Here is a 69,903-nt window from a genome sequence, read left to right on the forward strand (position 1 = left end):
CACATGTGGCCCAGCCCGGGGTCCTGGGTCCTGGTGTGTGTGTCTGGTGCTGCAGTTTGGATCTGAAATGTCCCCTGACGGCATGGACATTGACAGGCCATGGCAGCATTGGCAGGCAGTGGCACCTTTAGGAGACAGGGCCTCGTGGCGGGACGTTGGTCACTGGGACCTGCCTTTGAAGGGACCTCAGCCCCTCCCTTCCTGTGTCTTTCATGCGTGAGGCAAGCAGGCTCCTCTGCCACATGCTCCCTCCATGACATGCTGCCTCGCTGCAGGCCCAAAGACCAAGGCCAGCCAGTCACGGATGGAAGCCTCTGAAATCACAAGGCAGTAGAAACCTTTCCTCTTGTTAAGTCGACTTATTTCAGTCACTTGTTTCCATCTGGGAAAACCGACTGACGTACCCAGGCTGGGTCTGGCGTGTTGTAGGGGCTCAGTAGGTGGTGGCCATTGTCCTTGGGCAGGAAGCGGGCACGGAGACAGTGAGTCACAGGAGGCTTTGAGGAGCGTGTACTTAGCTAGGACTTTTCATCGTTACTAGTGAGAGAACTTGGACCCGTTTATGGAAAGGGACAGAGGGAGCAGGCACTGGTGGCTCACACTCTTGCTCGGTGGTTGGCAGGGCTACAACTGACCTTGGGTGATGGAATAAGATTCTCCCTCCACCTCCCCCCTGCCTGCTCTGCCTGTTGGCATAAGTAGCTTCAAGCTGCAGATTCTGAGTATTTCAGGCTTACAAAAGCCTCAGGAGCGAGGATCAGGGTGTCCAGGAGACCTGATCATCCCAGGTTAGCCTGAGGGGTGCTGGGAGCCTGGCAGGGCCATAGACCCCCTCTTGCTGGGGTGCTGGGGGTGGTCTGGGACTGGCACCCCCTGCATCACCTGGGTAGTGGGACAGGAGCTACCTCTGCAAGGGCCTCAGAGAACAGTCAAGACCAGCCTTGCTTTCCTGGCGGGTGTGGGCCAGTGCTGTGCCAGGGGGGCTGGGTGGGCTTCGGGTGTGGGAGGGGCAGAGAGCTGGACCCACACAGGCTGGCCGGTGCCACAGGCTCAAAGCACCGACACTGGTTTCTCGGTGCTGAAATCCATACACAAGCCTCAACTCTCCCAAAGGATTCTGGGAGTGCTTCAGGTGTTCCCAGCAACCCTCTGTCCTCTGACTTCTGGGGCCCCTTCCGACCTGGACTCTACTAATGATCTCCCTAGTTTTAGGAGTTTCTTTCCTTATAGCTTTTGGTTCTTAGCATTGCTTTCTTGATGAAAATGGAAACGCTCACCCCGTGCGTCCTCCTCCGACACCTCAGCCCAGACTGCGGTCTCCCTGGGGCCTGGACACGGCGGGTCCAGGGGTGGAGAAGGTGCTCACTCTGCTGAGAACGACCCTTCCCTGGCTGCTCTGGCCTCCGGGCCATCTGCAGGACAGGCTGGGGTCAGGCGCGCAGCTGTGCCCCACAGACCCTGGGCAGTGGGTGAGTACCCAGGCCACCCTGGCCCACGCTTTGCCCGGCCTCAAGAGTGCTGCCCTGTCCAGGGGACCTGCCACTGTCTCCTCTTTCTCTGGGGGCCCTCCCTTCCCCCTCCCGCCAGCCAAGTGAGCAGCTCGGTAACTCCGGGCTTGTATCACAGCGTTGCTCACTCAGGGTACTGCAGCCAAGACTTGCAGCCCAGAGAGCCCAAGCAGCAGACGCCCCACCTCACAGCTCTGAAGGCAGAAGCCCCAGGTCAAGGAGTGAGCGAGCGGCTCCTTCTGAGGCCACCGTCCCTGGTGTGCAGGGGCCGCCTTCCGTGTGTCTTCGTCTCCTCGTCTTATAAGGGCCCCGGTCACACCGGAATAGGCCACCCTAGCGAGCTCATTGCCTCCCTAACAGGGCCATCTCCAGATGCAGGCACCTTTGGAGGTGCCGGGGTTAGGACTCCAACATCCGGATGCAAGGAGGGGAGGAGCTCTGCCTGGGGCGCTCCCTGTGTGGGCCACTGTCAGCGGGCTGATGGGCATCTTCCCTGGGCAGTTTTCCAGTCCAGCTCCTCACGGGCCGGCCGTGAGCCGCCCAGCGGCGGGGATGGGCGGCCCCTGCGGGCCAGCGGCCGTCGGAGCTCCTCCTCAGGCTGAAGGCCCCTGCCCATCCTCTCCCACTTTCTGGCTCAGCCAGTAAGTCAGCCCACGGCTCAAACGGGCACGTCCTCAAATTCTCTTCCGAAATAAAGGTCAAGAACCTGTGTGGGCCAAGGTGAGCTCTTCATGCCCTCTCCTCCTTGGACGCTCGCTGTGGACTGGCTCGGCAGCAGGGCCCCCGGCTCCTCTGCTCCCTGTCTCTACACTAAAGGCCACACAGCAGGAGGGGCAGCGGGGAGAGCTCCAGTCCCACCCTGCTGAGTACAAATGTACACGCTCCCCTTGACTCCCGTCCTTGGCAGCCAGCCAAGGGAACGCCCTGCCCGTGCTGTGCTGTGAACGAGGCTGGTTCCCCCCTGGGCCCCAGCGTCACCCTGCTGTCTGAGGCAGGTCGGCCCATCGCAGGCGCTCGGGGCGGTGGGTGCCATTCAGAGCCAGGGCTGTCTGATCCTCTCCTTGCAGGGCTGACAACCTTCGAGACGGGTTCCAGGTGCTGTCTTTGTGGAAGTCGAGGGAGGAAGAGGCCCTGACTGAGGGTCCCCTCGGCACACAAAGGACTGGACATCAGGAACGGGGTGAGATCACCAGCCAGCTGTGTGTCTAGGCCGTTCTCTTACCCTTCTCAGGCCGTGTCCTGCGATGTTCATGAGAGAGCAAGCTCAGTCGCCCTATGGGTTTGTGCAGGCGAAGCAGCACTCGTGAACATTTGTGCCTACTGATACCCAATCAATGCCAGTCAGAGGGAATCTCTTCTTGAAGGAGGGAAGTGCTTCGTAAACAGCACTGTTCCATTCAAATGATAACAGCTGGCACTGTTGGTGGTTATTTTTATCACCTCAACTTGGGATGATAAACTTGTTCCTAACCTGTATATAATAAACCAAATCACGAGTCACTTGACCATTCCCTGAAGGCTTTAATCAGGGGCCGCATTGGTATTAGAATCCCAGAAACGTTTGCCCCCTGGGCTGGGTGGTCCAGCACGGAGCCCCATAGCCTGCCTCCCTCATTCACCACCTGGGGCCTCTCTGCCCCAAGTCTGACCTCCACTCCTCCATGAAGGAGTCAAAGCTAAGGACTGGATTGGCATCCCCAGCCACAGGCCCAACCATGGCCTTCCCTCCCACACACACCTTTCACCTCCCAGCATTCTCCTGTGCCCCTTCCCACGGCTGACCAGCGCCTGGGGTCTTGAGGTGCGGAGGATTCTGGGAAGCAGAGGTCTTCTTGTGGGCCATGGTCTCTTCCCTCTGGGTTTGAGGAGAGCTCTTGGCGAGGGACCTATATTTATCCCACACAAACCAGGAGAGACTCAGGCTGACTCAACCCATGTCACCCTTCCTAAGGATGAGAGGGCTGGGTCCAGGAGAGGAGAGGGGACCTGGGTGACTTGAGGGATTTCTCCTTCCACCTTGAGGGGTGGAGGGTGATACTCACTTCCTCTCCCATCATGCACTGTGACCAGCTCCTCTGAAGCTGGAGGACCCCAAAGAAAGGACACTCTGGCTGGGAGTATCCCTGGGGAATAGGACTATCTCTAGTATTTGGCAGATGCCTATAATCAAGAAATGCTGGCCCGGGGATGTAGCTCAGTGGCTCCGCCACCTGCCTCGCAAGTGCAAGGACCCGAGTTCCATCCCCGGTACAAAAAAAGAAAGAAAAGCAAAGCTCCCAAGAATGTGTAGGCGCCTGAGGGAGCCTGGGTCCTTATGCCCCTTAGACTCTGGGTGCTGCTCTTGGCAATGCCTAGTCCCATCCCAGGGCTTCGGCGCCATTTCTGGGCCTTGAGGGGCCATTGCAGTTGAGCTTGAATTTCACCACCGCTGCCCTCTGAAGCTCATTGTTCCCTCAGGCAGCAGGGGCACAAAGGCTCTGACATCTCCCCAGCACACGGACCAGGACCCCAGGACCCTGCAGATCCAACTCGGGGCGTGTGAGGGCAGGTGGGATGGTGGGACTCGCCATCGTGGCCCGAGTGTTGAGCATGACGCTGCTGCAGACAATTCCCCACTGGGCCTCAGCTGCTGCTCCTCACAAAGCACGATGCTGGAGAACACTGAGCTGCCTGTTAGATGCTCCCCCAGTGCCAGGGAAGGCTCTGCGGCTGGCTCATTCCAAGCAGAACTCTTGAACACAATTAGATTTCACCTCGTTAGATTGTCTTTGCCCGCCATGAGCTTTGGGGATTTTGATTCATTCATCTAACATATTTATTTCCCCTCATCCACAAATTTAATAAGCTCTCTAGTCTTCAGCACCTATGAGTGAGGTGGGGGCTGGGTTGTGAATAGTGCCCTTCGAGCCTCCACGGTCAGCGTTCCCTCATTAGGGTGGCGGCTAGTTGTAACTTCTAAGGACTTTTACAGATTCTCATTCAGAATGAAGAACTCAGCAAATTATGTACCACCAACATCAACTACATTTCCATCAATCAGGGCAGAGTGTGGGCCCTAGCGGTGCTCCTGTTACGGCTCCCCAAAAAGACATCCCCCCAGAGCCTCGTGCGGTCACAGGTGGGGCTTTTCAGAGGTGGCTGGATCTGGAGTGGATTCATGGCGCTGGGATTGATTCATGGTGCAGTGCTAGGCTCAAGGCACTGGGGTTAAGGCTGTGAGTGCTGCCTTTCCCTAAGCAGCCCGGATAAGATGGAAGGGACAGGAAGAGCTGTGGTCGTCCCTTGTTGCTTTGTTACCTTCTGCCCTCCATGAACGTTGCTCCTCTGCCCTGCCACCCTGCCTTGGAGCCAATCAACTATGGACCAAAACCTCTACAAATTGAGCAAAACAAACCTTTCCTCCTTTAACTTTGGGTGCTGGGTGTTTTGTCTCAGCAGTGAGAAAAGTAACCAAGACAGCTCCCATCCTGACAGGTGCACAGTCCTGGCCATTAAGGGATCAGATGACCATTGAGTGGCAGCCTGAGGAGTGACTTGTGACAGTCCCCTAGGAAAAGAGGGTGTTGGAGAGGATCTGAGAGCGGGTGAGGCAGCCCTCAGAGTGGAAATGTGGCGAAGATTACAGATGGGGAGAGAGGTGCTTTGTAGCTGTCAGAGGTCTGACTGGTTATGAAAACGAGAGGACAGAGGGATCTCAGAAGCACCAGGAAGGTCACATGAATGTTTATTACATAGAAAAGAGGGAAAGAAAGAAAGGATTTCCAAAGCCATATTTCCAAGAATAAAAACCCCACAAACTTGGAATGTCAAAGAGATGCATGCTTTATATGTTTATAAGGGAACGAGTGTGTATATATAAATATATACAGGGAGATATATACATGGGTTTTATTTCTCATGACAGACACAATGATGATGCTGCTTGAGTGAGGAATTTGAAGCTGGCAGGAGGCTGGAGAAACAGGGAGCCTGCTCAGGTCCTTGGGGCACTCCTGAGCCATGGCCAGCTTATCCAGGCCTGAGGATGCCAGCCAAGCTACGCTGCAGCAGGCTCAGGCCCTAGACAGCCAGGTTTGGACCAGGGCAAGTCTGGAAGCTTCTCCAACATTAGACATTTTCTCCCAGGAAAAGTTCCAGTCTTTGGCGTGGCCTGGGAACAAGCCCCTGGGGTAGACTGGGGGGCTCCCCATGGAACTGGGCTGAAGTGAGCTAAGAGCCCGGAAGGCCACAGTGAGTATTGTCCGAGAACAATGGAGATGGACAGCAACTAACTTAGCAGAAAGAAGAGACCCGCACAGACCCAGTACAGCATCAGCCACTGCAGGACACAGTACAACACCCCGTCCCTCGAGGGTCTGGCAGACACACGGACCCTACTGTCTTGTTTTCACGAAGATTTGTAAAAATGGTGCCGCATAAGAGGGCCTGGGACTTAACTCATGGAAAGGGCCAGTCCTGGGTTCCCGCAGGTGCCGTCATCCCTTCTCCTCTTCTGTTGCTGGGTGCAGGGGCTGGGTCCCGCGGACAGAATGAGGTCTCAGAAGGGAAGACTGTCGCAGCCTCCAGAGGACACTAGGGGAAGGGCGCTGTCCCTCTTCTCCCTGCAGGCCCATTTTGTCCCCGCCCATGGAAGCCCACACTGAGGGACGTGGGGGATGAGCATAGCCAGGGTGGGTGAGGTCGGGGGCTGAATCCAGGGCTCCCCACCAGGAGGAAGAGGCCCACCAGCCAGAGGCCCTGGAGAGGAGGAACGTGTGCATCCAGGTGGGGAGCAGAGGGCCCCCCAGAAGAGGAGGCATGGGCTCCTGGGGAGAAGTGTCCAATCCCGAGTCTCCAGGTGGAGCCATCCTGTTTGCTCAGCAGTCGAGCTGTGTGCGTGTGCGCGCACGTGTGTGTGTGGGTGCGCGCGCGCGCGCTCACCTCTGCCCACTTGGGTGAAATTGTGGCAGTCACTGGAGAGCCCAGACCAGCCTGGGGGTTGGCATTTTGGTAAATCAAGGAAGGGAGAGGGGCTGGGAACTGAGGCCCCACAGCTAATCCAAAGGAAAAGACTTCAGGACTTGCACCAGGAACTCAGGACACACAAATTGGACCTTTCTGCCCTCAATCAGCATCAGGAGTGGCCTGGAATTTTAGAGGCCCTGGCTACAGGTCTCCAGACCTTCAAGGTGCGAGGCAGCCCCGTGCACGGGAAGACAGAGTGCCAGGCAGGGCCAGGCCCACCACAGCCTCAGCTTTGATAGAAATGGGAAAAAAATGATGGCCCAGGGTCCACTCTGGGTTAAACAGGTCTGAGCAGCCCCAACCGCACCGGGCCAGAACTCCCGGGATGTGGGGCTCTTGGAGTCCCTCTGGCCATCTCCCTGTGTGGCGGGATTTAGGGCGGGATGCACTCTGAGCAAGGGAGCTTCCCCACCTCTGGGACCCCGGGAGCATTCAGAAGACCTAAAACTCCACTCGGAAGAAGGCTGAGGACAAAGCAGGGCCCTGAGCCACCCAGCCATGCTCGGACTGACCTTCTGATAAAACCACACCCGATGGCGAAGGCTACCTGACCTGCTGGCGCTCACAGCGTGCTCTGCCTGTGTTGATGCCGAGCGGGAGCACCCCACTCTGTCAGGCGAGGGGCAGGGGCCAGCAGCAATGGCTTCTGAGGCCCCCAACCACCTCTGGGGAGCACTGCTGGCAAGCTGAGGGTCCTTGAAAAGGCCCCCCCTTCAGTCCCTGGGATAGAAGTCTCAAAGAACGGCAGCAAGAGGGACGGCACAGGCCTTAAGCTGCACCTGCGCCTGCTAGCTGGAGAATTTACACTCATGTTCTGCATCCCCAACGCTCCCAGCTTTGTGTGCAACACCACGAACAGTAACAGTAAAAAGCAGTGCGAGTCAGTGGGCCTGAGCCGGGCCTGGGAGCCGGCATGGGGCCGGGAGGAGGCCCAGCTGCCCCTCGGGCTGGGCATCAGGGAGGGCAGCAAGCCTGGAGCTGGGAAAGCGGGACTTGATCTTCGGGTTAGGGCCAGGCAGCTCCAAAGCCGGCTCCATCTCCGCCACCATCGTCTGGGACCTGCAGCAGGGCCTGCTGCGAGCCAAGGTGTTCGAGCTGGAGGGGAAACAGGACAGGCAGAGGCTCTTCAGGCAGGTGGGCTCCTTGCTGAGGTTGGTTGTTTTGCTCTCCTCTGTCAGTGGGGTGAGGACCCTCTCTGGGCTGCCCAGCATCTCCCTCCCACAGGCGGGACTGTCTGCTGGGGCTCACCCAGCCTCTGTGTGACACAGGGAAGGGACAGCAGCAGGGCCAAGGCGAGGCGGTTGACAGGGCCGGCCTGTGGTTCCGGGCCGAGAAGCAAGGCGACCACCGCGCAGGTCCCTTCCTTCCCTCCTCTCAGGAGAACAGGCCTCGCCAGTGCAGGGCCAGCAGTGTGTCAGGCTGGCCCAGGAGTGCCGCCTGCTCCTGCTGCTCCTGCTGCTCCTACCACCCGGCCTCCAGGACACCCCAGCTGCCAGAGGCCTCACCCTTGACGGCAGGGTCCCACTCTGGCCGCAGTCCCCCCGCTAGGCCTGGAGTGTCTCCCTCACTGTGGCTGCTACAGCCAGGCAGAGCCTGCCGCACACTGACCCGTGGGAGCCTGGAGGGAAGGTGCCTGACCCTCTTGTGCTGCGGCCCTGTGCTGGCCTTCAAGCAAGAGAGGCAAGCCCCACTCTGCACTGGGCTGCGTGCAGCAAAGCCCGTGCTGGACAGTCCTGCTCGTCGCTGGCTGCTGCTCCACACACGCTCTGGGCCTCCTGATGGTCCAGGCGGCCCTCGCTGCCCCTTCTACCAAGGTCAATGCTGAGACCAGCGTTCTCGGGCGATGCTCGGAGCCTCCCGCCCACAGCCGCCCTCCCAGGAGCAGTGCTCGGCAGCAGGTGCCCACACCCAGCTCCCTGGAGAGGGGCCTCCCCTGAGGCTGCGTGCTCTCGAGGGGTGGGCGACGGCCCTCCGTGGGCACACACCACTGTATCGAGCCATCCCCCACGGGCACCGCACGCGTGCTGACAACTGCCACTCCAGAAGATCCCACCCGCTGGGTTGTGTCAACAAACTACGAAGTAAATCGCTGCCTCTCCTCCACTCCCTCAGCAGCCACCCCCAGCCCAGCCAGGGGAATAAGCTCCTCCTCTCCCTGCAGGGGCAGCCCCTGGGGACGGGCATGGGGAGGAGTCGTCACTCGGAGGAGGAGTCGCGGGGGAGCGCTGTGGGCGTGGCCGAAGACGCTCCCTGACTCCTCGGCCCCAAGGGCCCGGGTTCTTCGGGTGGAGCCAAATCTGAGCCCAGGCCTGGAGACCCCGAGCCCTCTGAACAGGAGACAGGCCACAGAGCCCAGGCCGGGTGGAGGCTGGGACACTGCCCTGGGTCAGGATGTGCAGCCAGCCCAGGCTGCGAAGAAGGAGGCCCGAAGGGAAGACCAGAGCGTCAGAAAGCTCGGCCGGCCGGGAGTGGTGGGCAGGGGGAGCAGACAGCTTGCGGCTCCCGGCAGGACTCCGATCGTCGTCGTGCCCAGTGCAGGGCCGGTGGGCTGGACCCCCGTGAGGTGGCCCTCTCGCTGACCCCGTCTAGCAGCGGAGGAGACAGCTGGGTCCCGCTCCTGAGCAAGCCTTGACAGACAGGAGCTGCCCTGAGGAGGGTCAAGGCCAAGGTCAGTGCCTCCCGCATGAGGAAGTGCAGAGGAGAGAGTGTGGCTGTCCATCTGGCACTGTAACTGGGGACCGCGCTCCTGGCCGCTGCAGACTGGTGCCTGACCACCGTAAGCTGTACACCTGTCGGTTTCTCCTCTCTGTAACAACCTCTCTCAGAGGAGCCGTAAAGGGCCTGCGGTCCCAGGCGCCTGGAGGACCCTTGCACAGGCAGCAACCTCCCTCCAGTGCTCCCGCTGGGAGGTAGGATTTCCAGATCGAGGCCCACAGCCTCACAAAACTGCTTCGCAGTGCTGGAACCCCAGAAGCCATCCAATGGCCGTTTTTCCCCAGGACTTATCTAGCGGTGAGATCGGACCTGAACCAGCGAGGTCACTTGCAGTTCTCATTGACCCCAGGGGACTGGACTCTTTTCGTGTTTCTCGGCAGAAGTGTTCACATGCTTGCTGGCGTGCAGGGTGGCCCAGACTGCTAGGAGGCTGTCAGGAAATGTGTGGTGCGTGGATCATGTCATCTTTCTCAGATCCAACAGTTCTGTCTTCAGAGACTCGTGTGGCTCCGAGGATTTTAGAAAAGAGCGTAAGGACCAGAAGGTGTACTGAGCATTCTGAAGAAGGCTGCCCGCTGTGCCCACTCACTCCTCAGTCTGTTCCTGAACAGCTGGCAGTTGCCCAAGGGGTGGAGTCGCTGCCCTGGGCCCAGGGAAACAAAGCCCAGACCCATCCAGCCACAGCTGTCAGCAGCAAGGAGGCTGGGGCACAGCCAGGCTCGGTCTGGGCCAGCTGGGGCACAGCCCCTTCCTCACTGGGCAGGCGTCTGGCCACCCTTACTCCCACCCTGCTGCTGCCCCAGAAGACCTCAGAGTAAACCCTAGGGACACCAGGGCTTTGGGGCGAGGGCTGGGGGCCAGAGGAAGTGCTCTCAGTCACCCTGACATGGCCCACAGAGGCCCTGGCCGGGGGTTCTGGGTGCCCCGCGGTGGGCAGTGAGCTCTGCCAGGCAAAGGTCAGCCCTCAAGCACCCCAGCCTGTCTCTGCCGGCACTCCCATCGCCTGCCTGCTCCCTGACACTCGGTGCCTACACTGCTTTCCAGAGCAGGAGGGAGAGCCGGCTGCCCTCAGCCTGCTGGGCAAAGCAGGTATGTTTTCAAAATAAATGATGTATTTTCAAATATACCCCCTTCCTGCCCCAAATCCAGGAAACAGCAGAAGAGGGGGTCCTTGGGCCAGAGCTGCCTGGCAATGCCTTCACAGGGCCACTCTGGGCTCCCCAGCAGGTCCCATGGGCTCACAGCTGCTGTGGGGTCCCGTGCTCCTTGTACCCTGTGAGGAAAAGGGAGAAGAGAGACAGTCAGACACTGGCTTCCTTCCAGGTTTCTGCAGGAGGTGCCCCAGCCAGAATGTGCTCTCGCAGCCTTATTCATGCTCCAGTGCATGTGACTGTTATGCCAGGGCATAACTTTTCCTAAGGGCTTTGACTTTTTAATGGGAAATAAAGTTCATGAATGAAGAGTTGTGGACTTTTGGTTTACTGGGACTGAGGGGTATTTAGTGTGGAGCTTTGAATGCTATTGACCTGCGCCTGAGTCCACACCCTGGAAGCCTCCCACTGGCCTGGTGTGATGCTGGAATGCAGAGCTCGGGGAGAAAGTACAGCTGAGTGTCCCCCACCGCTGGGCATGGGTACAGGCTGGGGAAAGGAGGAAGGGAAGCAGGAGGAAGCAGCTGGCTGGCAGGCTGGGACAAGGAGAGGGGCAGGAGCATCTGAGCCTTGAAAACACTGTAGATAATCATGGGACTTTCCCAAATTTTAAAAATTATTATCATTTTGTGATGCTGGAGATCGAACCTGGGGCCTCAAGTGTGCTAAGGTAACTCCTCTACCACTGCGTGACGTCCTCAGGCCCTGTAGGGAGACTTGAACACAGTTATGTGAAGGAATTGCCGCTGATTGGAGAAGTCACACGGCTGAGAGGACGGGCGTGGACTCTGCAGATCAGCGCGCCTCACCCAGCTGACTTAGCCTGAAGGGGCTCCCCGGACTTGGGGGCTCTTGCTGTGTGACGGGCGGCGGGAGCTGAGAGGGAATCGGTGAACCAGCGTGGCCACTCAGGGAGGCGCTACGCCGCACCCTCCCTCTGTCTGTTTAAACATTTTCCAAAACAAAAAGCTAAAAGCACAAACCTGCTGAGCAGCCGAAGGCAGGGGAGTGGGCAGGGTGAGGGCGCGCCTGGAGGGAGGGAGGGCACTGAGCCGCGCCCAGGCTGCCCCGGACTCACCTTGGGAAACTGCGGCAATGCAGAGGGGCGAGGCAGCAGGGTGAGGAGCAGAAGGAAAGAGAAAACACGGTTGAAAACAGAAGCCTTGGGACTGGTGTGGTCTAAACCGAAGGGGCCCGGCACGGGGTGCTCTGCGTCGGTCGCCGCGGCCAGGCCGACCCGTCGGAGTCAGAGCGCGCGGCTCGGGGCGGGGCCCGGCAGAGCGCCCCACCCCCACCCCCAGGCTGACCTGCGCAGGCTGGCCCCTCCCAGCCCACGTCTGAGCCACGCCCACCGCCCCGCTCACCTCCCGCCCTCCTGTTCCTGCCCCCCCTGAGATGGACTCTGCTTGGGTCTGGGAAGGGACAGGGACAACTTCCGGATGCTGAAGTGGCCTGCGCTGCCCGGCTGCGGGGTTAGAGCTTTGCATGGACAGCAGCCACATGTGGAAAGCCTAAGGCTTCGGTGAAGATCCAGGCTCCAGGATGGCAGACATCCTCGCGGATGTCCTGGATCAACTGAGTGTGACTGCTGAAGGCTGCGCTGGGGAAATGGGAGAGGGTCCTGCAGAGTCCTGACTGACCCCCGGTCTGCCACGGCTGTGGCAGCAGATGTGCCAAGTATTTATTCAGACCCAACCGAGACAGACTGTTTCTGGTCATTTGTTATTGCCAATATAACTAGAGCAGCATGCTTATAGTTCTTGGCTTTAACTTAAGCTTCCTTTATTTCTCTGGTTCCCCTCTCCGGAGTTTTTCGTGATGCTGTATTTTCTGGAGACATCCTAGAGGGCTCCATATGAAAGATCACGCTGTATTCTTACAACTGAAAAGTTTCCTTTTACAGGAAGGGGCTGAGTGAACCAGAAAGAACAGCCCCTAGTCAACTGCCTAGTGGGTGAGGAGTGAATCGTGGTTATTCCCTTAGTAGGACCACCTCGAACACCGCTCCATCCCCCAGGGGCATGCATTGGCTCTGTGGGCACGGGGGAGTTTGGGGGAAAGTGCAGAGGACAATGAGTCTGCTCAGGCCAGAAAGTGAGAAAGGGCAGGACATGGATGCTTTTCTTGTGACTCCCCCAAAATCATTCTTAAAAGTCTGACACAAAGACGGCATGTCCAGAATCAGTGCACACACACCCAAGGAGCTGATAGTCCCCAGAAGAGACTCGGGGGCTGGGCAGGGAGTGGCCAGGCTGAGGCTGGAGGGTCTTGTCGTTGAATACCCTGCGGCCCTTAAGGCCCACACTGCCGAAGAGCAACTTCCTGGCCAGGTCAGCAGCCTGGATGATGAAAGGTGAGGGGTGGCCACACCCCCTCTTCTGGGTGGGGGGGCTCATCCAGGGCTGAGGCAGGGACTCCTCAAGTCATCACGAAGGTCTAGACCCCTTGGTTCCTGGGGATTAAGGGTGACCAGAGACGAGCACAGATGGTCCCCGATTCAATTGTATTTTGAGCTTACAGTGGGTTTACTGAAGTATTAGATGCATTTGTGACGAGACAGTTCCCACTGGCGATGGTTCCTTGGGACACAAGCCCACAGAAGGCTGAGGAGATTGGACACCAGAAAGCTCTGGAGGTCAGCTCGGCATCCACACACCTCCAGTGAAACCTATGCTGTGCCCCAGGCCTATTCCGTTCCCCGAAGAGCTTCCTTACACCTGTGCTTCGGACCCTGAATGTCCCTGAAGGGGAAGTGGGGCCAGTGGAGCGTATCGAGGTTACTGGGGATGTGCCTTGCCGGGAGCTGTGGGACCCTAGTGTCTCCCCTCTCTCCTTTGCCTCCCAGCCATGGGGTGAGTGGCTTCTTGTTCTGCCATGTGTACTTGTCATGGTGTCCTGCCTCACACAGGCTCAAAGCAGCAGACCAGCTGACCATGGACTGAACTCTCCAGAGCTGTGAGTGAAAATAAACCTTTCCTGTCTGTAAGTTGACTTCAGCATTTGTTACAGCAATGGAAAGAAAGCTCACGCACTCTAAAGTCCCACTACCTGGCCAGAGCCTTAGTTTGATGAACAGATGAGCCACTTAGAGGGGCCCATGGGCTCCAAACACAGGCCCTTCCAAGGGCAGACATACTGTTGCCGTCTGACTGGGGACAGGGTCAGGAGCTGTGGAGCATCCCGTGGACCCCAGGAAGTGCCCTAGTTCCCCCTAGGAAACCATCAGGCTGCTTTCCTGCCAGCAGTGCTCTCTGCCCTCTCCAGAATGGAGTGGCCCTGGGCACGGACGAGTACCACAAGGCCACTTGTGGGGCTGCCAGGTAGGCATCCCAATCCCCTCTCTGCGGGCAGCCCCCGACCCAGGACAGCCCTCCCTGGAAGGAGGGTTTCTCCACTGCTTCTCGGCCAGGCTCTCTTCCTTGTCCCACTCCTGGCTTCCTCTGACTGAACAGCGTCTGCCTGGGTTGCTCTAACTGTGGGCCCAAGTCCTCCCCTAACCTCTTCTCCAGTCCGACCAATCCACCAGCGATGCTGGCTTTCCCTCGGGCTCTGGTACTGTATCTTCTTCATTAGTCTCTGACTCTGGCCCCGACATGTGTGTGCCCATTACAGACTCCAGTGGAGTCTGGCTCATTCTAGATCATTCTAGAGCCCCTGAGCCCTCCTGTCTCTGCTGCTCTTACTTGGCATGGCCTTCCTTGGGCATTGGCAATCCCTCCAGTGATGACCTGCTGGGTGTAAGCCCCAGTGAGGATGCAGGGTGAGGTGGGGTGGAGAGAAGAGCAGAGTGCCTGAGATGTGGCCCGATGGGGTGAGAACATGCCCTGTGCACAGGGACCCCGGCCTGTGCAGCTGCCCAAAGCAGCTGGTGTCTGATTCCAGACTCTGCTAGGTTATTTTAAAATGGCAATCAAGCCATTATAAACCTGATTTTGCAACTTTATGCTTTCTACAGAACAGTTTTGCATCTGAATTAAGTTTGCATTAAAAGATGATGAAGATCCACTTCAAACAAATGAGGACTAATAAGCCTTTAGCACCAAGGACTAAAGAGCTTAGTTTAATCAGTGGGGGAATTACAGGGCTCTAGCTGTAAAAGTCCAGCTCCAGGGTTTCCAGTGTGCAAATCTGCCATGTGGCCTTGTCCTTTCTGGAAACTGAGGCAGGAGACAGCACAGTGGGCTAGCTAGGGGCTGTGCTCCCACAGGCTGCCCCCAGGGCTAGGGGCTTGGGGTTGGGCTGTTTCCTCCACAGTGACTGTGTGTCTTGGCTGGACAGGGCCCCTGCCTCTCTCCTGCCTGTGTCTCAGGGTTCTGCAAGGACACTCGATCTGCCACGCACTCGAAATTTCCTGTAGTATCGGGGCCAGGCATGGAGAGGCGGACGTAGGTGAGCCCTTGGGATGGGCAGGCCCTTGGCCAGCCGTGAAGGCCTCCACATGCACCCTGACCTCCCCCGCTCCAGGCCCGGCCAGACCTGGGCCCGCCCAGAGGCACGGCGTGGCAGGTACTCACTGGCAAGGATGACCATGTCCATGCCCCAGAAGATACTCATGATCCAGCCCACCATGGCGACGGCCGTGAGGACCTGGATGAGAGCCGCCGCGATGTTCAGCCAGAAGACACAGCACACGTGCCTGTCAGGGAGGTCCGTGCGGGCCCCGCACAGCACAGTGAAGGCCGAGACGAAGGTCCCTGTGAGAGACCAGGGTGTCAGCCGCAGAGAGCAGAGACGGAGGGGCATGGACGGCCACCCCCAAGAGCTGGAAGAACGCGATGCCCACACCTGCCCTCAGACCAGCCGTCCCAGCTCAGATGCCGACCCGGGCCTTGTCGTCCCCAGGCTGGAGAGGGCAGGGGACACCAGGAGGGGTGAGGCCCAGCGGTCCTGGAGCCAGTGGGGAACCTGAAGTCATGATCAGCAGGCCCCAGGTGAAGGAACGGCAGGGCAGCCCCCAGGCAACGGTGCGAGGCAACTGTGTGCAGCGAAGGCCCTCAGGACCCACAAGGGCAGAGCAGACAGCAGGCACTGCGGGAGGGAGGTGGAGGTAAAGTCTGGAGAAGCAGAGGACCCGGCACGGACGTGCACACCCAGGGGCAGGCAGCAGCCGAGACATGGGGCCAGCAGCTCGGAGGAGGCACAGGCCAGGCCAGGGCCCTTAGAATGCCCCTGAGGGGTTCCTAGGCTGCAGGAGAGGGAAGGGAGCAGCTACCAGGTGCCAAGCAGTGCGGGTTGTGCCCACCCTCCTTCCTGAGCTCGTCCTGTCTTACTCCCGTGGACAACAGCACTGTGTTTACCGAATAGCCTGAGCCCACCCAGGAGCAGCTGGCACTGTCCCTACCTGTATCTGCTTCCAGTGGCTGCTGGAACAAAGTACCCCAAACAGTGGCTTAAGCAACACACATTTTTCTTTTACAGTCCTACAAGTCAGAAGAGTGGAATGCAGCCACTGGGTGGCTCCTGCTGGAGGCTCTGGGGAGACTGCCCATCGGTCCTGTCCCAAGGCACCTACATTCCCTGGCCACAGCTTCCCCCTCCATCGTCAGAGGCCGCTGCACCTTCTCTGACCCCTGCTTCTGGATTCTGACCCTCCTGCTTCCCTCCTGTAGGCCCCACCTATGCAAGCCCCGCCCCTGGGAATACTGGCGCTCGGGAGGGTGTGCGAGCCAAGGGTGCCAGGTCAGTCCAGTCGCCAGTGAGGCCTCTGTTCCCGCACAGAGCCGGGCAGCCCTTCGGGGGTCAAAGAAGCAAAGCTGCACCACAGGGTGTCTCCTGGGCCGTCTCTTTCCTGGGGGGCCGGGCTGAGGAGTCACGTGAAGTCTCTTCCCTGTAAAGGCTCCCCGGGGTGTTCGGTGTAGGGAGGAAATGCCTCCTCCTGCTCACTTGGCAGGGGAGCGAGGGACAAGGCTTGGGAGCAGGTTTGCAGGAGCAGAGGTGAAATCCCCCGGAGGAGGAGGAGGAGGAGGAGGAGGAGGGTGAGGGCTGCAGAGGCAGCAGCGGTGACAGAGGAGTTGACTGGGGCAGAGCTGGGAGTGACTGGGGCCTGTGGAGGGCTGCAAATGCCTGGGTAACCCTACAGGAAACAGGGCCTGCACAGAGTTCTGAGCAGGAAAGTGATGCAAGGGAAGCAGGAATTTAAGAAAAGTAATTAACTAAAATTAAGCAATTTGAGACAATTAGTCTGTCGGTACGATGTTGGTGGATTTAGATTGTCTGAGATGGGGAAGACAGAGAGGAGAAGCAGCAGCTGAGAATGACAGGGACGTGGACTCAGGCTTTGGTGGTGGACAAGGGGACGTGGGGACCATCGGGAAGTGTGTGCCACCACCCTGTGCTCCTGCTAGCACATCATGTGTGTGGAATAGGCAGTGAGCATAAGTGGACATCACTACAAAAGAGAACACTGCAGAAGTAGAAGTGGTAGAAGAGGAACAAGAAAATGTGGGGAAATGTTAAGTAACGATTTCCCACTTACCACACACCTGCGGTGCGCAGCACATGCTGCCCTCTCTACCTACATCGCCTTTCCTTCTTAAAACTGCTGGAGGGGGTTATCATTGTCCCCGTTTTGCCGACAGGGACACCAAGGCTCAGGGAGACTAAACAACTTGCCCACATAGCAGGGCCCATCTGTCTGTACTCGAAGTCTGAGTTCTTTTCAGTCTAGGGTGCTCCATCCTTACTTTAAAAGATAAGGGAAAACCTTCATCCTTCATGGTTTTCAAATATCCTTGAACTGCTCCACTTTGCCCTGCCTCATTCAGGATCACTCTTGAAGGTACTAAGACAGATGGAGCCAGGATTCCTCCAGCACTCTCCTGAGATCCTGTGACCCTCTCTCTGTAGCTGTGTCCTACCCAGGAATGGGAACCATGTTCTTTCATGTGGCAGAACTGTATTAATGAGCTCTTCCGTAGGCTGAGAACAGCTACATCCTAGCATGTCATGTGGTTCAGTTCATACATCCGGTATGGAAAGTTCTGAGCATAAGGAAAATGTCCCTGAACTCAGACTCTTCAAATTAAAAGGCATCTGTCCATGTCCCGTCGAAAGCAGAATCTCATCGGAACTCCCAAACTGGCTGGGGCCAGTGGGGCCTCTCTGAGCACCTGCCTGCTGCTGCAGGGAGGGGGAGGCTGTGAGTCCAGCGCTCTGCAGACCTCGGGCCTGCAGGATGAAGGATGGCAGCAAGGCTCCAAGTCGTTCGGGGAAAAGATGAGCCGCCCACATGCACTTCAGCATGGGCATGGTGTGAGGACCGGTGGCCACGAACCTCCCTGACCCATGCTGCCATACCCGACAGCGCTAAGATGTGCACCAAAGGATGAACCCACATGACCTACGCTCTGCGCGCACTTAGCTGCAGTTGCATTAATTTAGATTTCACTAATTAGAAGACAGTGATCATAGTGCCCTTTTGCCATAGGAGGTCACATGCACCACGGAAGCTGGTGGTTACATAACCATTGGATTGATAAAATCAAAACATGGTTTACTCACTTCAGCGGTAAGTTTTAAAAATGATGTTAGCACATTTTCATAGGAAGAGGTGTTAATTATTTTCAATGAGTCTTACCCATTAAATAAAGATCTCCACCCAGCCACAGTGTCAGTTCCAATTCATTCCCTCGAGTGCCAGCTCGATGCCAGTGCTAGGTGCAGGACTAGGGAAAAGGGACAGGTGTGGAGCCCAGGTGAGGAGCCCACTCCTGCCTGGACGCCGCCGTCTGCTAGGAACACCGGGTCACAGGACTCTGGCTGTAGCAGGAAAGACTCCACAGAAGAGCAGGCAGAATCCCAGATGTTGTTGAGAAGTCACTGAAGGAGCACCCAGAGACAGTCCCAGGGCAGGGGGGCTCTGGGTAGGGCAAAGAGTTGGGCATGGAGCACGTGCAGGGGGACAGAAAGCCAGGCTAGCTCAGCGGGGTCGTCAGTGAAAACTTCATCAATTAAGAAAACGAGACTGGGGTAGGCAGAGGTCAGATCAGGGAGGGAGGGGCCTGAGGGACCAACCAGGAGCCCCTGAGAAAGGATTACACAGGGGTTCTAGACTGGTTTGAGTTTTAGAGCAGACACTGTGACCCCCAGGAGGAGGGTCAGGTGGGCAAGGCAGAAGGCCAGGAGAGACAGCGGGAGGCTTGGTGGCGGAAGGAGGGCAAGGCGGGCCTGGTGGAGAGCTGAGGACCTGCATGCTGAGGGCTCCCCGGCGGGCGGCCCAGGACAGCGGGCTGAGGGAGGGGCACCCAATCCAGCATGGGCCTGGATTCCTGCCTTTCCCCATTAGGGGGTGAAGTAGGAGGCCCAGAGGGGCAGCCTCCAGAGGGGCTCCTGGGACTTGGGGGGTCGATTTCTGGCCTTGAAAGTCACCTGGAAGCAAATGAGGTCACCCCAGGAGGGGTGAGGTTTATAAGGCAAGAAGTTAAGGAAAGACCTGGGGACCTCAAGATCTTAGGGATTAGCGCAGAAAGAGAAGACAAAGGGAAAGCGGCAGGACCAGTCACAGAGGCCGGGAGCACCCAAGCAGGACAAGGGAGTCCTCAGGAGCGGGACGCGGGGCCTGGCCAACCTGGGCAGCAGTGCACGCAGCACCTCCACCCTCACCGGCCTTCCCGAGCGGTGCTGGGAATGACAGGGCTGGGAGCAGGACACCCAGGCCGGAGGACTAAGTGAATGGGGCTTCCGGGGTGGGTGAGGGTGCTCCTTGCTTATCTGCTGAGAATGAGCTACCGGGGAGGGGAGAGAACGCAGACTAACCAGACCCGGGACCAGGGAGTGTCGAAGTTGTTCAGGAAACGGGAGGCAGCAGGGAGGGGGATCCAATGAGGTGTTTTCCAGGCCAGTCTGTGCGTCAGAATTCTCAGACCAGTTTCTCTTGAAACTGCAGATTCTAGGGCCCCCTCCAGACCCCTGCAGGCACAGGGATGGGAGTGGGTGTGCTTGTGACAGAAAATGAAACCGGAGCATCGAAGAGGGAGAACACATGCTTAGCATGTGCAAGGCCAGGCCCCAAAACATACATACACGCAGACTACATGCATATGTACACACATAAGTAAACAAAAACAAATGCGCCCCCTGCCCCATACCATTAGACAGCCAGGCCTGAGAATCCTCACACTGCAGAGCAGACAGGTGAACCATGCAGTTATGGATTCAGGAAGCGATTCCTGTGTGGTAACTGACTGCCCTGAGGCTCTGCCTTGCTCCGAGCACCAGCTCCCTGGTCATGCTGAGCCCATGGCACCACTCGGCAGACTGGGCCAGCCACACTGCTCCTGGAGGGGCCATGGGAGGACACCAATTGGCTGGAGCAGGACGGTAATAGACTGTACTGTCAGCCACTGAGTCTGTGCTCTGCACATCTACCAGGACCCCAAGGAAGCGGGCAGTGGAGAGGCCTGAGGATGCAGAGACACAACCCTGCTGGGCTTTTCGTCCCTGCCCCTCTGAAGCTTCCCCAAGGAGTGTGGGGCTCAGACCGGAGCCACAGCCCAGGGTGGCCGGCGGGGTCCTCCCCTTCCCTCCTGGAGTCCCCAGCAGGCTTCTCTGGGCTCTGGAGCATGGCTCCACCCACCTGCACAGAAAGGGGAGCAGTCCAAAATATGTGGGAGCACACAGCCTGGGGAGAGGGGTGGCAGTGCTCCCGGGCCACAGCCTGGGGCTGGAAACACCCTAGCATTCTCCTGCAGTTTGGCTGCTTGCATGAGACAGTGGGAGCTGGGGAAGGCCTGGAGTTCAGAGGGATTTCAAGGCTTCGAACTCAGCAGGAAGGCGGCAAAGCAACTGCTCCATCACTGTGCTCTGGGACTAAGGCCAGCGAGCGAGTGTGGCCCAGATGTCCCCTGCAGCTGGCTCTGGTGTGCTGCAGGCGTGCTGCTCATCAGGGCCGAGAGCATCTCAGCGAGTCACCCACAGTTCTCTCCTGAAAGTAGCTCCTAGCTGTCCTTCCTTCTGAGGACACAGAAAGTGCGACCAGCTTCTTCCTCAGTCCCTTTCAGGGCCTTGGCCTGGCTGATTGCCCCACTGGAGCCTGGAACCAGTCAGTACTGCTAACGGTGCTGGGCTTGCCTCAGCCTGCTGTGCTTGTTAGCAAATCCCCACCCTCGGCCTCTGTTTCCCAGGGTTCCCCGGTAAAGGGGCTGTGGGGGCCGGGAGCTGCAGAAGAGGACTGGACACCTGAGGTCTCTCTCAGCTACCCCCAGGACACCCAGCCTGACCAAAAATGTCATCGTGTAGAATCTCTCAGACCCCTGGCTCTCAGCCTGGCCGCAGAGACTCGGCTCACAGGCTGGAGGGCCGACTGCAGAGGCCCTGAGGACTCCGCTTTGCCCTCTCCAGCACTCAGCAGGTGCAGCACAGAGGGCCAGGTGGAAAGCTGGACCTGGGGCAGCAGTGGTGACGCTCGCTGGACCGGGAGACATGGCCTCCATCACTTTGGGATTTGCAACCTCGGAGATACTGAGGTTAAAAGAGAGGCGGGCTCTGCCTGAGGTCACGCCTGCCAGGCAGTGAGCGCCTGCCTGGATGAGGCCCAGGGCACTGAAGCAGCCCAGACCCGTAGTCTCTCTCGGCTGAGACACCAGGTCACAGCTGAGCCCTGTTCAGCCATCGAGTCCCAAGTAACATCTGCGAGCCGCCTGCGGTGTGCTCAGGGCTGAGTGTGTCCCAGTAGAGTCACCCTCTTGTCACCGATGCAAGGTGGGGAACAAGGCAGCCCTGGGCCTCCACCCCGAAGTATGGGAGCCCAGGTGCCCCAGGCCACATGTGGACAGCCGCTGGAGCCCTGGGGAGAGAAGAGCCCAAGTCCTTCGAGGCCGCACACACAGCAGGGGAGCCATCTGCAGTAGAGGCCTCGGTGGGCCTCCCTCGGGTGCTGTGAGGGTGGGGAACACCTGGGCCTGCACGCCTGCCCTCCTGGTTGCTCAGGGCCTTGCTGCGGGGGTTCGCTTGTGCACCTTCCCCAAACCCACTGCTAAGCCGAGATCCCAGGGAGAGCATTTGGAGGTGGAGCCTTTGGGAGGTAACCAGGTTTGCTGAGGTCAGGTGGCTGGAGCCCCCCCCGCCCCCCATTGAGCATGGTGCTCTTATCGGGGATGAAGGGGCCCAAGCACCCTCCGAACCCTTAAAACAAAAGGAAGCCAGGGAGAGGGCCCCACCTGGACTTGACCAACCTGCCACCGTCAGTTCGGGCTTCTGGCCTCCAAGACTGAGAAACGCACGCCTGCGTACCAGCCACCTCGCCAGAGCAGCCCACGTGGAGACATGCCTCCCTTCCTAAAACACGCCCAGTGCATTTTATCCCTTCTTTTTTCCATGTGTTCTGCTACAATTTAGGAAACACCTGCCAGGTGCCAGGAACTGGGCCCAATCCACGTGGATCCCCACAGAAAGGCAGCAGGCCAGCCACCAGGAGTCTCAGTGTAAAGAGAAAGACACAACCCCCGAAAGGTGGTGCTGTGGGAGGCCCTGCATGAGGGTGAGGGGGCGGGGGGCTCAGGATGACCCCACAGGCCCCAGTGGGCAGGGGCACCAGAATGCAGGGGTCTGAATCTCACACGCAAGCTGTGAGACCAGGACAAGAGACATGGTTCCTCTAGACCTGAGTTTCCTCAGGAAGGAGTTAGGCTAAGGACAGCCACCCCCTTAAGGGAATGTTAGGAACACAACAGGCGCTCCAGAGGGGCTACATGTGGGCAGGGTGAGACCCTGCCACGGACTGCACCGACGGGACAGTCCTCCCCAAGAGGCAGGGCTGGAGCACAGCCTGGGGAGATGAGGGTGTGCCTGTGAATACGAAAGTGAAACAAGCTCTCTGCGGAGCCTGCTTGTGTGGAATGGCCCTGCCACCCTTCTTCCCGCTACCTATTAAGAAATTAGTATAACTAGGGCACTGTTAGGGCTTGTGTCTAGACGTCCCTCTCCAAAGCCTCACGTGTTCATGGGTGGGGCTTTGCGGAGGCGCCTGGATGGAGGGTGTGGGTACTGGTGGTGCTAGATTAGTTCACTCACTGGCTCATCATGGGGAACAGAAGCCCACCCCGGGTGTGGGTGGTACCATCCAAAAGGCAGGTAGCCTGGATGGGAGAAAGGAAAAGGAGGCTGCTGCTGCCTCCTGAGGAGGGGAAGGCAGAAGGAGCCTGTGCAGGGCCCAGCCTCAGGTGCTCCCTGTCGGGCTGGTGGCTCCTGCAGGCCAGCAGACACACCTGCTGCTTCCTAGAGGTGTGCCCTGCAGTGTGGCCCATCTCTGCTCCCAGTGCCAGGGACCACTTCCTGCTGGGCCTCCTGGAGTGGGCTCAGGACGGCTTCCTCCACTTGGAGTTGACCTGTGGCTGCTCATGCCTCGGGGGCACACCGCACTTACAGGGAAAGGTTCTCCTTGTGGTCTTTGTTTTGAAAGTAAACAACTCAAATGAGCTTAAAGCCTAAAAGGATTCACTGGTTCCTGTAGCTGGAAAAGTCCAGAAAGGCAGTGTGGGACAGTGGTTAGGGACACGGGCTACAGGTGAGGGCCACACTGCTGAGTGTTGTTGGTGACTTCATTGTCTACTGGCTGTGTGAACTTGCCAGTTACTCTCCCTCTGTAAGCCTAACCTCTCATCGAACCTTTTGAAACCAATTTCCTCATCTGTGAGATGTAGTTATCATAAAATATCCATATCCAGACAAGCCTACCCATGAGGCGTGATAGAGATTACGCATTTAAAGTGCCAGGAACATACTCAGTGCTTAATAACCAGATGCTGATTTTCATTATTCACATAAATTCAAGGTTGGTTTGATTCCTTAGCTCAATAATTCATCAGAAATCTAATGTTTTCCATCCCTTTGCTGTCTTCCACCATATAAACTATATCGTAAGGCCAATAACCCTCATTGTGACAAATACTTGCAACAGTTCCAGGCTTCACATCCACATACCATGTGTCCAGAGAAGAAAGAATATTTCTGCCCCAGCATTCCAAGCAAAAATCCTGAGATTTATCCAGATTAAACTGCTTAGGTCACATGGCCACCCTTAAATCAATGATTGGAAAAAAAAATGTTGAAAGCAATCAGTGATTGACAAAGAAAACAGAAGATGCCGATTGGCTGAAGCAATTAACCTCATTCATGGAGCTAGAAGTGAGGCCAGCTTCCCTTAAAATGCCCATCCTCTTGCGAAGGAGGGATGGGCTCCTGAGTGAAAATCTGGGCTTTCTTGGGAAATGGGAATAGGGTAAAATGATGCTGAGTAATGATCAGCAGTGCCGACTAACAGAAGAAACGTTTACAAAGCCAAGTGAAGAAATGATAAATTGGAATGTCCTCTCCAAGGTGGGGGTCTGGGGGTTTTAAAACATGGCCCCGAATTCTTTAGTGCTCTTCTGTCGGCATGGGTCCGCATCCTTCCCTCTGAAAACCACCCTCTGAGCACCGACACAGTATGGCAGAAGTCTGGGGCTGGCTTCCTGGTGGGGCCCTGATGGACCAGCAGTTTGCACTCCCTGCATCTGCAGCCTCCTGGCCTCCAGCCCAGCTGTCCTGCTGTCCAGAAGCCCATACCAGCCTGCACCAGGCATTCCACAGAGGCCTCACCTAGGAGGTCGAGCCAAGCAAGGCCCAGCTGATGGCAGGTGACCCTGCCCTGGACCATCAAGTTATCCTGATGATCATGGTCTTGCAGCCAAGCCCTCGTCCTTCTGCAGCACAGATGAGATATGCAGGTGTCCTGCTGTCCACATTCCTGGCCCACAAAATGCGTGAGATTAATCCAATGGGTTTTCCCACACTGGCAGTCGGAGATGGTCTGCTAGGCACCGACAGACAACTGGGAACAGAAGTGTCACTGGGCAACGTGGCCACGGTGGAGAAGGAAGGGGCTGGGCGCTGGTTGCCTGTGCAGTCACTCGGCGCCTGACTGGACTCCTAGCGGGCCTGCTGTCCTGGCTGCTGGGCACAGGGACATGTACCCCATCTCCTGTCCCACAGCCCTGCCCAGACCAAGCCAGGAAGACGGAAGAGAGTCGGAGACTCTGCAGGGCAACACCACACTGGAGCAATCCACTTTAAGGAAATAGTCCATATTATCAAGGCCAAGCACAATAGGACCTGTGGTCTGCACAGCTGGAGGTAGCAGGCCTGGGAAAGGAAAGACTCACCTGTCCTACAGCCAGGTGGCCCTGACCTCCGCAACCCCTAAGCATAGCGTCCCACTCTCTTGCCTCCCTCCCAGTGCCCCGCTGCATCCAGGGACGAGTGGCTGAGCCAGAGGCACAACACAAGGCTGTGGAGAGAGAGGCGGAGAAGCGGCCAGTGAGGCAGGTGGGGCAGGGTTCCCTGAGGGCCCGCTAGTGCTCAGGGACGGATTGGTGAGCCGCAGAGGAGGAAGAGGAGTGCTTTGTACTACCCAGGTGTGGCTGATTATTGACAGTCTTCCACTGCCCAAGGCCTCACCATTGTTACTATCACTGTTAATCTAGAAAGTACGAGCATTTACTAGACATCAGCATTTCACTACAGCATCTCACATGATTCCCACAACCTCACGCCTTCATTCTCCTGTGAATCTGGGCTGGCTTGTGTCATTGCTCAGTGTCATATCGTGCAGGTGGCACTTGTGCCAGCTCTGAGCTGAGGCCACTGAGCCTGTTCCTGGGGAGCAGTGCAGCCACACAGGAGTAGCCAGGCTGGCCTGTCGGGAGGTGAGCTGCCACCAGGGCGCGGCCAGGCCCACTGACCCCGGGAACCAGACTCCCAGGGCAGCGGGCTCTCGAGCCATCGTCAGGAACTCGAGGCGCTGTTGTTCTAAGCCTCTCGGCACCAGGAAGGTTTGTTACACAGAGAACGTGGAGGCGCCTCACTGTTTTCACGCATCTGTTGGCCACCAGGAGGGCAGGCAGGAGGCCTGAGGACAGCAGCTCCTTGGTTCCATCTGAGGACCAGGGGGAGGAGAGGACTTGGGCCTCAGAAGGCGCCTGCTCTGGGCGGCAGGACCCTTTCAGAATGCAACAACCAAGCAAGAGTCCTGCTCTGTCTGTCAGACGACACCGCCTCTCGGGGACCCTTCCGGATCACATATGCATTCTTAAAGACGCGAAGACCCAACTGGAGTTGAGAGACCGATGTCAGGAAGGACCAAGAATTAGAACCTGCTGTCGTAAGGAAGTCCTTCCCTCGGCTGCTTCTGCGGGCTGGGCCTCCACTGGGGTGGGGCGGGTACAGCAGGCCAGAGATCCCAGGAGGAGGCTGGGAACGGCCAGGTGGTGACTTAGCCAAGGGGGGAGACACAGGGGAGGGGACCCAGAAGCCAGGCCACCCAACACATATGGGGGCTCGGGGCATGAGGAGGCAGGCCTGGGCAGGCTTCAGCAGCAACAGGAAAAAGGAGGATTTTAGTGTGTGCCGGAGAAACCTCAGCAGCAGCGGAGGGTTCGGGCCACACAAGGCCTGGGGCAGTCACAGGGCAGATGGGGGCAGTCACAGGGCAGATGAGGCCCCTGGAGCCAGAAGTGAGCCGAGCAGGGCCGGCGCTGAGGAGAGCTGCCCAGAGACGGGCAATCCCCCGCAGCCTGCTGGCTTCCTCTCCGCACCTCTGCTGCCCAGCCCACTCCTGGTCGGCTTCCTGCTCCCGCCTGTCACTGTCCTCAGTGTCTCTGCACTGCTCCTCCCCGCAGGGGCTCGGAGCCGCTTCCTCTCCCGTCCCCACTGTGCACCTGCAATGGCCCCTGGGGCTGTTTCAGCTTAGATCTTCTCTGTTGCCACCACAAAAGGTGCTCAGGGGTCCCTGCCTTGTCTGGTTCATCATGAGGCCTCTGCATGGCCAAGAAAAATAACCGGCACAGACAGGGCTCATGACTAATAAAACTGAATAGCAAGTCTTAATGAATATTAAATAAACAAACGCATCTCCCAGTTCTTAATCATGCCCGGCCATTACCTACTGAAGAGTAAATATCTTCAGGATACACATTAAGCAGGTGATATAGCACCTCCTGGGGAACTCTGACAGGAACCCAAGAGGGTCATATTGGTTCTAAAAGCCAGGTCATTGGTCCCCAGCACAACCTTTTACAATATATCGCATTACTGGGTGTGACATTATCTTCAGCGCTAATCAAGGTACGGAGAGAGGTATCCATTTTCTAGCAATACAGAGAAGTCCTCACAAAGAATGAAGATAAAGAAGACCCCAAAACAGGGTTCTGTCTTAGTTACTTTTCTCCCATTGCTGAGGCAAAATACTCAACACCCAAAGTTAAAGGAGGAAAGGTGTATTTAGCTCACAATTTGTAGAGGTTTCAGTCCAGAGTTGGCAGCTCCAAGGCAGGCAGGGTGGCGTGGCAGAGGAGAACAGTTCATGGTGGCAGAAGACAGCAGAAGCAACAAGGGAACCTTAACAGCATCTTTCTGTGCATTTCTACTCTATCTAGGCTCCCAGGATTAGGGTAGTGCCAGACCCATCAGTAGGCTGATTTAGTAATCACACACCCTTCACCCCAGCATCACACACTAGCTCCAGCCACCTCTGAAAAGCCCCACTTATGACCGCATGAGGCTTAGGGGGACATCGAGACCCAGCCACAGCAGTGCCTACCTCCACAGTCCTCCACTAGACCTATGAGCACATGGCACTCTTAGTATTCAGAGACAGCCCCTCCTCATGAAGAAAGGCAACACTGGGGCGCACTGAGCACCTACCAAATGCTCTGCACACAATGAGTGGGGTTGTCACACAAACACATACAGGACACCTGGTTGAATTTGAATGCAGATCAGCAAAGGATAATGTTTAGTATAAATAAGGGCCATAATACTTGAGATATACTTATAGTAAAAAATAATCCCCTATTTACATGAAATTCGAGTTCAAATTCCACAGAATATTTGCATTTATTTTTCTGAAGCTCGAAGTCAAACTAGGCATCCTATGTCATTATTTGCAGACAATCTGGCAACCTCACCAGGGTTTCTGCATGTCTGCATCCGGGCACCCTTCATGCATCTACCTGGCCATTGCCAAAACCTTCAGACTCCAAAACTTTGTTAAAGTCGCCAGACACAGTCCTGTTTAGGGTCCACAGCAGTCCTATAAAGCAGACGTAAAAGGTCAGAAAACTGAGTCTCGCAGTTAATACCTACAGCCACGTCTCAGACTGTGCAAGGCCATAATGCCAAGTAGATGCTTTTGTTCCCACATGGCCTGGATTACGAAAATTGTTAATATTTGAACAAAGGATAAGAATTTGGGGAGATTTGATCTTAATCCTCTAAAAATGAGATAGAATCTATGGAAGCCTCCATAAAGGTTCCAGGAAGGAGGAGCCAGACCTTCTGTCTTTGTATCCCCAGTCTTGGCACACAGGTCACCAGCCAACAAACCGTTGGCTGATTGAGAAATACTCAGTGCCCACTACTGAAAAGACTACCTGTTATCTCCCCAATCCCTTCTCCCTACTCCTGTGTCCTTGGTTCCACCCTCCCAGAAACTGTGCTCTCAGCCTGCTCTGCAGTCAGGAGAGGAGACAGAATAGCCCGTGAACAAAAGCGATGCTCCTATGGTTTGGATCTGGAAGGTGCCTACAGGCTCTAGTGCTGAAGGTTCCCAGTTGGTGCTATTTGGGGGTGGTGCTCAGCTGGAGGAAGTAGAGCCCCCTGGGGGCTGGCCTTTGAGGGGTTTATTTTGACCAAGTACTGCTCACCCCTTCTCTCTCTCTCTCTCCTTCTCCCTCTCTTTCTCTCCCTCTCTCTCTCCTTCTCTCTCTCCTCTCTCTCTCCTTCTCTCTCTCCTCTCTCTCCCCTTCTCTCTCCTTCTCTCTCTTTCTCTCTCCTTCTCTCTCTCCTTCTCTCTCTCCTTCTCTCTCTCCCTCTCCCTCCCCCCTTCTCTCTCTCCCTCTCTACCCCCTTTTTTTCCTACTGCAATCAAGCCAACCAACGATGGACTGAAACCTCTGAAACCATGAGCCAAAAATGAACCTTTCTTCCTTTGAGTTGTTTTTCCCAGGTACTTTGTCACAGCCACAGAAAGCTTAGTAAGGTGAATACATTCTGGGTCATCTCCAGATTAAATCCAGCTTCCTTCTTGGGCATTTGTTTTTTCCTTTCCAATGGACTTGAAGGCAGACATGGCAGTGACTCAGTGTTAAGTGTCTCCCAAAGGCCATGTGTTGAAGGCTTGGTTGCCAGGTAGAGACTCTTTTGGAAGCAGTGAACCCTTCAGGAGATGGGGACTGGTGGAAGGAAGTGAGGTCACTGGGAGCATGACCATGAAGGGGATATTGGGGCTCCTGTCCATTCCTCTCTCTCTCTCTCTCTCTCTGCTTCCCAGCCACCATAAAGTGGGCAGCTTTGCTCCACCAGCCACTCTTCATAGTGTGCTGCCTCACCACAGCCCACAGCAATGGGGGACCAGTGACCATGGACTAACACCTCTAAAACCGTGAGCCAAAATAAATTTTTCCCAAAGTGGATTGATTCTCTTAGGAGTTTGCCACAGTGATGGAAAGCTGGACAATACACCTTCAACCATGGGGACTAGGCTGGCAACTGACCTTGGCAGAGCCTAGGTGAAGAATGTCCACCAAGAGGATTCAAACAGATGAGCTCCTAGAATGGAGCTGCCATGCCAACCTGGCCCAGCCTGGTTGCTGGACAAGAAAGAAAAGACTTAATTCTCCATGTTTCTCTGTAATGCATGTAATTCTGTTTCTGGCCTCTTTATTCCTGTGCTAGGCAGTGGGGAAAGATGTGACCGAGACACAGGACTCCCAGGTGCAAATACACAGACACCCAGTGAGCTAAGGGATGTAAGGGGGCAGCTCATGGAACAACAAGGCAAAGGGAGGCCCTGAACCCAAGCCCAAGAGGACGGGGCTTCCTGGAGGAGGGGAATCTCAGGATGAGAAGGCGGTCCAGGCAGCACAGCACGCCAAGTGGAGAGAATGGATACACGTCACTGCCAGTGTGCCATGTTCAGGAGTCAGATCATCCTTTTCTGTTGCCCCTCTGTGCACCATGAAAGATGAAAGCCCGTGGCCTCAGTCCTGGACCTCTCCTCTCCCCAGGACACCCCTTCTCCCGAGGCCTCCTCCCTTGCACCCAGGGCATAGGATTGAAACCTTCGATGCTAAAGTGTCACCGCCCTTCAAAACCCACTCAGAAACGTACATAGGAACAAACCCATGCCCCGTCCTCCTAAGCCGGGCCCCTCCTCGTCTCGGAGACCAGGCCCGCATCCACCAGCTGTCTGAACCAGGGAGCCCGCAAGCCCTCTGGGAGCAGGTCTGCCCCTCCACTGGACAGTCCCCGCACGCCTGCCCGCTCCGCTGTCTCCACCAGCTTTGCCTCCGAGCAAGCCGCCATCAGCCCCCTCCGGAGTCTCCCGTCCCTGTGCTGCCTACAACAGCTACAGAGGGATCTCAAATGCCCGGAGGAGATGGCCTTCGTGCCTGGCCCCACCAGCTTCGCCCTTTCCCAGCCTCTCTGAGCAAGCACAGCTCCTTGGGGTGTCCTCCACGGCCCCAGGCACACAGCTGCTGACGCTTCATGGCAACTTTGCGTCTTGGGTGAAGTTATTTGGTCAGTATCAGCCTCCTCCAAGAGACAGCAAGTGCCCTACGGACAGAGTCTCGTGGGCTGTCGCCGATGCCTGCCACACAGCTGAGGCAAGGCTGGGTGCTGTGCTGAAGTTGGTGGCCCTCGCTCCGATGGCCTGGCAGGTTCCATGCCCCATCTAACCCCATCCTTCCTTCACTGAGCTCATGCAGCTTCTTTCCACAATGGTGCCAAGACCTTTCCCTCTGCCGTTTGCCAGTGGACAGGGTGAGATGACGACACCCTTCCTCAGAGCATTGGTGCACACCACAGGCGCAAGGCAAGAGCGCAGCATTCACGCAGGCAAAGTGGACAAGTGAGTCTGATCAAACTGGGGGTTGAGCAGCAGGTTCTCGTGCAGGAGTATGAGCCTCGGTGGGTTAGAAAAATCCAGCTCTGCGTGCACTGCTTGTCATAATGTACACTTAGTTTCCTAAGATTCTCTTCAAAATGCAAATGCATTTGCAGTGAGGCCCCTAAGGCTTCAATGTGGCTTTGTTTTGTTACAGTGCCTGAGTATTGCCTGAGAGATAAGAAGAAAAAGCCTCAGGCAGCTGGGCAAGACTTGGAGACGCTGGCAGGAGAGGCTTCCCAGGGGTCAGCCTGGGCCTGCATAGGCCATGTCCAGAGACATTGCCACAGGAGGGGCTGCAGGCTTTAAACTTGGCCCTTCCCCAGCAAACAAAATAAAATGCATCGGCCTTCCGTCTGGGCCCACCTTGTCCTTGCCGGGCCCTAGAGAGTGGAGAGGAGGTCAGCTGGGCTCTGTGCAGGCAGGAGCCGGAAACAGGGACACAGACAGAGAACAGCGCTGCTGGGGGCTGGGCCGTGGCTCAGTGGAGCCCAAGAGGGCAACAGCGGACATGTCGAAAGGTGGCAAACAACAGCGTCTCCCTGACCTGACACGCTGTTTGTCCAGCATTTGTTTGTCGGGGGAGCATCCCCAGCAACATGATGTGACGGGCTAAGCTGGCAGGCACCCTAAGGGTTGGCCTGTCCCATGGGCACAAGCCACCAAGGCTGCATCTGGGAGCAGAAGCAGAGGGGGGCGGATGATGCGAAAGAGGTAGTCAGGACTGGGGGCCTGGCCGTGGGATGTTAGCCCAATCCCTCATCTCCCGGTCGCAGCCTTCTCTGGCACAAGGAGCAGTGGGGTCCCACCCCCACCGGACAAGGACCACATCCAGCTGGGGGAGACACTGGACACTCCAGCCACAGACGGCACTGCCTGTGGCCATTCATGCCTTTCACTGTTCTTAACGTCCCTCGTGACAACTTCTCCCGAGTCCTGGAGGGCCCTCGGTTTTCTACCTAGCAGCTCAGGCACTTTGGGTTGAGAACATTCAACCATCACCAGTTCTTGGTGTGAGTGAGTGTGTGTGTGTGTGTGTGTGTGTGTGCGCGCGCACGCAGGTGCACATGTGAACACTGATGTGAAAAACTGACCAGATCGAAACTGGGGAGGATAGCTTTCCCCTTGAGATGCCCTGAGGCTTCTGTGGCCTGAAGCCTTGCTGGATTTCCAGTTCCCGGCTTGCATTTTGCTCTCCTGTTTACTACAGTCATTGGACCTGGCCGTAGCAGGGTCGGCTCCTGGGTAGACAGTGGTCCCTGGAAGTGACACCCCTGCCCCTGCATGGGCAGTGCAGCTGCAAGGTAAGAATGCCCATTCTGCAGCCAACTTGCTTGAGTGTGAGCCCAGGTTTGCCACTTACTGCCTATGTGACCTTGGACAAGGCACTGGACCTTTCTGTGCCCTGGTTTCCACACCTGAGAAGCTACGCAGCAACACTTCTCTGTGCTGTGAACGGTGAAGGTGTCTAGTGCTCAGCCCTGTGTGCAGCACCCAGAGAGCAGAAAGGAGATGTGTGTATCTGTTACTGCTTTAGGTACAGGATTGCATTTTTGTTCTCCTTATATTCCAGGCACCAGTACAATGTCTGGCATGCTGCGGGCCTGCAGTGAGTTTACTAAATGGACTCGAGATCTCGAGAGAGGCACCAGTGAGGTCCAATGAGCTGACTGCCTGCAGGGCCAGACAAGCCATGACTATGGGTTTCTGCAGCCCTGTCCTCTGGTGGTGAACAGGGCTGGAGTGGAGTGTGTAACCACGGTTCAGTGGGAACAGGGTTTCTGTTCAGGAGACGGAAATCTGGAGCTGGGTGGGGACGACAGCTGCACAACAACGTGAATGCAGTTGATGCCACCAGACTGCGCCACTGAAAATGGCTAAAATGACAGTTTTGTGCTATGTGCATCCTGTCACAATTTTTAAAGATCCCCTGCTCTGGCTGGGTGTGGGACGTCTGCTCCCAGAGCCCATGTGTTAAGGCTGGGTCTCCAGCTGGGCACTGCTCGGGGGTGGAGCCTGCAGGGCAGGGCTGGTGGGAGGGCTCCGCTCACTGAGGCCTGCCCTTGAGGGATGACGCACACGCCTCACTCTTTCTCATCTTTCTCTTCTTGCTTCCGGACCACCACATGCGTATCTCGGCCAGGCCACGTGCTCCTACTGTGATGGCCCTGTGGAGCAGCAGGACCAGCCATGGACTGAAACCTCTAGAACTAAGACCCAGAACCAACCCTTCCTTTGTATATGTTGGTAGTGGGGCCTCTGTGACAGTACAGGAAGCTGGCTGACACGGGCCCTTTGGGTGTCCAGCGCTCACCAATCCTGAGCAACTCCTTCGAGAGGCGGGCAAGAAGGCTGCACACACAGCTACATCCGAGTCTGGACAGGGCGGTCTCTCCCGGCACAGTCTCATCCCAGCACAGCTTCTGGACATGGGAAGAACCCCTCCCATTTTCCTCCTGTTGTGAATGGTGAGCCACTGGAGAGGCCCAGGCCTCACAAAGTCAGGGCTGCTGGCCTTCCAGGTGCGCTTTCTGGCTGGGAACCACACCACCTGCCCACCCTGCCTGCTGGCGCAGCTCCATCCCTCTGACCGGCCCACTGTCTGCTCCTCCAGCCACCCCAGGAGGCAGCTCTGGGAGACCTCATGTTGCTCCCTTTGATGCTGAGCCTTGGAGATGTGAAGTAAACACAGAGCAACAACCCAGACCCCTCTGGTTACCGAGCCAACGTGTGGTGTGTGGGTCAGACAGGGCCACAGCTGTGGCTGGCTGGTTTCTAAGGCAGAGCCCATTAGGGGAGGACATAACTGAAGCTTCACAGTCCAGGGCAGCACATTCTCTTTTCAGCCATCTAAACAAGCAGGAAGATGACGCAGGTGGCGGCCCCTGATACAGCAAGGCAGGACTTGGCCCTGGCCGGGTGCCAAAACAGGCTCTGGGGAGAAACTCAGCAGCAGACATTTCCTATTAGGGCAAGAGGACTGCAGATGAGGAAGGCTGGATATGCACTGGGGTGTGTTCCCTTTAACATTTTGACAGTCCAAACAGGCCACTGCAGGCTCCGCTGTGCCTCGGGCAGCTGGGAACAGGACACGGTTTCTGCAGAAATGACTGGGAAATGCACTTTGAGAATGCTTATTCTCTGACAGACACCAAGAGGCACCCCGTGACTCTCCCCTGAGAGGGTTGTGCCAGCAGAGGCTGGCCCTTGGCCTACTCTGTCCCACACTCTTCTGTGCCCCACAGCCACCCCAGCTCAGCTCCCCCAAACCCAGATACCAGCTGGGCCAAGCTGCTCAGCCCAGGACCCCGCCTCCTGCCTCAGCGGCCTGGGTGCTCTGCTGCGAGTCGCCTGTTGGAGCCCTGCCCAGGCCAACCTGTCTGGACCCTCTCCTCCAGCAGGAGCGGTTCTTGGCACTTGGCACACGTCTCTGCCTGCAGGCAGGGCAGTGTGCCAGCGCCCGCTGCACTGAGGGCTCAGCTGGTGCTGGCCCTGCTCCACACAGGCCTTATTGACTCTCACAGACCCCGAGAGAGCACCTTGCAGGAGAGGAGGCGGGAGTCCCTGCCCTGTCCCTTTCTGGCCTGGGCAGGTCACCCCGGCCCTTCATGGCTTGTCCTCTTCCTGGAGGTGGGGAGACGGTCACCATGCCTACTTCAGAGTGCTGGGAAGAGGAGCACACAGCTGCCAGCCAGACAGGGGCCACCACCTGCTGTGACCCAGACACAAGGGCAGGGGGTGTGGTCTGCACCTGAGTCGCTGCCCCAGGAAATTCCTCAGTCCAGCCCCAGGGTTCTTATCAGGAACAGACAATCTCGCTACTACTCTGCCCGATTTTTCCGCCTGAAGGCCAGTCCCTGTCCTCATAGCCCCTTCCTCTGCCTTCCAGAGGCGGCGACATCCCCACCCAAGGGTCCCCTCGATGGCATGTTTACGATATCCCCGGACCCTCACCAGGCCCAGTCACCTGTCACCGCCCTCTCCTGGAAACAGTGCGTTGGCTTCCTCTGGAGTCTTCCTCCCCCTCTGCTCAGGCCAGCTGGTCCGGGTGGGACAGAACTTGGTCCAGTTCCTGCGGCAGCCACATGACACACATCTGCCCCATCCAAGCACCCCACTCCCCTGACTCAGACGGCGCGTGACTAAGGCCAGATCAATTCCAGGAGTTCTGAGCAACTAGAGGAAAAGATTCCCCAAGGAATGAAGGAAATCCTACTGCTTTTGATAACATGGATGAACCTGGAGTACATTCTGCTGAGTGAAATAATCCAGACACAGGCAGACAAATACTGCACGATCCATGATCTATGTACAGCCTAGAAAGTGAAGATGCAGAAGCATCTTGTGATTACCAGGGCCAGGAGGCAGGGCAATGGGAGCAAGCTGGCCAAAGGGCACACCACTTCCATCGTGAAGCATGGACCTGTCCACAGATCTAACATACAGTGTGCAAGTACGGCCACAAGGCCAGGCTGCAGCCTGGAAGCTGGCCGAAGCGGACATCTCACAGACACAGAAAGGCAAGTGTGAGGAGATGAATGTGCCAACCACTCCTCTGGAGCACTCACACCACAGGTGGGCTCGCTTGCCTGGAGTGCTTGTTCATTCCATGTAGCTCAGGTACAGTATGAAACGAACACTCCAGGCAAGCCAATTAGCTCGTTAACACCATGTACATCTTAACCCATACACAATCTTCATTTTAAAAATGAAAAATAAATAAAGAGCCCTATTTTCACTGAAATTGCTAGTTTAAAGACACTGTCACCATGGGGCCCCTAAAAGTCACTATATAGAAAGGGTCCACCTGAAAAATCAAATAAGATAGAGGAATAAAAACAGAGCCCAGAGCTGGAGTGAGGAACTGAGTGCTGAGGACATCTTGCAGCAACTATGTCCAAGAAGGCCTGAAACCCACTGTGCTCTGGACCTTATTCTTGTAGACCAATGAATTGTCTCTTCTGTTTCAACCAGCTTGAGTTGATTTCCTGACCCTTTTGACTGCAAGTCGTGACTCACCCACCACCACCTGTCACAGAAGTGCTGTGTGGCGACAAGCCTGTGAAACACCTCTTATTAATACCAGTTTCGTCCAACCTGCAGCACAAGGAGCTAACCTGAGCCTGCCAAGGACAGAAAGGCAGAGCCAGGGATGGCGGGACTGCCGACCCTTTTCGAGAACCTGCTGGAAGCAGGAAAGAACGTACGCTGAGGTCCAGATCATTAGGGTTAGAGGGACCAGGCAGTACCATGCCGGGGACCAGACGGCTCTCCGAAGCCCCGTCCATAACCTGTAACAGGCGCAGACTCGGCAGTGTCTTCACCCCTGCTGCTCCCCACCCCTGTGGGAAGAAAGGGGGTGGAGGACACGGGGACACCCACACTCTCTGAGCTCGGTGCTCATGTCTATGAAAGAGAGGCTCGAACTATGTGCTCCCCCAGCTTCCTTCGGCTCTAACTTTTTGTGACCCTGGTCCTGTGAAACAGAAGAAAGCCATTCTGGACAAACTAGCACCATGGTCTCTGTAATTCTTTTGCTTGAGACCCAGGCAGAACCACTCAGTGGCGTTTGGCATTTTCCCAGGGACAGCTTCCTTGGGACCAAGAAGCCAGAGTGCCTGGCTCCCAGGAATTCTACCCAGTGGCACTGAAAAAAAATTGCATCTTAATTTTCACTAACCTCTAACTCAGTGTTAGCATTTGCTTTCTGTATGAACATAAGCAAAAACCTCAACAATACTAGCAAAACCTGGTCTTCATCACTGGTAAAAATTAGATATTTCTATACCATACTGAAGTTGCAAAGTAGATTTCTTAAACTACCACTGACATTCACCTCTATTCTAAGTTATGGTCCCCAGTAGACCCTGCTGCTGGATCTCCGAATTCATATACACTGTTCCATATATAAATTTGTTGGCTTGGACATTTGATAACTTTTTCAATAGCATTGGAAGTCTCTGGAAGCCCATGTATTAAATATATTGCTAAATGCATGTAAGAAAAAATTATTCAGAGAGGGGGTCCAGACCGCTAAAGGGTCCAAAGGCAGCAAAACAAGGTTTGAAACCTCTGGATTTGGGTTTCTAAGGGCTGACGCCCCTTCTCAGATTCGAAGGCCAGCAGGCCAGCGGGAGGATGGCGGCTCCACTCCCGGTCTGCAGGAGGATGGAGGCCTGCGGGAAGGGCCCAGGTGCGGTGCTCACAGGAGGAGAGGCGGGAGGAGAGGTGCTCTGCTGGGAAGGAAGCAGCCTGGCCTCCAGGGAGTGGCACCTGCCTGTGCTCAGGGCTCCGGCTCTGCCTCCTGTTGGAGGAGCTATGCTTAGACGCCTCTCTGCTGTTGCAGATTTCCGTTTTATTTCACGCAGTGCTTGCGGGCACTGGCACTGTTAGGTGTTCTGACACCACCAGTGTGCTTTGGATGAGCCCTGTTGCTAAGAAACAAATCCCAGATGTATCTTTAAACACAGACTCCAGAAAAGCACATTCCTCTTCACTCAACTCTACTGTGTCTTTTCTCGGGCCACTTGGATTACACTAACAGCTTCTTGCCAAAAGCCACATTTTGAACCTCAAGGGAATGCGATGAACTGCTCCAACTGCCCAAACACGGAACCACTGTCAGAGCTGGAGGACGGCCAGTGCAGAAGTACTCCACTGTGGCCACAGCAACCTGCAGACATCAAGCAGGGGCCTTGGGAAGGAAGAGGACTCAGACTGCTGGCCAGCCTGGAAACAAGGGACCAGCGAGCTGCAGTCCTATCTTGCAGGCTGCTTTAGTGTTTCTAAAGACACCAGTCCCATGCTTCACACCAGCTGCATCAGGACTCCAGCCCCCAGAGACTCCAGTCCTCTGGGGTGATTCTCCCAGGCAGCAGAGCCCAGGCTCCAGTGTGGGGGCCACTTCCCTCTCAGTGCTGAAGGCAGGGAGGGCTGCGCAGGCAGCCACTGTGCAGAAGTCACCCCTGGCTCTTCTTTCCCCAAGCCAGGCTTTGAGGCACTGACACTGAGGTTCCCTACCCCATTCCTGCTCCTACCCAGTCAGCCTCTCGAAGGGTAGGAGCTCTACCAAGCTTCCCAGGGGATTCTGATGCACCTTGAGCTAGAGAACTGCAGGGTACGCCCAAGCATCAGCCACATCATTCTCTTCTGAAATAACCGAACATCTACTATGAGCTGGGCAGGGTGAGCTAGTGCCCTGGGGGTGTCATGGCACACACCCCGGAGCAGCAAGGAAAGTCCAAGGAGAACAGTAAGGATGTCTTACCCTCACTGGGTGTCCGGGACTGGTCTAGGACAGTATGCGTACTAACAGTCTTCACGGGGTCCACCGCGATGGGCACCGTTAGAGACAGGTGCGTGCTGAGGTCACCCAGCCATGATGGGCAGAGTGGGGTCCAGGAGAAACTCTTCCAGCAGAGAAGAAAATGACCAGGGTCGGGGACCCCAGCCGGCAGGGACACGCCCTCTGGCCCGCAGACCGCGTCCTCCCCACCGGCCCCTGAGGTTGGGGTGTGCGGGGCACACAGGTGCCCCCTCCTAGGGCAGCGTCCACACCTGTGCGGGGCGCAGGGGGCGCCGAGCGGCACGGGCGGGCTCTGCCGACTGCTCCCTTCCGGGCCACCCACCAGCCAAGCTGCCTGCGCCGAGGCTTTGAATGCTTTTCTTTTTAAATTAAACGAGCGTGAGGGAGGACAGTGGATGGGCAGGCAGCCGGCAGGCTCGTCCCAGGTGGGCAGCGCCGCCGCCCACAGGAGCCTCGCGCCAGGCCTTGCTGGCGCCCCTTGCTCTTCGCGCTTTCAAACAGCGCCCTCCACCGGCCGCCGGTGGCTGCTGCGCAACTTTCCCGGGCGGAGGGGCTCCGGTGCCAGCGCCAGGCCCACGCGTCAGGCTTCCCCTCGCACCTCGTCGCTGGCTTGCAAGGCAGAAATCAGCCCCGGCCAGACAGACACTGAATGGTGCTCCCTCCTCCCGGAGCCCTGCTCGCATTTCCGGCGCCACCTAAATAAAAGCGTCCACACAATGGCTTTCTAGTAATTCCTAATTCCTTACGACTCATTGTTCCGGGTGACGCAAACGCCTGGCTGCGCCCAGGTGCTCCAGGAGGCGGCGCCGGCTCCTCCTCCGGACAGGCGCTAACCCGCGGCCGCTCTGAAGGCCTCCAGGGGCCATTGCTCCTGCAGCGCGGTCTTGGTGACTGAGAAGACTGTCTTATTTTTCTGCTCCTCCCTGCATCGCTCCGTAGCCTATTCCTGAGAAAGTTTTGCGGCAGTCTGTTAAGGAGCCAAACCAGAGGCCTGGCATCGCTGACAAAAAGATGCCGTTTGGTGCCATCGTGACTGTCTACCTCTTCTAATTAAGTCTGTTTTCCTCAATCACTGGCATGCAGATGAATCTAAAGCTCTTCCTTATTCAGTGTTCTCTTGTTTTGTCTAACTGCTAATGCTGTGGGCTTTCTTTCCGTTATTTTCCATTGCAAATGTTCAGTGCTCTACCCGTGTTATGCATTCGTGGGACTCTTGGACAAATCTGGTAAAAAGAGAAAAAGCCCTTGGTTCCTCGACAGGATGTCTAGTCCTCAAAGGGTTCTGAAACCTGGAGATGTGGGACAGATTCCAGGTCAGTCTGACCTGCACAGGACCGTGGACTTGCATAGCAGAGAAGCCTTCAGCCCACCCCCGCCTGGCTTCTTCCGGGGTGCCTGGCCTCCTCCCAAGTGGACACCCCACTTTCTAGGATCCCGCGTGTCGGCACTGGACTCAGAGACCCAGGGCTCAGGATTCTTGGAGTTTATCTGCAGCACTTGAGGGAAGCAGCCCTGGGTGGCTGCCAAGCTCGACACCTACTTCCCCCAGCACTGCATATCAACCTCATCCTTCAATGTGCAAAAATCCCCACAAAACCATGTTTATGGAAATTAAATTGCCATGGCAACTGTAAAGGTCTCCCAAGTATTTTTAAAATAGCAAATTAACAAAACCCACTTAGAAAAAAATCTAAAATCTGTTCCTTTGTGGGCCTTGATGAGCAGAGATTCTAACAAACACAAAATGGGTTTGATGACAAAAAGGAGGGGTCAGTAAAAAGGGCTCTTTGCTCTGGCTTAATTGAGGAGTGGAGGGCTGAATCCGTGAAAGCAAAGTTTGATTTTTCTAATAAAAGATTGCGCTTTGGATTTCTTCTGGAAAATGACAGCAAGATCTTCTGGTAAAGAAAAATGTTGATGAGAGACCTCAACTGCTGAAATGCTAATTTCTTACTTTCTAGTTTCATATCACTGATACTGTCACCTTTCCCACTCTACAAGACTATTCCATTTTTAACTCATGGGTTTTTAGCAGTTGCATAAGCCTCTGCTGCTGTGATTTAGCCTGGCTGAATCTCGATTATAAAACCTGTTTCTCAGAAGTCTGAACAGAAATCACAGGGCAAGGGAAAAAAATCAGATTCGGAAGTACCCAACCAGAACCTTTTTGCTTTTTAAATATGTAACTGGTATAGTTATCAAAGGAAATGCTTTTAAGCAGATGATACACTAATTTTTGGTGTCTTTTGTGAGATTCAAAATGTAATAGGCGTATTTTGATGACTCTTCTCATAACAAGGAATCGTTGGGGGTTTTAACAATGCAAACAGTGGAAGTTCTTTTTGTGAGTGCAGGAAGAAAAATTAAACCATGCACCTTATGCTTAGCTGCTGTCAGTCTCTGCAGGAGGGCCAGAAGCGAGGGAGGGCAAGGCGAAGTGTCCCGGAGTCGCACGCGCACTGGACTTGCTCCCAGCAGCTTTTGTTGGTCACGTGGAGAGGAAGGCAGAGTGTAAGTCTAAGCGGTGAACAACAGGCTGGGCCTATGCTGCACTTTCCAAAATGAGATGTTCAGATAAGGGACACGGTATTCCAGTGAGTTTTCCTGGGAGGACAGGGCAGAGCTCTGGGTTTGCCCCGGGAAAGGGCCGACTGCAGGGACCGCAGCTGCCCCAGGGGCACTGGAGGAGGAGTCACCCCAGCTCGTTCTCCAGCCTCTGCACCCTCCCAGCCCCCTGGGACTCTGGCATCGCCTGAGCACCAAGAGCCGTTTAGTTGCTGGAAGTGCTGGCTCCTGTACCGGCTGCTGCAGAGCAGCCAGGAGGAGGCTCTCAGAAGCCACCTTCCTCAGGGAAACCAGGCAGAGGGGATGGGGGCAGTCAAGGTGCCAGCACTGGTGGCTCGGACCCCAAGGTCCAGTCAGGGCCACTACTGACCGCACTCCAGGTGCTCTGTGCAGAGGGCTCCCCGAAGCGCTGGTGACCTGTGAAGGCAGGGATGCTTCCCATGCCTGGGTCTGCAGCGGGCTGGGGTGGTGGGCGACGCTGCAGATGGCAGGCCTGCTCCTAGACAGGAAGTGGGAGGGACAGGGAGCCAGCAGTTCAGACCCTGAGGGGCTGCTCCATGGCTCCAGAGCAGGCGGAGATGGGAGAGGGTGGTGGGGCCAACTGGCCACCTTCTAGCCTCCTCCTCCTGCCCAGCTCCACAAGGGCGAGACCTCCCGCATTCAAAACAACAACGCAGGCGATGGTCAGGCCGTGTGGTGGGGCTCAGTTTCCTATCAGCAAGTCGAGTTGCTGGAGGCTGTATTTCTTCAGCACAAAAAGGGAGGCAAGCATGTTAACTGTCCCTGCTTCAAAAGGGTACAAACCAGGGCCTGGACAGGGACAGTGAGCACTGCCAGGCTGAGGGTGTGGTCAAGATAGCGCTGGAATGGGAAGAGAGGGTTTCAGACCTCAACCTAAGGAGGCCCATGTACCTAGAGGAAGAGGTGTGCTTCCCGGCTCAGTATGAGGCACAAGTATGGCGGAATTCCCTCGAGCACTCTGCACTGGACCACGATGGGAGGAAGACACACAGAAGTTAGTTGCAGAGAAAAGACATACTAAATTAGAAACCCCACATCAGAGGTGATAGGTAGACCAGACAACCCAAAAAACTAGATGCTTGGTTTTGATGTACACTCTATCCATCACCCTACCTCCCACTCCCAAGGTCTGTGGTTAGAATCACAGGTGTGTGCCACCACATCCAGCTGGGACATATGTTAATGATCTTCAGAATATGTTAAGAGCCAGGTGCGTTTCCCCTCATGCTCAGTGGTAGAGCCAATACTGACATCTGGAAATGGTGGGTGGAAAAGCACATGAGAATATGAAATGAGGAAACGGAAACGGCCTTGGTTGCTCATTCCCTTCCCTGGATCAGCCTTCGAGGATGCCAAACCTCTCCCAAGAACCTACATCCTGACATAGGATAGACTTGGATCTCAAGCCCCGAGGGTAAGCTACATATGGAGATCCTATGGCATGAGCTGTATTAGACTCAGATAAGAAACTAGCAGGGAAAATAAACCACATGGAGTCCCATCAAGAGTAGACTCAACCAATGGGGTGTCTTGCCAGACTCACAGCTTGTCTGTGTTTGGTTTCCCTTTAGCCCAAGTCAATTCCCAAGCACCAAGGCCCTGTTTCTCAGGATGGGTCAGCCTCACAGTCCAGCCATGGGCAGTCACATCCAAGAACACCCAAGCCTTCTGGCCAAGCATGACCTGGGAGCAGGGCTACACTGGGACCAACCACTCTTTCTGCCCGGAGCCTCAGAATCTGATCCTAACATGGTTATGTTTACTTTTGTGCTTTCTGAGTCAGGCCACAGGGTGATTCCTGGAAAGATTCCATTTGCATGCTCAACACACATAGCCTCCAAGCCACCAAGGCTAAGGGGCAGCTCTCCTGTGCCCAGGCTTGGCATGGTACAGTCACTGGTTGTTAGTTTGAGTTGGTTTCTTTGAGGTCATGAATGATCCTTGGACTCTAGATGTCAAAAAGAGGAGTAATCAAGAAAATAAAGACTTCCCCAAAATAGCCCTGCAGCACTGGGACCTGCTCCAGCTCTGGCTGAAGGATGCAAATTCCTAGTTGGTTCCAAAGGACTGGATGGACACCGAAGGGAATCTGGCTGTGTGTGCTGATCCCAGCCTCCTAGGAAACTCGCTTCAGTTATGATCAAGCCTGTGCTCATGGAGGACCTCAGATCTCCAAATGGCTGCAGTAAACCTTTTGTGCCTTATGGTTTTGAGAAATTTTTTTTTTTTTGGTACCAGGGATCGAACTTCAGTCCTTGCGCTTTTGGGACAGGTGGCGTAACCACTGAGCCAAATCCCCGGCCCTGCCTTATGGTTTTTTTGTTTTTGTTTTTTTTGTTTTTGTTTTAGGACCAGACTTAGCCTTTATTGGATACATCTTCCCATGTTTAAATGATCAAAGAAAGGGTTTTAACATTGGCAAGTATCGTATTTTATTGCCTTTTTTTGTTTGTTACCTTAGTGAGTGTGAAATGAGGACTTCCCTTTTTCTAACTCATCTGCTAATCAAACTACATACTAATGGTATTTGCCATACTAATGGTTTAAGTTACAGAAGCTAATCAATAAAACTTGTAAAGTTCCTCAGCCACGAAACCCTCCCCAGTCCCCGTATTCCAGGGTGACCTCTTTCCCTTCCATGCTTATTCAACTTTAGTGCATGAGACCCTTTTTCAACACTCAACAGAGGCCATGTTGTACTTCTGCCTTTCTGTTTATGCATCTTCTCACCTCCACTAAGCTGCTCAGAGTTTATATTACAGTAGTATCCTCCTAACCTACTTGATGTGAACTGAAGGCAAGTTATCACCAAAGTCCATTAGGGTTGAGAATGATGCTAATTGACACACAGAAAGAACATTAAATTTTAACATAAAATATATAATATACATTGACTGGCCGGTCTTTTTGCATAGAAGGGAAGCTTATCCTTTAAATACTACTATGTCTTTGTAATGTTAGTCTCTAGTGCATTACCTTGCATGGAGCCCAATGATATTATCCAAGGGAGAGCAAAGTGGTTTGTGGCAGTTAGCATCTTAATTTCTTTTCCATACTGAAAGCCCTCTGAGTCTCATCTTTCCCACGTGCCTTACAGTTTTAATGGTAGGGATTCTGAGAGAATCTCCTTTGGGGGCCTGGCCTTGCAAATCAATGCCAGCTTGTGCCATGACTATCTTCCTTTGGTCCCCCACACCCTGTGATTTAGTCAGGTTGGCAGGCCTTAAGCAGTGAGAAAAGGTGACCGACTTAGGGAACAGAAGTCAGATTTAGGTGCAGTTGCCTTATTTGAACTGTATGACATATTTAGCTTTTAGCCATATAATTTTTAAACCTTTTATTTTATAACACTTTCAAGCTGGCAGAAAAGTTGCAAGAGTCATACGGAGAATTCATCTACTCTTTACCCAACTTGCCAGTTTCTGATATTTCACCACATTCGTCCTGTCATTCTCTCTCTTTACATTCTTAGATCTGAGGCAGGAGATTAGGGTATGGCCAGCTGGCCGGGAAAGTCAGTGTGGCCTGTCGATCACAGAGATCCAGGACACATGTGCCCAAGCCCTGTACCTGGACCCATCAGAGAATGGTATCTTCAATTCTTCTGGCATGAGATCAAGCAGATTTTTGATAGAATGGCCTAGATCTGACGTCAGCATGAGGATACGAAAGACGGCAGCCATTAACCTCATGGCCACGGTAAGCTCTTTCAGTGGTCGCTCTTCGCCCTGTAGAGCACACTTCTTTTCCTACTTTAATTGGCCCACACTCACTCTGCAGAGCAAACTTCTTATCCCCCCTTTAAGAAATGAAAGCCCTCACTACGGTCTGCACATTTCCATCCAATTCTTTTTTCAGGACAAGAACCTGGAATCTGCTTGCTTCGGCAGCACATATACTAAAAGAACCTTGAATCCCTAGAAGGGCTCGACAGCACCCCAGAAGCCAGTAACAGAACCAGAGTTTTAAGGCAGAGCATGTCTCAGGGACTGATCATTCTGAGGAAGGAGGAGCCCACCATCCTGCAGTGGTGAAGAAAGTTTCCAGAGGAGATCGTGTAAGATGGGCCTTGAAGGCTGTGTAGGAGTTAAGACAATGATGACGGGGAGAGTACTCTAGGCAGAGGCCACTGCAGGAGTAACAGCACTCCTGAACAAAGGGCTAAAGTGAGGGATGGCATAGGTGAAGCTCACTAGATCCTTGGGAGCCCAATGTGGAATGGGAACTTAGTGTGGTGGACAATCGGGAGCTACTGAGGATTTCAGAACAGAAGGTGGTAACGATCCAAGCTGAGTCATGAGCACACACTAACACGCTGACACACACATTCTACTGGGTGGTAACAGAGTACCAGCCATGCCGAGGTGGGAGCTGGGAGTCCCGCTCCCATCTGAGCTGCTGTCAGAGTTCCCTCTGCAGCTTGGGCTCAGAGCTCCTCCCACAGGCCAGTGCTCTTACCTGGGGCACATCCGTTTGTCCCCGAGAACGTGGCTCCCCTGGCACAGACACGCTCCCCATCCAACCTGTGCCATGCTGTTCCACTGCCATCGAGAAAGTCTCCCTCATGGCAAGCTGCTTCTTTTCAAAACAAAGCAGAAAATATATCTGTCAACCTCACTGACATTGTCCCCACACGTTGTGCTCCTCGCTGCTGTGTCTGGTCACCCTGCAGCACTCTGGTGGCCTCGCCTCTGGAGACGGGCTCTGAGGAGCAAGATGGGAGGGGGTGGTCCCCAGCAACTGCTTGTCCTGAGAGCCCCTGCATCAAGGTATTCTCTTGCATGAATCTTCCAGAGTTCTGGAAGAACATGACCAAATGGAAAGACAGACTGTAAAGAGAGCTGGGAAGGAGCAAACAGCTGAAATTTATTAAAAGTCACAAAATTGTACACTTTGAAAGAGAGGCTGGTATGGTATAGCATAGTAATATTTATATAATAAATACAGTAACTTTAATTGAGTTCAGTAAATGTTTCTCAATAAAGCTATTATAGGAGAGGATGGCTTGGGTGGTGAGGAGGTCATGTGGCTTTGGAGTTGTCCACAGAACTCACTAGGTCTTTATCATCTCTGGTGCATTCAGGTAATTCAACAAATATTAACTGTTGTTCCTAGACAAGCCAGGCAGGGGGCGGTGAGGCTGGGCTAACGGGTGACAGAACTGGGAGGAGCTGGGGAGGACCCTTTCTCACCTCGGGAAATGACAGGGGTTGGAGAGGCCCAACAAAAGGCAGATGCTTTTTTTTGTTTCAAGAAGGCTCTAGGGCCAGGGATGTAGCTCAGTGGTTCCGGCGCCTGCCTTGCAAGTGCAAGGTCCCAAGTTCGATCCCCAGTACCAAAAAAAAAAAAAGAATGCTCTTCTCTACCAACACCAAATTCTTTTGGTCTTGGAGTTGAACTTCTCAGTCAACAAGATCAATCAACTAGCTCCACAGAGGCCTGTGGCTAGAGCCCCTATACATTCATTTCCAAGGGCAGCACTGTCTTATATCATTCAGGCCTTTCAAGAAAGGTGACGTTTTCAATGTGATTTAAGACCAATTGTAAAATAAATGCATAATTAATCCCCATATCCTGCCTTTTGATTAGAAAAATATCATCCTTTACCATAGTCTCAGCTTCCCCCTAGTGGACATGGCTTTGAGAAAATGCACTGGCCCCAGGCCACTGAGCCCCAGCACCCAGTCCTCACATGGCAGTCCCAACGTTGAAGACCCGCCTGCTGCTCCACCCCACCCCAGATGATGGAGCTGCGAGGTCGTAAACCACCAAGGGCATCCCTCAGCACATATGAACAACCTGAACACACGTGGCTGGGATTTCTAAAGACAGACGTAAGAATAGTCCTCTAAATTTTAAACAGTGATAGGTGTAGCCTTTGGGGAGGTTTGTGTAACACACACACTTTACTGTTCTCCCCATGTTTCTGTGTGTGTGGTACTGCGGATGGAACCTAGGGCCTTCACACTGAGCTACGTCCCCAGCCCTTTTTAATTTTTCTTCTTTTTAAATTTTGAGATAGAGCCTCACTACGTTTCATAGGCTGACCTCAAACTTACAATCCTCCCGAGTAGCTTCAGGCACATCCTACAGCCTTTTAACAAACCTTGGCGTTAGCTTCAGAGAGTGTCCCTCCCGCAGGCCCAGGGTCTGGACAGTGCTGTGGAGAATCCTACTTAGTGTGTTAAACCCAACCCAGGAGCACACGGGCTCCTGCCCCGCACACGGCAGGTCAGGGGTGAGGGCTGGTCAGGTGCCGCTGCTACGCTTCAGACCCTGATGTTCGCAAAGGCCAACATGTGAACGCACTGGCCTCTGAGGTGGTGCTACTGGGGGTGCAGCAGACCTCCAGGAGGTCGGGCCTAGTGGAAAGATTCTAGTCCTGGGGCATGTCCTTGGGGGTACTGGGACTCCAATCTCTTCTCTTCCTCTCTTTAGCTCCCTGGTGATCGGGTAAGCAGTTTTGCTTCACCACACACTCCTATTCTAGGCCCAAAGCCAAAGGGACAATTGTTCATGGACTAGATCTTCTCAAACCCTAACCAAGATAAACGTTTCTCTTTACAAGCTAGTTATCACAAGCATTTTGTTAGTGATGGAAAGCTTAGTAAAGCTTACTAGGTCCCCAGAAGGAATTCTCAGGTCTTGGTTCTGCAAGATGTATGGGACCAGGATGCTAAAAAAGATGTCGGTGCCTGCTGCATGTTGTGTTCATGGGTGTCATTCTCAGGAGGACCTCAGGAACGATCTTGGAAGCAAAGGGAAGTTTGCTAATGTTAATTGGTAATGATAACAATTTCCAACCATGAAATGCTTTTCACAGTGACCCTGTGAGTGCCCAAGCAGGGATTATTATTTCCATTTTACAACAAGGAACCTGAGGCTCCGGAGGCTAAGGGACTGCTTGTCGTTCCGTGCTGCTGAGGAATCAGAATCAAGTCTGAAACCTCTTGCCTTCTAGTTTATATCCTTCTCAGATGCTTTATGGTTTCATGAATCTGACATAAAATTGGAAGCCCTCCCAGTCATTCTGTTCATTCTGTTACTCACTGTCCAAGTCACCAAGTTCACCAGACAAGCAATCTTCATGGCTGCAGATTAGGCTGGATAGGCCCCCTGCCACTGTCCACGAAAGCGCACATCCCAGTCTGCATTTATTACCTACCTTCTCATCAGAACCTCTGACTTATCCTGCACTCCAAACACAGCGTAGGTGTACAGTGCCTGCCTGGAGAGGGGGAGGCAGCTGGAGGCACTCAGAAATCAGCTGCTCACTGCTTAGCAGGCTTTCACACCTCATGGAAACGGGAAGTACCCTCTTCTACTGACTACTTCTGCCCTCAAGAGCAACTCGCTTCCTCACTCAGTGCAGAAGAGCCAGGGGTACTGTGCACGCGTCCACTTGAAATTACACTGGTCCTAAATGACTTGTGCTAGAAGCATAAACCACATGCCAGATTTGAAAGCTTAGCACTTTGTATTGATTATATATTAAAATAACACTTCTAATATGTTGAGGTGAAATATATTATTAAGGTTAGTTTAGCCTATTCCTTTTTACTTTTTATGATAGAGGTACTAGAAAAGTTTGAATTCTGTATTTAAATTTTAAATTCTTTGTACTTCGGGGCCAGGGATTTACCCCAGTGGTTCCACCGCCTGCCTTGCAAGTGCAAGGACCCGAATTCGATCCCCGGTACCAAAATAATAAATAAGATAAATAAATTCTTATTTCTATTGGAAAGTTCTGGCCTAGGATCACATAGATCATTATAAGGACTTGAGTTTTCACTCTGAGTGATATGGAAACCATCAGAGAGTCTTTAGGTGGGCCGGGGATTTAGCTTGGTGGTTCCACCCCCTACCTCGTAAGTGCAAGGTCCTGAGTTCGATCCCTGGTACCAAAAAAAAAGAGAGAGAGAGAGTCTTTAGGCCAGAAGTAAAACGATCTGACTCGCTTATGTTTTAAAAGGATCTCTCTGCTTCACATGTTGCAGGAAGACTGTGAGGCACATCAAGAAAGGCAAGCAGAACAGTTCAGGGGAGGACGGAGGCTCGGGCCAGAGAGTGATAAGGAGTAGCCAGATACCGAGTGGATCTTGAAAAGAGTATTTCTGATAGGGCAGGCAGGTCGTATGAGAAAAAGGAGAGTCAAGAACGGCTCCCACTCTTTGGCCTGAGCCACTGGAAGCATGCTTCTTACTGAGATGGGGAAAGAGGAGGGAGAAGCAGGCTGGGGACTCGAGAGTTGGGCTCTGGGTCAGTCGTTCTGAGACGCCTTTTGGTTTCAAAGTAGAGATGCTGAGAAGAAAGCTGGAGCTCAGGGCAGAGAGCTGAGCTGGGGATCTGAGTTTGGGAGCCACTACCAGGGGGCTGCAGTGGAAAGAGTCACCAAGGGAGTGAGTGCAGGGGAAAGGAAGAAGGTCAAAGTCAAGAAGATCGAGCGCTCTAGGGAGCTTCCAAGTTCAGACGCTGCCAAGACAGCCAAAGAAGCAGAAAGGCACCCCAGAAGTATGCGAAACCGAGGGATGAACAGGTTCTAAGGAGGAGGAAGTGAGCAGCTGAGTCCAACAATAACAAGAGTTCCAAGAAGAGGACCACGGAGAACTGGACTTAGCAGCCTGAGAGAGATCAGTGACCCTGACAGGTGCAGTATGAGCTGAGTTACAGAGGCAGAAACATGACCAGAGCAAGTTCACAACAGAGGGGGGATCAGAAGAAACAAATACTGATGGCCAGAGGAGGCGTAATATAGGGTCAAGAGAAGCTCGCTTGCTACCTTGCCTGCTTGCTTCCTTTTGATGGGGTCTTGCCATGTTGACTGGTTTGACCTTGAACTCATGATTGGAAAGAGCCTCCTGTCTCAGCCTCTGGAGTATCTGGAATTATAGGCATTCACTGTCATGCCTGGCAAGAGAGGCTCTTTTTTAAAAGATGGGAGACAATTTCAGCATGTGTATATGGAAATGAGCCAGTAGACAGAGAAAACTTGACGATGCCAGTAGAGTGGGAATTCTGCAGTTTTTCTATCTCCGGAGAGTGTGCTTATGTTGCTCTTTTGTGTCTCATCAACTTGAGATATCATTCATTGACTTTCTGCTATGATACCTGAGCTCCAACTCACCTACATCTCCCTTCTTCCCCCATGTACCATTGCTCCAGTGTCATCTCAGCACACCGTCACTATGTCCCACCTCCCCAGCGTATCATCACTGCAGCTCACCTGCTAGTCACCACGGCAGTCTGTTTCCTGATCTATCACCTGCAGACAGCATCTCTCGACTCTCACTTTACATGATGAGGATAGTCGTGCCTCTACCCTATCCTCTATGTGTCACTCAGCTTTGGGACATAATGGTGGAACGACAATGCAACCTTACTTCTCCTTTACATGATACAAAATACCCTGCTCCTGAACAATCTGAGACCTACTGTTCTCGTGGGAGTGAAGAGCAGTAGCAGAACCTTACAGGGCCTCTTACAGTGTCTGTTTGGAATGGCCTGTCACTTGCACTCATATTCAGTTGGCCAAAGCAAGTAACATGCTAAGCCCAGGATTGATGGGCAGGGGAAGAAGTATTCTCCTCCCACCAGAGGCAGGCCAGTCATGGCATCAGGCAAGAACACACAGTCTTCTTTCAGGGAGGATGTGAATAACTGGGAACAATAATTTAATCTCTCACAATTCCACGTCTCTCCTCTTCTATTCTCCAACTTATACAAGCTGTGTTTTCCATTTTATATTGTCAATGTAGAAAACATTCCCACACTCTATTAGCTATTCTCAAGGAGTCTTCAGGTCTTTGTTGTTAGTTTTCAGAAGTTGAAAACCACCTAGCAGCATTTCCATCAGTGTGACTAAGCACATACTCATCCCTGCAGAGCCAGAGCGCCCGCACTACTGTTCCAATGACACAGATTCCATGTGCTAAAAGAGTCCTTATATTCCTCCACATAAACTCCGCAGCTCCAAACCAGGCCACACTTTGGATCGCTGCATAGCTATGCCTCTCATGAAAAAGTTTTTGGCTTTCCTGAGGTTTCTTTTACCTTTCTTTTTTCTTGTTGATAAAAGAAATATATGCCTTGTATGTCACATCCTTAATAGTCTCCCAATTTCTTCTCATGCATTATTATTTAGAATCTTCTTCTCCTTCTTCCTCTTCCTGCTCTTCTTCCTCTTCTCCTCCTCCTCTTTCTCCTTCCCCTCCTCTTCTTCTTGCCCTGTCCTCTCCTCCCCCTCCCTCTCCCCCTTCTCCTTCTTCCTTGCTGACCTGATTACAGGGGACAGGCTACTTCACTTTTAGTTCCTAATGCTCTTCCATGGCTTTTTGTCTTTACTGTACTTACTAACTGCCTTCTGTTTTTCTTGCTTGCTTGCTTTCTTTCATTACAACCTTAACTTTTTGTGGTGTTCCAGTAATACTTCCCACTGTGTGTACTGTCTTTGTCTCATGTCACCTTCGGAGACTGCTTCCCTGGAGCCCTCTGTCCTCCCACTGTAATGAAGACTGACTGCCCTGCAGGCCTGCAGGACAACTTCATCCTGGGGTTGCTCTTCACAGCTGCCCAAAGTAGGATCCATTGTTTCTTGGACCTCATTTTCTTTCTTGTTTACTCCCTTACTATGCTGAAATGCATCTTCAAGTATCTTTCTTAAAAAGATTGACTAGAAAATAAAATCCCTCGGTCCTCATGTGATCTGGCCATATATATCCACATACATATAGCATTGGGCCAGCTGATTTCTAATGTCTACTCCAGGAGTAAAATTCTATTATTATGTATTTATTTATAATATACTATTTCAAGGAGAAACTTAAAATAATTGCTGCTCTCAAGGAACTGACAATCTTTTTAGATAGACAGTAAATTCTCAAAATGGTAACAAAAAGCCAATAATACAAAAGATGTCAGAAGGTAGGGCATGATTAACCATCAGTTTGAGCCTTGGGCCTAAAGGAAAGAGAGAAGCGGAGCCAGGCAGTGGTGCTCTTACTTGGGAAGTAAAACTTTAGTGATGACAAAGAGTAGGCAGTGGATTAGGGGTAGATGAAATGTGTATGTGGTTTTTGGCAGTAGATTAATGTGCGGCATGAGTCTCATGGAGTGGTTAATGGTCAGTGGGAGCCCTCCCCCCTCCAATTTTGCCTGCCACTATCTGAGTAATGAACATTTTTGTTTTGCCAAATCATGATAGGTATAATTTTTAATTATGGAAGCAAAATTATACCTTCACCAACAGGCAAACTTTCTGACCATCTTAGGACATAACAATGAACTTTGACTGTATACATGAATAATGGTGTATGCTCATAAAGGCCCTTCATGTTGGAACATGGTGCTACTGGTAGTGATCTTTATCAGTAGAGTTTTGCTGAATAGGGCTGAGGTGACTCTCCTTACCACTGTCCACTTTTAAAAAACATCCTTCAATGTTTCAACGAGGATTCGAGTGACATAAATCACCTCTCCTTCTCTGGCACTCCCGGGGTGGGAAATATTTCTCTTAGACTTTGAGCATTATCCTGACAGCACTGCTGCTCAGATGGAGAAGAAGCTAGGGAATTTTGAGGACAGGGCTTCTCCAAGGCAGTTGCACAGACTGGATGAACCTGAGACACCTACATCAGAGAAAAAAAATGAGCCTTCATTCAGCCCAATGCTTATTCTCTTGTCCAACCTGCAAATAAGAAGAGGACTTGCACAGAAGGAAGTTTCCAGAAGAAAAAGAAGAAATCTTCAATTCAGGAACCTGAGCAGTTTCCAGAGAGTGGGTGTGTAGCGCTGGCAAGCACTGGCAAGTGCTTGGGGCCCAATGGTGGGTTTTCTCAGCAGGGCCTAACTGGCCAAACGCCCCCTGGGAGGCATGCTCTGGATACCCCTTCCATCCTCCAGGAAAAATTAATTGCTGCTAAAACACGGGCTGTTCCTGCCACCCTCACCGTCATAGTACTCAGTGCATTCAAAGTTTGCACCAATTTTCCTCAACAGTCTATTGCCTCTTGACTGATCTATTCGTCCTCACATCCCCAGTGCCTGGCGTGTGGTGGATGGATGAGTGAACGGATTTGAAGCTTCGGAGAAGGGCATCTGTGCCAGGGGAGGACTCCCAAGGGCTGTGGCCCTTCAAGCCACTCCGGGGAGGAGTGAGGAAGTGGTGGCACCAATCAACCAACAAACAAGAGTATCCACACAGTTTTCATGGTCTCCATTGTGGTGAAGAGGGGAGCAGAGAGATTAGCAGTACTCAGAAGCTATGCCCCACCGAGAGAGGGCCAGTCCCCAGTCTACACAAGAGCAAAGGGCAGAACACCCACCAGCTTGGGAAACTCCCTAAGCGCCAGCGCCTGAAACCAGTCACCTCGAATCCTCCCTGAACCAGGGGACAAGTGTCTCTGACTGAAAGAGGAGAGACACCACCAAAGGTCAAGTAGTCCTCGTTCCATGTAGGCAGGAGCCAGACCTATGCACTCAGAAAACTGCATGGTAACAAACAACACAAAACGGAGGGGAAAAGCCTGGCTTAAGTTACTGAAAATTCAGAAGTCTGTACACCCACGGCTCACCTGTTTTATTGCTTTTGTAGTTTGCTTATTTCCCCTTTACTTCCTCCTGGTTTCTTGGAAAGTTTTGTCTTTTTAAAAAAATAAAATCCCGGGTAGGGGATTTAGCTCAGTGGCACCCTGCCTGCCTGACAAGTGTAAGGTCTGAGTTCGATCCTTAGTAGCAAGAAAACTAACTAACTAAAAAATAAAATCCCATAGGATTCTGCTCTTACAAAGGGAAGTGTGAGGGGAAAGCTAGACCTTCGGGAAGGGTGTCAGGGGTGAGCCAGTGCACGCTGTCCCTGCAGCAGGACTGAGGGGAGAAGAGGTACTGGTCAGCGCACCGGAGGGCACAGGCGGAAGGTGGCAGCTGCTGTCTCCGACTGGCCTCCTGCAGGCCCGGCCCCTCCCCAGCAGCGGCTCAGCGCAGCCTCTCCCACGCGGCACCCCGCACCTGCTTCCTCGAAAGCCTACAGGGCGGCACTTACTTCACTGCATAAAAAACACACAGTGGAGTCAAAATGCCTCCCAGCTTGCGGTTCACGTCCTCTGAGAGCTGGAAAGGCAGTCTCTACTCCAGCAGGTGGAAATTTCTGACACAACTAGCTTAACATTAGCTGCCTCCCGGCAGGGTCTAAAGTGCAGGGACACCAACGGGGTGCAGGCTGGCGTGCCGCTGCAGGCATCTCTGAAGGGGAAGCCCCACTAAAGGCCACCTAACTTTCTGCTTGGACAGACAGGCTCCCTCACACCGCAGACCCCTGGGTGGAAGACGAGTAAACGCCTGGGAAGCTAACGGGGCCTGGTGGGCGGGCGTGGACTGGGCGATCAGATCACAGCACACAGAGCCCCTTCCTGTCTAAGAGAAGGCCGTGAGAAAGGCCAAAGGAGATCAGAAACGCGCTTGCAGCTGACCCCTGCTCCTGAGAGCCCGAGCAAAGGCGCGCGGGAGAGGGGGTCTCTGGAGAGCGCCCAGAGGTGCCAGCTTCTGCAGCTCTCCGGGGAGGGGGCCCCTGCGCCCCCGCCCCGCCAGATCAGCCAGTAGTTCGCAGTGGGCAGAGAAGGGGAGGGAGGGAGGGAGAGCAGAGAGGACCGCCCGCTCTCCCTCGCTTGCCCTTCGGCGCGGGCTGTGTGATGGGTGTCTTGAAAAGTGGGTGACTGATGCCCGCGGGGCCCCTCCAGACAGCCAGAGTGTCCCAGGAGGCCCGCGGGCTCTGGCTTTCTCACGATCCCCTGTGGCCAGGGCGGTACAATCCCAGGGCCGTGCCTCGGCGCCCTGCGGGGACCCGGAAGAGCGGGAAGACGCCGAGGAGCCCTCGTGCACGCGGCGGGTGCCAGGGTGCTGCTGAGCCCGGCACCCCTGCCCCGGCGCAGCCGACTCCTCAGACGCCCAGGGCCGGGCATCTCCCCGCAGCCCACAGCCCCTTGGGTCCCGAGGGCTCCACGGAGGGCGCCGCGGAGAGGCTCGCGCGTGGAGGTGCGCGCGTCGGAGAGAAGGGGCGGCTCTGCTCTCGGGCGCCCAGACGGGAGCCGTCCGGGCAAAGTTGGGGCTGCTCCGGCCGGCGTCGGCCCGCGGTCGCAGACCCCCGCGGCCCCTCTCCGGGCGCCGCTCCGCGCGCTCTGCCACCTGCTGGGGCGGCGGCCCGAAGGGGCGCGCGGTCCCGATCGCGCCCAGCCCGCCCTCCCGGCCACCCCGCGGCGGCCGGGGTCGCGACCCGCTGCTCACCCAGTCCGGGCACGAAAGTGTTGAGGAAGAGGCAGATGACGGCCACGGGAAAGGGCATGTAGGGGATGGCGGCGCGCAGGGGCCCCTTCTTCTCTCGGACCTGCACCACCACCCCGCTGGACGGGGGCGCCCCCCGGGGGTCGGCGGCCGCCGCGGGCTCGGCGTCTTTGTGCGAAGGCTCCATGGCGGGCGGGCGGGCGGCGGGCGGCGGGCGGGCGGCCGCGCTCGGCTCGGGCTCGGCTCGGGCTGCGGCTGCCGCGCAGCTCGCCGAGAAGCCAGGCTCCTGCGCCCGGCTCGCCGGCCTCCGCCGCGCGCTCCACACCCAGCGGAGGGCGGGGGCAGCGTGACTCGCGGTGACAGCGCGCGGCGCCCCTCCCCGCCCGGCCCGCCCCCTCCCCCAAAGCCGCCGGCGCCGGGAGAAGCCGGCCAGGGCCGGAGAGCGGGGGAGGCGCGTCGGCGGGCGCTGAGGGAGGGCCACACCTCGCCCTCCCCTCGCGGGACCCCGGAGCCGTCGGGAAGCTCGGGTGGAGCCCCACTAGGGAGATGGGACAGGGGACAGGCAGCACCCGCTACCTAGCAAGCCTTCGCTTCACTCTGATCTGAGTGGATGTTTCACGTCACAGAGAAAAAGCAGTTCTGGGATCGGTAACAGCTGGAAGCAGGAGATAACGGTTCCCACATCGGGCCGGGTCTCCTCCACAGCACGCACACACACGCACGCACACTCGGGAGCAAGGGGCCAGGGGCCCAAAGGAGTGCGCCCCGAACTGTGCTGGGAGTGAGGGCCGACAGGTCAGGGGCGCAGGCGGTGGCTGGCCGGAGCACTTGCGGGGCCCAAGCCCCAGCCTGAGGCCCAAGTTGAAGGCGATTTCAATTTTCTCAGGGACTCCGCCTTCATTTGCTCACCTGGGAAAGTAACAGATGGGTCAGGGTAACAGCCTCTGACGTGACAGGACTCCAGTCTTCAGGGTTGTCCAGATACTCAGCAATCCATCTGACTAACTGCAGGAGTGTACGTCTACTTCCTCCTCAGTATTCCTTTCTCCAGGAATAATAATTGATCAACCCTGAAACGGCTGGGGGGCTCAGAAGGGAACTGAAAGAACGTGGATTATTTTATGAGAACCTGATAGAATAAGTTTAAAAGCAAATGAGGGCTGGGGATTTAGCTCAGTGGTTCCGGCGCCTGCCTTGCAAGCGCAAGGTCCTGAGTTCGATCCCCAGTACCAAAAAAAAGAATAAAAAGCGAATGAGCAGGCATGAGTGGTCACACACGCACACGCTCACCTGTAACTAGCTCAGGCCTAGGAGTCCAAAGAGGCGAACTAGAAGTTTTGAGTTCTGTTCGCCACTACTACCTGTAGACCTCGCTTAGCCTTTCCTGGGCTCAAATTACGGCTTGTAAAGTCAAAGCAGGATTTCATTTAATACATTTATTGAAGGCCTGCTTTGACTCAGGTCTGGGGAAGAGAAAGATGGATAAAATTCAGCCCCGCCTCCAAGAATCCAGGAGATGAAGGGTGCAGCTGCACTGACGCTTGCAGACAGTGCCGCCTGCTGAGCATGGCGTGTGGGGTGGCATGGGGGAGGTCTCCCAAAGGAAGTGACACCGGAGAGATGTGTACAGTGACTAATCTACTTGCAGAGTTGCTTTGCTGTGAACAAACACCTACCCAAGCATTCTCCAACAGGGACCATTCTAAATACTTATATACCTTAACTCATGTGATCCTTTTCTTAACTCTGTGAAGTATTTTTATTACCCCATTTTACAGATGGAAAAACTGAAGCCTGGAGAGGTTAAGTCACCCATGCAAAGTCACCCATTACTAAGGAATAGAGCTTGAATTTGACGACTGGCAATCTGGCTCCAGGTCCCATGCACATAACAATTATTTTATTCAGCGACCTAGAAAATAATCCATATTCTTTGTTTTTTGTTTTGTTTTTGGTACCAGGGATCAAACTCAGGTCCCTGAGCTTAAGAGGCAGGAAGCAGAACCACTGAGCTAAATCCTCGGACCCTCATATTCTCTGAATGCACTTTTGCAAAGTACCCAGACTATGTTAGGGCCACTCAATCATTATTCCTGGAGAAAGGGGATTTTAAGGAAGGAAATAGATGTGTATCCCCTCTTTCCCGGCAATTTGATAAATACCTGGTTGTCTTTCTGACGTCCAGCAGAACAACCACACGCACAAGGCATGGAAGCCTAGGAAGGCGGGGACCATTCCAGCTACTGCAGTATGGCTGGGACGAGGGCTGGGCGGCCAGGAGCTGGGTCTGCTGAGGTGAGCAAGGCCTGTCGCCGAAGGCCGGAGGAATTTGGGCTGCATCCAGGTGCTGAGTGATGCAGAAATCCCAGAAACTACTATTGCATGCAACGAATTAGCTCCAAGTTAGCAGCTTTAACACAATCATTTGATTTATTAGCACAGTTGCCTGTGGTCAGGAGATTGGGCAGAGCTGGTTGGGGCAGGGTTAGTTCCCAAATGAAATCTGGATATGGTTAACAGGCGAAGAGGAGATGCTGAGTTCCAGGGGTCTGAGAACTCCCAGGAGGGGCCATTCGTGGAATAAAGGAATAATAATTTGTGGCTCATTGTCTAGACAGAAGTTCAACACAGCAGTTTGGGCTGCAGCAATGGGGCCATCAGTGTACGCATGGCAGCTAAGCCCTGTGTGCAAATGTCGAATAAGGGCAAGGACAGCTACTGGCTATGAAGCAGAAAGGAAGGAGGAAGAGGGAAAAGGCCTATGTGGAGAAGCACGGGGTTTCGTAGAAGCCAAAGTAGGAAGACTTTAAGGAGGATGCAGTCAGCAGTGGTAAACACCACACAGGAAGTAGAGCCCTCCAACTGCCCAATGGACTTGGCAGTTAGGAGGTTCAGCTCTCTCGAGTGTCGTCTTAAGTCTTTTTTTGTTTTGTTTTTGTTTTTTGAGACAAGGTCTCTCTGTGTAGCCCAGGCTGGCCTCGAATTTGTGGTGACCCTCCTGCCTCAGCCTCCCAAGTGCTGGGATTACAGGTGTGTGCCAGGACGCCTGGCTCATCCCGAAAGTCTTGACCACTGTGCCCATTCTCAAAGAATTTGGGAATTTTTCCCTTTTATCAGAGTTGTTGAATTTATGTTAATAACATTCTTCCTACTGTCCTCTTTACACTTTTTTAAAAAATGTCTGTTGAATCTGTAATATCTTTTTCTCCCCAGTACTGAGGATTTAACCCAGAGCCTTCACACTGAGCTACATCCGCAATCCTTTTTGTATTTTCAGTTTTCAGGCAGGATCGCTCTACATTGCTCAGTTGCCCAGGCTCCGCTTGGACTTGTGAGCCTCCTGCCCCAGCTTCCCAGAGTGGTGAGGTTACAGGCCTGCGTCGCAGCACTCAGCTCTTCTTTTATTCCAGGTATTTTTCACTTGTGCTTTCCTATTTTCCCTTGATCACTGTTACAAGGGGCTTCTAGAGTGTTTGATACTGTGACTGTGACTGCTGCTTGTAGGTGAGTTTAAAATCTAAGCCACTTCATGTAGGAAGAGACCTCCAAATAAAAGTTAAAACTTTAAATAATAATCTTTAAAAAACAGTCACAAACTCCTAATTACATCAGCCAACTAATAATACATCCAAGTCAAGCACTGGTCATGAAGATAGAATCTATTTCTTGGCCTTGTTCTGTTATCAGCTGAATAAAATACATCAGTTTTGGACCTCTTTATCAGAAAAAAAATAACATTGCTGAAGTCAGCTTCCAAACTGCCCAAGGGATTCACTTATTGTAGCATGGGCAGTGGAAAGACAGACTTTGTTCGAAGCTCTCTGTGTCTTTGAACAAATTTCTTAACCTTTCTCAGCCCCACGCCTCTAAAACTGGAAATAATACCTGTACCATTTGTATATGTGTGTGGACTAATCGATAAGCACATTGTGACTGAGTCAGATCCATTTTCCTCCCAAACAATAGACACCTCGCTCAAATTTAGCTTATGGGGGAAAAGAAATCTATGGATGCAACAGCTTTTTGATGTCTCAAGTTGTCTGGGTCCCCAGGACTCCCATTCTAATTTGTTTCCTTTCAGGGTGAGCTACGGGAAGTATTCTCTGTCTAGAGCTATAGGTCAGAAAAGAAGCAGCCGCAATATTGTATTATACACAACACCTTCCCGTAGGTATTTAATCAAATACTACTCCAGGTGCTAAGGGGAAGAAATTCTTCATAAGATTTAAGGTCCTCAATCAGTTAACTTTATTATTATTATTATTATTATTATTATTGGTGGTACTGGAGATCAAACTCAGGACCTTGTGCTTGCAAGGTGGCCTCGATACCACTGAGCTAAATCCCAGGCCCTCAGTTAACTTTTAAGTTAATGAACAGGTCATAATTCTAGTGGAGGGAGTCTGACTCAATTTCCTTAAAAGCTGCCTTTCCTGAAAGGATACTCCAGTCATTCCTGGGTCAGCCATCGCTTTGCTCTGAGATCTTTTTCCTGGCTGCTGCCTATTCATCAAGCTTCCGCCCTTGCCACGGGATTCCAGTTTTCCCTCCTGCCTGCCTGCTCCCTGGAGGTTGCACTTGTAATAAACCCATCCATCCATCCATCTGCTATGGTTTGAATGTGTCTACCAAATTATATGTGTTGGAAACCGTCTTAGTTACTTTTCTCATTGCTGAGACAAAATACCCAATACCCACAAGTTATGGTAGAAAAGGGAAGTTATTTTTGGCTCACGGTTTCAGAGATTTCAGTTCGTGGTTGATTGGCCTCATTGCTTGGGCCTTTGGAGGCCCAGTTCCTCAGGCGGGAACACTTGGTGAAGAGCCTCACTCACCTCATGGTGGCTGGGAAGCACGGAGAGAGGACAAGGGGCCAGGGCCCCCCCAGCCCCCCCCAGGGTCACCCTCAGCAACCTAACTTCTCCCAGCCCCGCCTCCCAAGCGCCTCCCAGGCTGGGGATCAAGCCTCCACACGGGGGCCTGGGGGACGCCTAAGATCCAGACTGGAGCAGGCACCATACTGTATTCTTTCATATACACAATCTCCTCTTATCTTTACAGCCGCCCCATGAGCTGGGAATTGAGCATGCCTATTTTACAAATGAAGACTAAGCAGCTTGGAAAAAAATAAACAATGAGCTCTGCTTAGTCCCTAAGAATTGCTGGAAAGAAGTATTCCCAAACTTTCTCCCCAGTTCACTCGACTCCACTTGCTCATTCCATTCCGGGTAACCCAGGCGCCTCTTCCCTCCCTTTGAAATCTCTGCCTGACCCTCTCCCCCACTCCTTTTCCCTCCAAGCTTTTAGCCTTCAACCTTTTCTCTCCCAGTCAGCAGGCCAGACTGGCTCCGCCCCACTCAGGTCCTAATAAATCTGCTAAGCTGTAATCAATCTATAAATGGGCTCTCTTGATTAAACTTGGTAGTGATTAAGTCCGAGTTTCCTTGTAATAACCGCTGAAGATCTCAGCAATATATCCCATTTACTGGCAGAAAAAAAATGGGTCACCTCAAAACACTCTCCCTGTGCTTTCTCATGGTCCATGTGGCCAGGCCCTGAGCACAGCTGGGGCTCCCTGCTGCCCCTCTCCTCGGCCCCAGCACTGAGGGTATGGAGCTGCAGGTCGGGATCCTGGCAGTGTCCCAGAAGTGGTCTCTAAGGTGGGCGAGGACCCTCAGAGCTCTCGTCTTGCCACCTGTGGCATCGCCTCCCAGACTCAGCAGTAAAAGGTCCTGCTGCTGTTTCCCAGGGTTTCTCTCCCCGACCTGGGTACAGCCAGGGAGCAGAGGGCTTCCGGGGAGCTGTCAGTCCCTAGCTGGCGTGGAAACTGCTTTTAATTTGTGCTATTCCCGACAGTAGTAGAAGGGGCTGCGGGCAGCAGTGCATGCCGAGGAGGGGTAAGAAGGACAGACGGACACTGAAGGTGCCCTGGGAACTGAAAACTGAAGCCTTTTCTCCTCTCCAGAGACCCAGGTGGAGCTTGAGCAAGGATGCTTGGGAGAGACAAGAATGCTGACGCTTCCTCCCCCGCCCCAGCATCCTTCACGTCAAGCTGGGGCTTCTGTGGCCTCCCCAGCTCCTCTTCCCAGCTATGCACTCCCACGCCCAGGGCTGAGCACAGAGCCGGCACATCCTGGAGGCTCACTGATGTGAACTGAATTCGCCTAGTCATCCAGGCACTGATGAATTCCTGTGTCTCCACAGGCACCCCCGATTCATGATGTCTTCCGGGAAGCAGTGGGTGCCCCAGAACTGATGACTCGCTCCAAGATGGGAGAAGCCAGGAGGACTCCAAAGAGAAACAGGAAAGAAGGAAAGGAAGAAAGGAAGTGGGCTTGGAGAAGAAAGGAAAGGAAGGGACAGCGAGGACTTGCCTTTTAGCTTGAAGGTCATCTTCACCAGCCTCCCAGGGCAGCTTGTTAGCTTTCCGGTATCATAACAAATAACGAAGATAATCAACTTATGAGGAGGAGGTTTATTTTCACTCATGGTTTTGGAGATTCCAGCCCATGATCAGTTGGCCCTGAGGCCAGGTAGCAGCACTTCATGGTGGCTACACTTGGTGAGGCAGAAACCGCTCGGCTCCGGCCAGCTTGCCAGGCAGCTGAGCAGAGTCAGGGCAGAAGTCCCGCCCCACACTCTGTGACCTAGGGGCTGTCCTCTCAACGGTCCCACCCAGCCCCATGGCACCACCTGCGGGAGGACCTTTTACACGTGACTCCTAAGGGGGCGTTGAGACCCAGCCACAGCAGCTGGGTTGTGTGTGATTATACTCACTACCCCAGCGCTAACTACCAAAGTAATGTGCAAGAGAGAAAAGTAACGGCAAAACCCAACCAACGGGGGAAATGTGCCGTCAGGCCCGAGCTCCTTCGAATCACTAGAGCGGTCACGGCAGGACCAGCATCTGCTCTGTGATCTGTCTCCAAGTCTGTCACCCACACCGCAGGTCCAGCCCACAGCCCTCTCCTGCCTCACGAGGCACAGCACAGGGCCTGGGCTGCTTTTGCACCAGCTGCCTGGTCTCGTGTTTCCTGGGATGACACACAGGGACATGGAGCTCTGCTGTTCTGGCAGGAACCGCAGCCTGGTCCGTCTGGGCATTTAGTTCCTGGGTGTGGGCTGATTTGCTTCTCTCTCACTGTTCGAACTTATGTCAGTGTCTCCCGAGACTCCCGGAGCTCTGGGGCTGTTGTATCAGGAGGCCCCGCCTCTTCCTCCCCACCCACCTCCTCCCTTCCCACTCTCCAGGCCCTGGGAGCTGCCTCGGAGACCCGGAGACCCCGGAATGACTGTGCAGAGACCTGGGAGAAGCTGCCCACCCGCTCACTCGGGAGACAGGGCGCCCTCTGTCCCTGACAGGCAACACTCTGAGTCCTGTCCCAGGGACACAGCCTTCCTGCTTCTGCACTCACCAACTGAGACTGAGTCCTAGACTCGGGAGACTCAGTTCCCACATTTCGAAAATGAGGACAGTGACAGTCCCCGCCTATAAAAGGTGCTGGAGCATTGCTAGGATGCTCAGCACAATGCCTAGCCTAGTAGGTACTCAACTAAGGGGACGTGTTACCATTATTATTATTATTATTATTGCAATTACCTATTACCATCATTATTAACAGAATAGAGGAGACTGACAATTCCCAGTTCCAGGCACTACGAAGCACAGTGCCACAAAATGCAGGTGATTTATAGGTCAGCTGTCCTCCGGGGCAGCTGGAGGCTCCACCCCATGACCCTATGAGAAAGGCCCCTCTGGGGCAGCAAAGTGGCGGTCACCTGCACAGCGCAATGAGAGCGGCCTTCCCAGCATTCCCGTCACCGGTTTTACGACTAACTCGTCGTGGCTCTCTAAACTACCACTGTTCACTTCTTTGGGATAAGGCAGGGGCCCTGCACAGCAATGATGTTCTGTTCCCTTTGGAAGACGTACTTCTTTGATGCAATAACTTCAACCCTGTCCATCAGCTAGGTTGTGTGAGGCAGAAAACTAACTTGTGGATTGCCAGCAGGAACAGGCAGATCTGGAGGGGCTGAGCATGGGGTGGGGGTGCGGGTCCTGCCAGCCACTAGGGAAAGGATTAAAGTGTGCAACCTGGAAGTCCCTAAAAGAGGAGTGTGGAAGACACCCAGAGTAGCCCCCAGAGTTCCTGCCCCTGCTAGCCACACCCTGCCTAACCCCGTCTCCTTGAGCCTGGGGCCAGGAGTGGCTATGACTTTTGCTTTTCTGGTCAGTAGAATACGGCAAAGGGAAGGGATTTGGCAGACGCCACTGAGGCCCCAAATCAGTTGACTCTGAGTCCATCTAAGGGGGAAGTGTCCTGAGAAGGCCTGAATCAATCAGTGACTGGCCTTGAGTGGGGAGCAAGGGAATGGGCCCTTGGGAGGTGACACCCTCTCCTTGTCGGAAGTCCACAGCCTTGTTGACAACACTCATCACAGGGGGCCTTATCTTGCCCCCAACCAGCAAATGCCCAGCCTCCATGGCACAACTGCGAGGAAGTGAACTCTGTCAACAACCTGGTGGGCCAGGAAGTGGCTTCTTCCCCATCAGCGCATGCAGGAGCCACACCTGAGTCACAGCCAGAGCGGTCAAGAGCAGGGACCCAGCTCAGCTGGGCTTGGGCTCCCGACCCACAAAAGCTTCAATGAAATAACTGGTACCATTTCGAATGGTAAATTTTTGGTAATCCGTTATATGGCAATAAAACCTAACATAGGTGGGCATTGCTAAGTAGGAGGGGAGGTGCTAAAGATGGCGCCCCCTGTAGCCAGCTGCTTCTCCCCAAGCAGAGGGCACTGGTCAGGCCAGCCAGCAGCCCTCCCCAACCTGCTGGCACCCCTGTTTCTGTCTCAAGGTGGGAAGCGGCTGTGTTTCAGGGACCTGCTGCCCAAAGAATGCCAGTCTGGAGCTGACAGGAGCAGGTGGCCTCACCTTGAGGACCCGCAGAGCCTAGCACAAAAGGCCCCAGGCACCAGGTGCCCAGAGAGGGACCTGCCCCTCGGGAGCTGAGGACATCAGGTTTGGGGCAGGAACCACACCCTACTCTCCTAGGAGTGGTCCTCCTGGTGCCCCTGGCCCTGGATCTACCATCTGCAGGCCTCTTACCACCTTAATATTACTTTTTCAGTGCTGAGATCAAGCCCATGGCTTCGGGCGTGCGAGGCAAGCACTCTAGCACTGCACCACCCCAGCCTCTCACACCTTTAGATAGACCCCAACCCACTCCTGGGTAAGAGGGGCAGACTTGGGCCTCGGTGCTGGAGCTGACCTGGCCCTGGCCTCCCACCTGCCTGCCCCTTCTTGCCTTGGTTGCCAAAAGCTTTGGGGGCTGCTCCCCCAATGCCCACTGTGACCCCATGTCCCTAAAGGCAGCAGGAATCTTGGGCTGTACATATTTTTGAGGATGGGGACTCTGAGTGGCTTTCAAGTTTTTAGCTTTTAACCCTAGAACCCTTTCTTCAAACAAAAACTATGCAAGAAAACTCAGTTGAGGACAAGCAAGCAGCTCTCTCACGGAATGAGGGGCGCTGAGCGGCCTCTTCACAGCAGAACCTTCCTGCGCCCCACTCCTGCTGTCCCCTCCCCTCCCGGCAGGTGGTTGACACAGCAAACCTGTTCAGGGCCAGCCTGCCTTCCGGCTCGTCTTCCTCAGGAAGTCCCGCCCCAACACAGCTGTCAGTCAATGGGAGTATGGAGAAGGCTCCGGCCCTTAAAAGCCAGTCCCCAGCCACTTAGTGCTGAGCCAGCTCCCACCTGGAAGACTGTACTGCGCTCCTCCACCTCCTCACGAGTGGTCTGACATGTGAATCTGCTATCTGTGAGACAAATGTTCTTGGTCTGCCAAGGAGAGCTTTAAATAGACTTCAAAAAGGAAGCTTATCCATTATATAGCCCAGCTCCTGATGCAGGCAAGAATTCCGCACACATACCTACCAAGAGGTGGCCTTTGAACACTTTCCGTGATGGGGAACTCGGCGTCTCACCAGGTATCCCCGAAATAGGCAGTTCTCGTTAAAATCCTAACCTGCTCCCTGCTCCTCAGCCACTGTAATCTGTCGTGTAGCCTGTACTGAGGCACCAAGCTCCCTCCCTCAGAGAGAGGCACTGTGGCACCGCTGGCTCTGTGTTCACTGCCTGTCCCTTGACTCTCTGTGCCCACGGGACACACTAGGGCCTGTGGGGCACTCAAAAGCATGGGGCTTGGGGCCTGGGAGGCACTTTTGGACTGGGGTCCGCCCTCTTAGAAAGCTGCTGGGGAGGCAGCTACCAGCAGGAGGATGCTCACTGAGGCTGCCGAGCCCTGTGAGCCTGTGGAGAGAGGCCAGAGATGAGAGGTCCGGGTGTCCCGGCCACTTCCAGCTGCACCACAAGGCCCGGACACTACCCAGGAAGGAGAGGAACTGCCCCCTGAGCCTAGCAAGCCACAGAATCTCAAGAAATAATGAGCTGTTATTTTAAGCTACTACATGTTGGGATGGAACAATACACGGTGATAGGTAACTGGGGACTGGGACCAGATTTCTGGGATGTTATGGGCAAGATTTTTCATCCCAGTCGCCATTTGCAAAGAGCATAGGGCAGCTGGCTCAGCCAGTGGACAGCAAACATCTTCACTGGGAATTCTAGGAGCCCTGGAACTGGTAATTATGTGAGGAGCTGGTCAGAGATGGAAGCAGGGAGGTGCCTTGGGCTTGAGCAAGCCAGAGCACCTTGGCTGGACGGAGGTATGCAGGGCAGCTTGGCTTTCTGGGCAAAATGGGATGCGCACTGGCTCAAACTCCTCACCACTTACAAATTACTCTTCATTTTATTGCCCTCCAAGCACCTTCCACACCCACTCGGTCGCTGTTTTGTACACAGCTGCTCTCCAAGGCAGTGAGGGTGCAGGTCACACGCCATCCCCAGCGGTGTGGGAAGAGGCACCTTCTCTTCCAAATGACCAGGGCGGAGGCTGGCCCAGTTCCCTTCACCCCTTCTCCCCATGCCCACTCACTGAGAACCCACAGTCCTGGCTTCCCCGAGCTGCTCCAGGGGAGTGACCGGCAGGGGTTGCAGCACAATATGGGAGAGCCTGGGCTGAGGAGCACCTAGGAGAGGCACAGCGCCTGAAGGAAGCTGTGCTTCAGCTCCCTGGCCAGCTCAGCAAGACCTTGTCTCAAGTAAAATAAGAAAGGTTCAAAGTGTAGCTCAGTGGTGGAGGGCTTGCCTGGTGTAAGGCCGTGTGTATGATGCCCCCACCACAAAACAAAAGGGAGTGGAGGGGGAGGAGGAAGAGGAGGAAGAGGAGGAGAAGGGGAGGAGAAGGGGAGGAGAAGAGGAGGAGGAAGAGGAGGAAGAGGAGGAGAAGGGGAGGAGAAGGGGAGGAGACTGTATTTTAGCCAAAGGCTAAGTTGTCCCTAGAGCAAGGTGGACAGAAAGGACTTTGTACAAGTTACCAGCTGCTGCCTAGTTCCCATCCAGTTCTTCTTTCTTACAATTAGAATATCAGTTATCTGGTAGACAATCTTTCTAGTTAAAAGCTTACATTTTCCACACTCTTTTGTAGTTAGGAATGCAGAATGAGAAATAAATACAAGTTGATAAGGCCTCTTGCAAGGAGTTCTGTCTCAGCTAAGAGCTACAGCCCAGTTCCTCTATCTTCCTGCCTAAAATGTGGAGCTGATGGCTGGGATGTTAAGGCCATTCTGTACCATAAAAGCAAACTCAAGGATAGAAGCCAACTACTAAAAGTGGTGGAGCAAAATTTAAAAGGAGCCTGTGTTCTGACAACTGTAGAACAGCTACACCAATTCTGGAGAGCCCCCCTTCTAGCTTCCTTCGCTTGCCAAAAGAATGTGTCGTATTTAAACCACTTGTTTGTTTTGTGCTGCTGTAATGTGCAGCTGAACCTGATTCTGACTGATACACCCACCTGTGCCAAGGCCCAGAGGTGAGAGAACACACGGCATATTCCTCAGTGTGCAAATTGCTGCGAACAGATGGAGCTCGGTACAGTATGGGACAGAGGAAGGAGTGGTGAGTGGGCCAAGAAAGAAGCAGGGCCGCAACTGGAGTCCAGGAATGGTGAGCACAGTGGGAATCGAAACTGCCAGCATTTGTAAGAGGCTTTGAAGGGCAGTTCTCCCCCCATTGCCCATATCTGGAGAGAGGACTGCCCTCTGCTTCCCCAGAGTTTGGGTGGGTGGGGTGCCCTCAGGCAAAGGGTGTCTCAGCAGTGGGGCCTCCCAAAGACAGATGTGAGTGACAGATGTGCTCAGATTGAGTGCTGACTTTTCTTAAACTGCGGAGCCCCAGTCTTCAGGACACTAGCAAGTTCGGCCTCCCCCTCCCTGCCCAAAGGCTCTGAGAGATTAGAGAGCAGCCCTGCAGGGGCCAGGATGGGTCTCTTTCCGAGAAGGCCGTGGCCCAGGCTGGTATGGCCTATGGGCAAGTTTCTGCCCCTCTGAGCCTGGGAACAGGGGTCCCTTCCAGCAGCCCACTATGGCCCCACCAGCAGAGGTTGGACCATTCCCGGGCTCCTCAGGGGAGCACTGCTCGCTGGCTGCCACCCTCAGGAACCCTCAGACCCAACACCTCATCTTTCCCGAGAAACTCCTCCTCTGACTTGGTCCCTTCCAGCATGGCTCTGTCCAGCCCCTGATTCGAAGGAATTCAGCTTCGACTTGCAGAATAAGCTGGAAAGAGAGAAGATTTACCCCCTGCCTTCCTGCCTTCTCCCTGCTGTGGATGCTGTGAAGAACTCTTTGAGCCTCAGCTAGATCCTGTCTCCCCAGTCCTTGAAGAGACCCATGAGAATGCTGCTGCCTGGAGCAACTTGTTACCCCACACACTCAGGAAGAGACAGGAGGCAGGGTGCAGAGGCTGCCTCTGGCCAGAGGGCTGACCTTTGTGTTAAGTAGGGCTGAGACAGTAACCACAATAGGTTGAGACAGTCAAATATACTTAAATCCATGCATCTGTAGTGGTGTGTTTTCAAAAAGGAACTAATTGGCTACCAACTGAGGTTGCTAACAAACTAATTCTGTTTTGACAACTAACATGTAAAAGATCAAATGAGAGATAGAAAGAATCAACACTCTCCATAGTAAATATATCCCAAGATATTAAAAAAAGGCAAAAACAAACAACCCTAAGCCGTTGGCCTGTAGCCTGTAGCGGCTCTGAGGCCACGGAAACAGGAAAAGCTGCCCCTCTGAATGATGCCCTGGGGCTCATCCTTCCCTGAGTCCTGGTGGTCAGTGGTGGTGTCTCTGTGGGACAGAGCAAGCAGGGTTCCTAGGACCTGGTCCTGCAGACAAAACGTGCTGCTACAAGCCAGGAGCCGAGGAGAATCAAACGTGTCAGAGATGGGGAGCACAACAGAATGTGCCAGAGCCTTTGGCCATTCCCCAGAGTCCGGCAAACAGCACAATGGTTGGTGAGGAACACAGGCCACCATTCTGAGAACCGAGGAGAGCCCCAGCGTTCCACCCTCTGTGGGCCTCGAATATCTTTCCAGGGAGTCAATTCGGGAATGCCTTGGCTGTTGCCAAAGGCCAGAGTCATGGCAGGGAGAAGGTGGAGCTCAGCTGCTGGAGGAGGGCTGGGAGAGGGGGCTAGGAGGAGCGAAGTGGGCGGGGTCGGCTCAGCGGTGGGGACCGCTTGTGCTTTCATGCCTGAGGCCTTGGGCCTTCCATGGCCAGCACTGCAAATTTGAGAAGAAAATAAAGGAGCAGGAGAAGGCAGAGACAAGGGAGATGCTGACACTTAGGCTTTTAAAAATACAGGCGGACTATCCCTGTCCCAAAAACCTGAAATCCCAAATGCCCAAAGTCTCAAACTTTTTGAACATCAACGTGACAGCACAAGATAAAAATTCCTCCTGACCTCAGCCAAAATACAAATGCACTAAACATTGTATAAAATTTCCCGCTGGGTATGTGATAAGATGGGTATGAAAAGTGAATGGATTTCTTGGTTCACTTGGGTTCCATCCCCAGGATACCTCATTACGTATATGGAAATATCCTAAAGTCTGAAAAAGTCCGAAATCTAAAATACATTCCAGATAAGGGATACACAGCCTGTAGAGGCAAAATACTGCAGTCATTAAGATGGTCTGTTCTGGGGTAGGGCTGCCTTGGTCCACTTTCCAGCCTGCCAACTGCTGGGAACTTTGGGGAAGTCGTTTAATCTCTCTGTGTCTCACTTTCCTTGCCCGTCAAGTGGGATAATAACAATGGGAAAAGCTAAAGCAGTGAGCATTCTAGTGACAAAACACAAGCCGAAGGACTGCTGTCTGGAAGTGTCCAGGTTGGTGGACGCCCTGTTCCCAGTCAGGGCCATGAGGAGTCTAGGGGCAGGGTTCTTCAGTGGTGGGTACTGCTGAGTACCTGGGGTGTCCCCGTGCCTGTGTCTGCTCTGAAATCCTCCGCCGGAGAAGAAGCGTTCATTCCAGGCCTGAGACACGAGCTTTATTCTGGGTGCTTCCTACTCATCCTCTGATTGAGTCTTGCTCCAGACAACCCCCTGGGCATTTTCCCAGAGTCCAACAAACAGCACGATGGTATCGTTACCTTTTGGGCTTTTTTGGTACCAGAAATGGAGCCCAGGGATTTCACTCTGAGTACCTCCCCAGTTCTTTTTCATTTTTTATTGCAAGACAGGGTCCTTCAGGGTTAGGTCTCCTGCCCACTCCTGAGCTCTGTCTGCCAGAAAGCTCCTGGCCTCCACCACTGTTCCTCAGCTGGAGCAGGAGAGGAGACTTGGAACCCTATGTCACCTGCTTAGTGGGAAGAGGGCTGGGGGGGAGGGCTCTCTGGCCTGGCCTGTGACTCTCGGGGGCTATCCCCAGCCAGGTCTTAGCATGGTCGCCATGGGAACTTCACCATAAAGGATCAGAAGGCCCCAGACTTTGCATTTCGTCTCCCCACACAGGACTTTGGGAATCAGAGGCAGCTACTGGCCTCTTATTTCAGTGCCAGCTGCTGACACGAGGGCACACAAGCTTTGTGGTGGCCACTCTGATCTGTTCTTACTCTCTCAAAAGCAGTGCTAAGCAGTAGGAGGTGCAGGTTCCAGATCAGGCAGCAGGGACAGAGGTAGGGAAGGGATGTTCTCAGAGGGCAGCAGGGATAATAACACGCAGGACACAGGGTGCCCCCCCACCCTGCCACGCTGTTGCTGGTTTGCTTCTCAAGATCCCTCAGAGAACCTCCAGCACTGTAGACCATGGGACACCAGGCCCAGGAGCCTCCCACCCATGGGTGGGCATGGACAGGGGGCTGCAGAGGGACCTGAAGGCTCAGGCTGACGTTCAGCATCACATTTGGTGCCCCCGGCGACCTCTGCAACAGCTGATAGAGAAGGGCACAAGGTAAGGGCAGGGCACAGGAAGGCTCTGCCTCGCTCCTCAGCAGAAATGGAGCACAGTGCTCTCTCTTTGCTGCAGCCCTTGG

General features: G+C 54.2%; 1 protein-coding gene across 3 annotated transcripts; it reads right to left on the reverse strand.

Moving 5' to 3' along the window:
• Positions 1 to 5,215: 5,215 nt before the first annotated feature.
• Positions 5,216 to 54,752, reverse strand: Stum (stum, mechanosensory transduction mediator homolog). Of its 3 annotated transcripts, none has more exons than XR_015444290.1 (4): positions 54,466 to 54,752; positions 14,893 to 15,072; positions 11,457 to 14,729; positions 5,216 to 10,500 (listed from the first exon to the last, which is right to left on the reverse strand). XR_015444290.1 is itself a non-coding variant. In XM_087194039.1 (4 exons), exons 1-4 carry the CDS (start codon positions 54,647 to 54,649, stop codon positions 10,426 to 10,428), a joined length of 543 nt encoding a protein of 180 aa, XP_087050165.1. In that variant the 5' UTR covers positions 54,650 to 54,749; the 3' UTR covers positions 5,216 to 10,425. The 3 variants fall into 3 exon arrangements, 2 of the variants coding, with proteins under 2 accessions (XP_087050165.1, XP_021097944.1); XM_087194039.1 differs by having other exon boundaries at positions 11,362 to 11,465; positions 54,466 to 54,749; XM_021242285.2 differs by lacking the exon at positions 11,457 to 14,729 and having other exon boundaries at positions 54,466 to 54,740.
• Between the last annotated feature and the right edge of the window lie 15,151 nt (positions 54,753 to 69,903).

Source organism: Heterocephalus glaber, unplaced genomic scaffold (genome assembly GCF_053883595.1).
Source record: "Heterocephalus glaber isolate CG9 unplaced genomic scaffold, H.glaber_assembly_v1.0 deba00001600, whole genome shotgun sequence".
In the NCBI taxonomy this organism is placed as follows: domain Eukaryota; kingdom Metazoa; phylum Chordata; class Mammalia; order Rodentia; family Bathyergidae; genus Heterocephalus; species Heterocephalus glaber.

What these genes read in the sequence shown, in the direction of transcription:
- Stum (XM_087194039.1), bottom strand. Translation starts at nt 54,649, where the DNA reads ATGGAGCCTTCGCACAAAGACGCCGAGCCCGCGGCGGCCGCCGACCCC. An exon ending in CACTTTCGTGCCCGGACTGG is followed by an intron (nt 15,073 to 54,465) that starts GTGAGCAGCGGG and finishes GGTCTCTCACAG; the next exon opens with GGACCTTCGTCTCGGCCTTC. An exon ending in GGACATGGTCATCCTTGCCA is followed by an intron (nt 11,466 to 14,892) that starts GTGAGTACCTGC and finishes GCATTGCCGCAG; the next exon opens with TTTCCCAAGGTGAGTCCGGG.